Raw genomic sequence first — 72,089 nt, forward strand, 5'->3', positions numbered from 1 at the left:
TGTCAGCCTATCCTGGGGCCAAGAGAAAATTGTGTTTGTGTTTATTAGAGTGGTGAACAATTTCACTTATAGTCAACTTATTTAATATATTAAAAAAGGAGTGTCTTTTGAACTTAGCATGAAAATGCTTTACTATGTGCCCTATGTACAATGCACTCTAATATTTTCTATTGTGCTTTATTTATTATATTCTATTTTTAATTTTTTTAATTTAAATTCAGTTAACATCTAGTCTATTTTTAGTTTCAAAGGTAGAGTTCAGTGATTCATCATGTACACACAGCACCCAGTGATCATTACATCCTTGTCTTCCTTAATGCCCACCACCCAGTAACCCCAACACCCAACTGACCTCCCCCCAGCAACCCTCAGTTTAATTCCTAGATTTCAGCATCTTTTATGATTTGTCTCTCTACTTCCTAGATTTCAGCATCTTTTATGATTTGTCTCTCTTTATGATTTTCTCTTACTTCATTTTCCCCTCCTTCCCCCTGTGATCCTCTATTTTGTTTCTTAAATTCTACCTATGAGTGAAATCATATAATTGTCTTTCTCTGATTTATTTCTCCTAGCAAAATACCTTCTAGTTCTATCCACATCATTGTAAATGGTAAGAGTTTATTTTCCTTGATATATATATATATATATATATATATATATATATATATATATATTTCACACTTTTATCCATTCACCTATTCATACAAATCATATATATATACATATACACACACACTGGAATATATATTATATATATATTTTTTCACACTTTATCCATTCACCAATTCATACAAACCATATTTCTCTCCCACATCCTGCATTCCTGTGCGAGTAGCTCCCTGATTCCATTCTCTCTTTTATCACGGGCAGCTTCTGTGAGCATAGATTCTATCATTCTTTCTTGAAATATGTATTTATTCCTGCTGTTCCCAACCAAACCATGTCTGGGGGTAAAGGGCAGGAGTCTGTATAACATGCAGGTCCCAGGGCACTCACAGTCTAGCAGGGAAACATACATAGAATTAAATAAAAGTTACACAGTGATAATCCCCATGATAATCCCCATGTCTAAGTTACTGCAAGAGAAATTTGGAGCACTGGGTGTGGTGCATAAACAATGAATTCTGGAACACTGAAAATAAACTTTAAAAATAAATAAAAATTAAAAAAAAGAAAGTGTCCTACTTTGTGGAAATGTTAAAAAAATGAAAATAAACACCAATGAAGGAGATGACTCTTTGTATTCTAAAAGATGTGATGGGATTATGAAGATAGGAGGTGAATAATTCTTAAGAGACAGGTGGGTGACTCCAAGCAGATGGTAGCAGGTGCCTGGAGGCTCTGAGTCTGGAGACTGGGTCTTCAGGTGAATCTGAAACTCAAGTTCAGCATTTGTAACATCGACCTGGACAAGGCAGTGAAAGTGGGGAGCTGGAGGGTTGGTTAGGGAAGGCAAGCCAAGAGTTGGAGCTATGGAATTTGGGGTTCAGTCTCCAATGGGGAGTCACCAAAAACAGGTAAATGTGGGGAGTTGGACAGTAACTTAAGTACAGTATAGAAACATCTCTCTGGGTAAATATGAATATTGGCTAGAGGATGCCAAACTCTGTTAGGTGGAGAACCAACAAGGAACTGAAAGAAGGTTGTGGAACTGGAGACCCATAGGTGGGGAATTGATGGGGACATTGGAGAGAAGGAAAATCTCAGCCAAATCTAATCACCAGTGATAAGCACTCATAATCAACAGGAGGGAACTATGCTAAGCTTTTTACATATATTTCCTAAATCTGTCAGCCACCTTAAGATGAGGACACCTCTAGTCCTACTATTTGGTGGGTGTGATTTAACATTTAGAACAGTTTTATTGGCCCTCCAAGTTCAAATAGCAAATACACATAGATCTTAAATTCAAAATCTGAGTTTATGATAATAAAGATTTTGCATTTTATATCATTTAGGAAAGTTTGGTTTTTGTTTTTTTTTTTGTTTTTTTTTTTTGTTTTTTTTAGCAAATACTCTTTTAACATACTCCACTTTGTTGTACTGTGTATATTTCCTTGTGTGAATTGTGAGAGTGTTCCCTTTACTTGTTATTCTGGTGGGATGTTCAATGGGTCATATGTCTTGTTAATGTAAAATCCTCTCTACATTTTCTTTTGGATAAATTTCCTTTTGCTGCTTCATTATTCTGGGCATCTAGGAGCTGTAACTAGGGTTGGAATGTTGCCAGAACCAAGGATATTTTCTCCTCCTCACCATCTCTAGAGGCCACTGAGCTTATTAGAACTTTCTCCACACTTTGCTTTTTTTTTTAGATTTTATTTATTTATTTATTAGAGAGAGAGGGAGAGAGAGCGAGCACAGGCAGACAGAATGGCAGGCAGAGGCAGAGGGAGAAGCAGGCTCCCCACTGAGCAAGGAGCCCAATGTGGGACTCCATTCCAGGATGCTGGGATCATGACCTGAGCCGAAGGCAGCTGCTTAACCAACTGAGCCACCCAGGCATCCCCCCACTTTACTTTTTTTAAAAATTTAATTTAATTTAATTTTTTCAGTGTCCAAGACCCATTGTTCATGCACCACATACAGTGTTCCATGCAAGATGTGTCCTTCTTATTACCCACCACCAGGCTCACATATCCCTTCACCCCCCTCTCCTCTAAAACCCTGCTTGTTTCTCAGAGTCCAGTCTCTCATGTTTCGTCTCCACTTCCGATTTCCCACAATTCATTTCTTTCCTTCACCTAATGTCCTTCATATTATTTCTTATGCCCCACAAGTAAGTGAAACCATATGATGATTTACTTTTTCTGCTTGACTTATTTGACTCAGCATAACCTCCAGTCCTGTCCGTGTTTATACAAAAGTTGGGTATTTATCCTTTCTGATGGAGGCATAATATTCCACTTTATATATGGACCATATCTTCTTTATCCATTCATCTGTTGAAGAGCATCTTGGCTCTTTTTACAATTTGGTGGTTGTGACCATTGCTGCTATAAACATTGGGGTATAGATGGCCCTTCTTTTCACTACATCTGTATCTTTGGGGTAAATATCCACTTTCCTTCCTCCAAATTTTTAAGCTTTTTTAGTGTTTCTTTTTTTTTTTCTTTATTTTTTTATTTGAGAGAGAGAGCTAGAGGGAGATGGAGAAAGAGAAATATCACAAGGGGAGGAGCTGGGGGGAGGAGAAGCAGGTTTCCTTCTGAGCAGGGATATTGATGTGGGGCTTGATCCCAGGACCCTGGGATCATAACCTGATCCGAAGGCAGACATTTAAGCCACATAGGTGCCCCTTTTATGTTTCTTTAAATACTAGACACAATATGATCCTATTGAAATGGAGACCATTGATTACATGCTCATAGGAGACTTAACTCATGGAATTTGGATGCAGTTTGACGTTTTTAGGGGAGTGACAATCTAATGTGGACAGCTTGTTTTTATCAATTTCTGCCTAATTATTGTAGCTAGACATGAGAGTAGCCTGGTGGTGATTTTTTTTTTATTCTTTATACTTTATTTCATTTATTTATTTGACAGAGATCCCAAGCAGGCAGAGAGGCAGTCAGAGAGAGAGAGAGATGGATAAGCAGGCTCCCCATTGAGCAAAGAGCCCGATGTGGGACTCAATTCCAGGACCCTGGGATCACGACCTGAGCTGAAGGCAGAGGCATTAATCCACTGAGCCACCCAGGCTCCACAGCCTGGTGGTGATTTTTAAAACAATAATTGAACAAACAAAAAGCAGAAAGGTAAAGGGGAGTGGGAGATACAGGCTTCCAGTTAAAAAGCAAATAAGTCACAGGAATAAAAGGCACAGCCTAGGTAATATAGTCACTGATATTGTCACAGTGTTGTGTGGTGACAAATGGCAACTCCACATGTGGTGAGCATGGCATTATGTTTAAACTGTTGAGTCACTGTGTTGTACATCCAAAACTAATTTAATAATGTGTGTCAATCACACAGGATCTAAAAATTAACTTAAAAAAAAACAAGACCTCAAGTGTTTTCTCAGTCTTTGCAATGGTTGTTCTTTCTCATAGCCATATATTTTCCTAAATAACACTATGTCTCCTGCTGACTCCTCCTTGAGGTCTCTGTGTAAATGTGTGTTGGCCTATCCAAGCAACAGCTAAAAATTAACACCATCCACTCTTTCTTTTTATCCCACTTTGTTTCTCTTCATAGCACCTGTCGCTTTCTGACATTCTATCTGATCTTTTATTTGCATGTCTTCTCCATCACTGAAACATGCAGACACTTGTTTCTTGACACCTATATTCTTTGCCTGGAGGCTAGACATTACCCAAGTTTACCTCAAATGTGTGACAGAATTTCTCATTGAAAGTATATAATACATGAATATTTGTGGAAAATGTCAAGTGTGGGATGCACACTCATATTCAGAGCCAGAATTCTCTTGAGAGGGGACATGTTCTATATAAAACTTATAGATATTGACTTTGTAAATGTAAAAAAAAAAATTGTAGAATTTCAATGATATTTGTAATGTTAATTTTAGAGAAAATTAGCCATGTTATTTTTTTTATTTCCTAGTACCCACCTCCACTACATGGAACCAGGTAATGATACACAAATGTCAGAATTTCTTCTTCTGGGATTATCAGAGGAACCAGAATTACAGCTCCTCATATTTAGCCTTTTCCTGTCCATGTACCTGATCACTGTGTTTGGAAACCTTATCATCATCCTGGCTGTCAGCTCAGACTCCCACCTCCACACCCCCATGTACTTCTTCCTTGCCAACCTGTCCTTTGTAGACATCTGTTTCACCTCCACCACCATCCCCAAGATGCTTCAGAACATCCAGACTCATAGCAAAGTCATAACCTACGAAGGTTGCATCACTCAGATATACTTTTTCCTGTTCTTAGCTGGGTTGGACAATTTTCTCCTGGCTGTGATGGCCTATGACCGTTTTGTGGCCATCTGTCACCCCCTGCACTACATGGTCATCATGAAACCCACATACTGTGTACTTCTGGTTCTGATGTCCTGGATGATGAGTGCCCTGAATTCCTTATTACAAAGTTTAATGGTGTTGTGGCTGTCCTTCTGTAGATTGGTGGAAATCTCCCACTTTTTCTGTGAAATCAATCAAGTGGTCCAACTTGCTTGTTCTGACAAGTTTCTTAATGACATGGTGATGCATTTTGCAGCTGGCTTGTTAGGTGGTGCTTCCCTAGCTGGGATCCTTTACTCTTACTCCAAGATAGTATCTTCAATACATGGAATCTCATCAGTTCAGGGCAAGTACAAAGCTTTTTCGACATGTGCATCTCACCTCTCAGTTGTCTGCTTATTTTATTGTACAATCCTAGGAGTGTACCTTAGCTCTGCTTCTGTCCAAAGCTCCCACTCAAGTACAGTAGCCTCAGTGATGTACACTGTGGTCACACCTATGCTAAACCCCTTCATCTACAGCCTGAGGAACAAAGACATAAAGATGGCTCTTAAAAGAATCATTGGGGTTCCAGTGATGTAAAAAGTGTATATGATTGCAGGGCTCACAGCCTTGGAAGCAGGAACTGCTATTCTTCTACTGGACTATGGAAGTAGAATCTGTTCCTTCTATTTACTTTCGAGAATTTTCATTTGTTTGAATTTAATTCATTTTTTCCACATACTTAAGTGACTCACTTTATTAAACTTCTGCTTTGTCTGTTTCACAATTTTCCCTTTGTCCATTTTCTGCTCTTCCCAATACTTTCCCCCTCTTTGGGCCACAAATGACTGAAAATTTCTTTATTTTATATGGAATGTGTTGTATTTCTTAAAGTAATTTCACTTCAAATGACATATATCATGCCAAGTAAATTTTCCCTAGATTTCCCCAAAGAATCATCATGAGTTGCATTCTTCATATGAAAGAATCTACAGTTGGCCACCAAGCCCTTTACAGAACTTCATTGTAGAGAATAATAATAATAATAATAATAAATTTCCGTTCTCACCTAGGGTTTGTCAATCTTTTTACATCACTACTGTAACTCCTTTTCGTTATAACATGTACTCTAATACTGTTCCCTTTAATTCTTAGGCTACTGACAGGGATGCTCAGGCAGGAAAGCCTGGGAACTTGCCTGAACCTATGGGCTTGTGGAATTCCCATAGACTCATTCCTGACCAGAGCCTCTGCTGTGGCAGCCCCAGCACTTAGGTTCTTACTGTGATTGTAAGACATGCCTCAACAACACCCATCAGAGAATTCTAACAAAACACGGTTTATTACTCACAGATACTGGAGAATAGAGGCAGAAAAACCTGGAAGGTGGAGAAGGAGTGCAGTTTCAGAAAAAAAGGCCACAACTGGGCCCCAACATTTGGGGTCCCTGAGAGGGTGGGTGGTAGTTTGTAGGTTCACTATTTATGATTTTATTTTTATTAATTATTTCTTTTCTAAAAATTTCTTTCTTTTCTAAAAAAAAATTCTTTTCTAAAAATTTTCTTTTTTTTAGTTTATTTATTTTCAGCATAACAATATCATTATTTTTTCACCACATCCACTGCTCCATGCAATCTGTGCCCTCTATAAAACCCACCACCTGTTACCCTGACCTCCCACCACCCTGCCACATTAAACCCCTCAGGTGTTTTTCAGAGTCCATAGTCTCTCATGACTCACCTCCCTTTCCAATCTACCCCAACCCCCTTCTCTCTAACTCCCCATGTCCTCCATGCTTTTTGTTATGCTCCACAAAAAAGTGAAACCATATGATAATTGACTCTCTCTGCTTGACTTACGTCACTCAGCATAATCTATTCCAGTCCCATCCATGTTGCTACAAAAGTTGGGTATTCATCCTTTTTGATGGAGGCATAATACTCCAGAGTGTATATAGACCACATCTCCCTTATCCATTCATCCATTGAAGGGCATCTTGGTTCCTTCCACAGTTTGGCGACCATGGCAATTGTTGCTATAAACATTGGGGAACAAATGGTCCTTCTTTTCATGACATCTGAATCTTTGGAGTAAATACCAAGGAGTGCAATGGCAGGGTCATAGGGAAGTTCTATTTTTAATTTCTTGAGGAATCTCCACACTGTTCTCCGAAGAGGCTGCACGAACTTGCATTCCCATCAACAGTGTAAGAGTGTTCCCTTTATTCCACATCCCCTCCAACACATGTTGTTTCCTGTCTTGCTAATTTTGGCCATTCTAACTGGTATACGGTGATATCTCAAAGTAGTTTTAATTTGAATCTCCCTGAAGGCTACTGATGATGAGCAATTTTCATGTGTCTGACAGACATTTGTATGTCTTCATTGGAGAAGTGTCTGTTCATATCTTTTGCCCATTTTTTGAAATGATTGTCTGTTTTGTGTGTGTTGAGTTTGAGGAGTTCATTATAGATCCTGGATATCAACCTTTTGTCTGTATAGTCATTTGCAAATATCTTCACTCCTTCTGTGGGTTGCCTCTTTGTTTTCTTGATTGTTTCCTTTGCTGTGCAGAAGCTTTGATTTTGTTAAGTCCCAAAACTTTATATATGCTTTTGTTTCCTTTGCCTTTGGAGCCATAACTTGAAAGAACTTGCTGTGGCTGATATCGAAGGGACTACTACCTATGTTTTCCTCTAGGATTCTGATGGATTCCTGTCTCCCACTTAGGTCTTTTATCCATTTTTAGTTTATCTTTGTGTACAGTGTAAGAGAATGGTCGAGTTTCATTCTTCTACATGTAGCTGCCCAGTTTTCCAGAAACCATTTATTGAAGAGACTGTCTTTTTTCAACTGTATATTTTTTCCTGCTTTGTCAAAGATTATTTGCACATAGAGTTCAGTGTCCATATCGGGGCTATCTCCTCTGTTGCACTCGTCTATGTCTCTGTTTTTATGCCAGTACTATGCTGTCTTGGTGATCACAGCTTTGTAATAAAGTTTGAAATAAGGTAACGTGATGCCCCCAGTTTTATTTTTGTTTTTCAACATTTCATTAGCCATTCAGGGTCTCTTCTGATTCCATACAAATTTTTAGATTATTTGCTCCAGCTCTTTGAAAAATGCCGGAGGAATTCTGATCAGAATGGCATTCAAGGTATAGATTGCCCTAGGCAGTATAGACATTTTAACAATGTTTATTCTTCAGATCCAAGAGCATGGAATGGTCTTCCATCTTTTTGTGTCTTCTTCAATTTCTTTCATCAGTGTTCTGTAGTTCCTTGAGTACAGATCCTTTACCTTTTTGGTTAGGTTTATTCCCAGGTATCTTATGGTTCTTGGTGCTATGAAAAATGGAATTGATTCTCTAATTTCCCTTTCTGTATTTTCATTGTTAGTGTATAAGAAAGCCTCCGATTTCTGTACATTGACTTTGTATATCCACGTTGCTGAATTGCTGTATGAGTTCTAGTAATTTGGGGGTGGAGTTTTTTGGGTTTTTCATATAAAGAATCATGTCATCTGTGAAGAGAGAGAGTTTGACTTCTTCATTGCCAATTTGGATACCTTTTATTTCTCTTCGTTTTCTGATTGCTGTTGCTACGACTTCTAATACTATGTTGAACAAGAGTGGTGAGGTTGGACATCCTTGTGTGCCTGATCTCAATGGGAAGGCTGCACGCTTTATCCCACTGAGGATGATATTTGCTGTGGGTCTTTCATAGATAGATTTTATAAAGGTCATAAATGTTCCCTCTATCCCTATAATTTGAAGCCTTTTAATCAGGAACAGATGCTGGATTTTTTCAAATGCTTTTTTCTGCATTCATTGAGAGGACCATGTGGTTCTTCTCTCTTCTCATATTAATTTGTTCTATCACATTGATTGATTTGCAAATGTTGAACCATCCTTGTAGCCCAGGGATGAATCCCACCTGGTCATGATGGATAATCTTTTAATTGTGCTGTTGGATCCTGTTTGCGAGGCTCCTGTTGAGAATCTTAGCATCCATATTCATCAGTGATATTGGTTTGAAATTCTCCTTTTTGGTAGGGAATTTGCCTGTTTTTGGGGTAACGGTAATGCTGGCTTGATAGAATAAGTCTGGAAGTTTTCCTTCTGCTTCAATTTTTTGAAACAGCTTCAGGAGAATAGGTGTTATTTCTTCTTTGAAAGTTTGGTAGAATTTTCCAGGGAATCCGTCAGGTCTTGGGCTCTTGTTTTTTGTGAGTTGCTTTTTTTTTTTTTTTTTCAGCATAACAGTATCAATATTTTTTCACCACATCCACTGCTCCATGCAATCCGTGCATCTCCCTGATGGCTAGTGATGATGAACATTTTTTCATGTGTCTGATAACCATTTGTATGTCCATACCCACCACCTGGTACCCCGACCTCCCACCCCCCCAACCACTTAAAACCCCTCAGATTGTTTTTCAGAGTTCATAGTCTCTCATGATTCACCTTCCATCCAATTTACCCCAACACCCTTCTCTCTAACTCCCCATGTCCTCCATGCTTTTTGTTATGCTCCACAAATAAGTGAAACTATATGATAATTGACTCATTATATGATAATTCACTCAGCATAATCTCTTCCAGTCCCGTACATGTTGCTACAAAAGTTGGGTATTTGTCCTTTCTGATGGAGGCATAATACTCCATAGTGTATATGGACCACATCTTCCTTATCCATTCAGCCGTTGAAAGGCATCTTGGTTCTTTCCACAGTTTCGCGACCATGGCCATTGCTGCTATAAACATTGGGGTACAGGTGGCCCTTATTTTCACTACATCTGTATCTTTGGGGAAAATACCCAGGAGTGCAATGGCAGGGTCATAGGGAAGTTCTATTTTTAATTTCTTGAGGAATCTCCACACTGTTCTCCAAAGGGGCTGCACCAACTTTCATTCCCACCGACAGTGTAAGAGAGCTCCCCTTTCTCTAGATCCTCTCCAGCACATGTTGTTTACTGTCTTGCTAATTAGGCCATTCTAACTGGTGTAAGGTGATATCTCAATGTAGTTTTAATTTGCATCTCCCTGATGGCTAGTGATGATGAACATTTTTTCATGTGTCTGATAGCCATTTGTATGTCTTTATTGGAGAAGTGTCTTTCCATATCTTCTTCCCATTTTTTGATATGTTTGCCTGTTTCGTGTGTGTTGAGTTTGATGAGTTCATTATAGATCCTGGAAATCAACCTTTTGTCTGTACTGTCATTTGCAAACATCTTCTCCCATTCCGTGGGTTGCCTCTTTGTTTTCTTGACTGTTTCCTTGGTTGTGCAGAAGCTTTTTATTTTGATGAAGTCCCAAAAGTTCATCTTCACTTTTGTTTCCTTTGCCTTTAAAGACATATCTTGAAAGAAGTTGCTGTGGCTGATATCGAAGAGATTACTGCCTATGTTCTCCTCTAAGATTCTGATGGATTCCTGTTTCACATTGAGGTCTTTTATCCATTTTGAGTTTATCTTTGTGTACGGTGTAAGAGAATGGTCGAGTTTCATTCTTCTGCATATAGCTGCCCCGTTTTCCCAGCACCATTTATTGAAGAGACTCTCTTTTTTCTACTGTATATTTTTTCCTGTTTTGTAAAGAATTAATTGACCTTACAGTTGAGGGTCCATATCTGGGCTCTCTCCTCTGTTCTACTGGTCTATGTGTCTGTTTTTATGCCAGTACCATGCTGTCTTGGTGATCACAGCTTTGTAGTAAAGCTTGAAATCAGATAACGTGATGCCCCCAGTTTTATTTTTGTTTTTCAACATTTGCTTAGCGATTCAGGGTCTCTTCTGATTCCATAAAAATTTTTGGATTATTTGCTCCAGCTCTTTGAAGAATACCGGTGGAATTTTGATCAGAATAGCATTAAAAGTATAGGTTGCTCTAGGAAATATAGATATTTTAACAATGTTTATTCTTCTGATCCAAGAGCATGAAATGGTCTTCCATCTATTTGTGTCTTCTTCAATTTCTTTCATGAATGTTCTGTAGTTCCTTGAGTACAGATCCTTTACCTCTTTGGTTAGGTTTATTCCCAGGTATCTTATGGTTCTTGGTGCTATGGAAAATGGACTCGATTCTCTAATTTCCCTTTCTGTATTTTCATTGTTACTGTATAAGAAATCCACTGATTTCTGCACATTGACTTTGTATCCTGCCACGTTGCTGAATTGCTGTATGAGTTCTAGTAGTTTCAGGGTGGAGTCTTCCATATAAAGAATCATGTCATCTGCAAAGAGAGAGAATTTGACTTCCTCACTGCCAATTTGGATACCTTTTATTTCTCTTTGTTGTCTGATTGCTGTTGCTAGGACTTCTAATACTATGTTGAACAATAGTGGTGAGAGTGGGAACCCTATTGTGTGCCTGATCTCAATGGGAAGGACACAAGCTTTTTCCAATTGAGGATGATATTTGTTGTAGGTATTTCATAGAGAGATTTGATGAAGTTCAGAAATGTTCCATCTATCCCTATACTTTGAAGCATTTTAATTAGGAACGGATGCTGGATTTTGTCAAATGCTTTTTCTGAATCAATTGAGAGGACCATGTGGTTCTTCTCTCTTCTCTTATTAATTTGTTCTATCACATTGATTGATTTGAAAATGTTGAACCATCCTTGTAGCCCTGCGATGAATCCTACCTGGTCATGGTGGATAATCTTTTTAATGTGCTATTGGATCCTGTTTGCTAGGATCTTGTTCAGAATCTTAGCATCCATATTCATCAATGATATTGGTCTGAAATTCTCCAGAGTAGAGCACATTCTGGGTCACAAATCAGGACTCAACTGATACCAAAAGCCTGAGATTATTCCCTGCACATTCTCAGATCACAGCGGTTTGAAACTGGAGATATATCACCAGGAAAAGTCCCAAAGGAAATCAAACAACTGGAAGCTAAAGACCACTTTGCTTAAGAATGCTTGGATCAACCAGGAGGTCAAGGAAGAAGTGAAGCAATTCATGGAAACCAATGACAATGAACACACTTCGATCCAAATCCTATGGAATACAGCAAAGGCAGTCCTAAGGCAGAAATACATAACCATCCAAGCCTCCTTCAAAAAAATTGATAATCCATAACACAGCAGCTCTCTCTATACCTTAAAGAACTGGAGAATCAACAACAAATCAAACCAACTCCACACATAAGAAGGAAAATCATCAAGATTAGAGCTGAGATGGAAGAGGTAGAAACCAGAGATACAGTAGAATTTATCAATGAAACTAAAAGCTGTGTTTTTGAAAGAATCAATAAGATCGATAAACCATTGGTGACACTAATCCAAAAGAATAGAGAGAAAGCTCATATACATAAAATTATGAATGAAAAGGGAGTGATCACAACGAACACCAAGGAAGTACAAACAATCATCAGAAGTTATTATCAACAGTTATATGCCAATAAGCTAAGCAACCTAGATGAAATGGATGCATTCCTGGAAAACCATAAACTCACAAAATTGAATCAGGAAGAAATTGACAACCTGAATAGACCAATATCTAGTAACGAGATTGAAGCAGTGATCAAAAACCTCCCAAAATACAAGAGCCCAGGATCTGATGGATTCCCTGGAGAATTCTACCAAACATTCAAAGAAGAAATTACACCTATTCTCTTGAAGCTGTTTCAAAAAAAATGTAAGCAGAAGGAAAACTTCCTGACTCTTTCTATGAAGCCAGCATTACCCTGATCCCCAAACCAGGCAAAGACCCTACCATAAAGGAGAATTTTGCGAGTTTTTTGATCACTGCTTCAATCTCGTTACTAGATATCGGTCTATTCAAGTTGTCAATCTCTTCCTGGTTCAATTTTGGGAGTTTATAGTTTTACAGGAATGCATCCATTTCATCTAGGTTGCTTAGCTTATTGGCATATAACTGTTGATAATAACTTCTGAAGATTATTTGGACTTCTTTGATGTTAGTTGTGATCTCTCCCTTTTCATTAATAATTTTATGAATTTGGGCTTTCTCTCTTTTGGATTAGTGTGGCTAATTGTTTATCGATCTTATTGATTCTTTCAAAAAATCAGCTTCTAGTTTCATTGATACATTCTACTGTATCTCTGGTTTCTACCTCATCCATCTCAGTTCTAATCTTGATGATTTCCCTTCTTATGTGTGGAGTTGGTTTGATTTGTTGTTGATTCTCCAGTTCTTTAAGGTGTAGAGACAGCTGGTGTATTCTGGATTTTTCAATTTTTTTGAGAGAGGCTTGAATGGCTATGTATTTCCCCCTTAGGACTGCCTTTGCTGTATCCCATAGGTTTTGGACCAAAGTGTGTTAATTCTCATTGGTTTCCATGAATTGTTTCAGTTCTTCTTTGGTATCCTGATTGATCCAAGCATTCTTATGCAAGGTGGACTTTAGCTTCCAGGTGTTTGATTTCCTTTGGAACTATTCCTTGTGATTGATCTCCAGTTTCAAACCACTGTGATCTGAGAATGTGCAGGGAATAATCTCAGTCTTTTGGTATCTGATGGGTCCTGAGTTTTGACCCAGTATGTGGTCTATTCTGGAGAAGGTTCACATGCACTTAAAAAGAATGAGTATTCTGTTGTTTTAGGGTGGAATTTTCTGTATATGTCTATTAGGCCCATCAGTTCCAATGCATTATTCAATGCTCTTGTTTCTTTATTGAGTTTCTGCTTTGATGATCATTCTATTTCTGAGAGAGGCATGTTAAGATCTCCTACTATTAATGTATTTATATCAATATGATTCTTTATCTTTTTTTTTAAAGATTTTATTTATTTGACAGAGAGAGATCACAAGTAGGCAGAGAGGCAGGCAGAGAGAGAGGAGGAAGCAGGCTCCCCGCAGAGCAGAGAGCCCAATTCGGGACTCGATCCCAGGACCCTGAGATCATGACCTGAGCCGAAGGCAGCGACTTAACCCACTGAGCCACCCAGGCGCCCAATATGATTCTTTAACTTGATTAACAGTTTTCTTATGTAATTTGCTGCTCCCATATTGGGGGCATAGATATTTACAATTGTTTCATCATCTTGGTGGATATTTCCTTTAAGAATGATGTATTGTCCTTCTGTTTCTCTGACTACAGTTTTTAGTTTAAAATCTAATTTATCTGATATAACAATCGCCACCGCAGCCTCCTTTTGAAGCCAATTGGCATGAAAGTATTTCTCCATCCCTTCACATTGAGTCTGGGTGTATCTTTAGGTTCAAAATGGATCTCTTGTAGACAACATATGGATGGGTCCTGTCGTTTTATCCCATCTACAACCCTGTGCCATTTTATGGGTGCATTTAGTCCATTCACATTGAGAGTTATTATTGATAGATATGTTTTTATTGACATCTTGATACCTTTGAAGTCTTTCTTTCTGTAGATTGTCTCTATATTTCTGTTCAATTCCATTCTTAGGATTTTTTCTCTTTTATAGAACCCCCCTTAATATTTCCTGCAGTGTAGGCTTGGTGGTTGCATAGTCTTTGAAGCCTTGTTAGTCTTGGAAACTCTTTATCTTCCATCTATTTTGAACGTCACTTGCTGGATAAAGTATTCTTGCTGCATGTTCTTCTCACTCAGTTCCCTGAATATATCTTGCCAGCCCTTTCTGGATTTCCAGGTCTCTGTGGACAGGTCTGACATTATTCTGATGGGCTTTCCTCTCTAAGTAAGGAGCCTCTTTGTACTAGCAGCTTTCAAGAGATTATACCTACAATTATAATTCCTCAATTTGACTATCAGATTTTGTGATTTTTTGTGGAATGTATAATCTTGGGTGGAGATCATTCAGCCTCTAGTACATGAACGCTGGTTCCATTCGCGAGATTGGGAAAATTTTCATGAAGGACTTGTTCCACTCTATCTCCTAGACTTCTTTCTTTCTCCTCCCCTTCAGGGATTCCAGTAATTCTGATGTTGAAACGTTTCATGGCATCATTTATTTCCCTGATTCTGTTTTCATGGTTTCTAAGCTGTTTGTTCCAGGCTTCCTCTTGATCCTTTCTCTCTATCTGTTTGTCCTCCAGATTATTAATTCTATCTTCTGTCTCAGTTACCCTAGCTTTGAGAGAATTTAGATTAGATTGGAACTTATTGAGAGAATTGTGAAGCTCACCCTTGGTAGCTTTCAGCTCAACCCTAATATTGTGAACATCCTGTCTGGTCACTTTCAGTTCAGCCCTAATCTATTCCGTTTGGTCATCCATGGCTTTCTTCAACCTAGCTCTTCCCTGGATAATTGTTAGCCTGAATTCTCTTTCCTACATATTGTCTATGTTGATAGCCATTAGCTCTGTTGCAGAAGGTCCATCTCCTGTGTTTTTCTTCTGTTGGGCATTCTTCCTCCTAGTCATTTTCGTGAGAGATGACAGAACAGATGTAGCTGGATATATCAACCGTGGTGCAGTCAAGGTGCACCCTGGAACACTTCTGAGCAATCAGGAATCCCCACCCAAATGAGAGACAAAAGAAAATAAAAAAGAAGAAAAGAGAGAGAGAGACAGAAAAGAAAGGGAAGATGAAAGAGACGGTTCAGCTTAAATGGGTCCCAATGTACGAGTTATGAAGTATACAAACAAAAATAGACAAACAAAAAGACTGATAAAAGTATATGACATGATGGGGTGCCTGGGTGGCTCAGTGGGTTAAGCCGCTGCCTTCGGCTCGGGTCATGATCTCAGGGTCCTGGGATCGAGCCCCGCATCCGGCTCTCTGCTCCGCAGGGAGCCTGCTTCTCTCTCTCTCTCTCTGCCTGCCTCTCTGCCTACTTGTGATCTCTGTCTGTCAAATAAATAAATAAAATCTTTTTTTTTTTTTAGGTTTGAAAGTGAATATTTATTTAGTGTATGAAAAACAACCACACATATATATATATATATATATATTTTTTTTTTTGTCTTTTAAATTTATTTTTTTTTATTTTTTTTTATTTTTATTTTTTATAAACATATATTTTTATCCCCAGGGGTACAGGTCTGTGAATCACCAGGTTTACACACTTCACAGCACTCACCAAAGCACATGCCCTCCCCAATGTCCATAATCCCACCCCCTTCTCCCAAACCCCCTCCCCCCAGAAACCCTCAGTTTGTTTTGTGAGATTAAGAGTCACTTATGGTTTGTCTCCCTCCCAATCCCATCTTGTTTCATTTATTCTTCTCCTACCCACTTAAGCCTCCATGTTGCATCACCACTTCCTCATAAATAAAATCTTTTTAAAAAATTTAAAAAAAAGTATATGACATGAGGAAAAAAAAAAAAAAATATATATATATATATATATATATATATATATATATATATATATTTGCAAATAAAGGAAGAACCTCGTCAAAAAGAATCCCAAGTATAATATTTATATACTATCAGGACAAACACAAAAACACAGAAACACTGGTGGAAGAAAAAGGTGGGAGAGTGGTTATAAATTCTCAGTGTGGGCGAGGAAGTTTGTTTTGATTCTTTCTGGATGTATCTTGATATCTTTGTTAAAGGACTCAACTTTCAGTTGAGCGAGATAAAGCAGGATTAAAAATTGGTTTACCTATAGGGGTAGTATTGATTGGGGAAAGGGGATTACTTTTAAGATTAACTCTATATGAATATTAGAAAATGAAAATAAAAAGGAATACACTAGATTAAACTAAACTAAAATTAAAAATTCTTAAGTAATTGGCTGCTGCCATATTGGGAGTATAGATATTTTCAATTGTTAGATCATCTTGGTGGATAGTCCCTTTAAGGATTATGTAGTGTCCTTCTGTATCTCTGACTACAGTCTTTAGTTTAAAATCTAATTTATCTAATATGAGAATCGCTACCCCAGCCTTCTTTTGAGGCCCATTGGCATGAAAAATGCTTCTCCATCCCTTCACTTTCAGTCTGGGTGTATCTTTAGGTTCAAAATGGGTCTCTTGTAGACAACATATGGACGGGTCCTGTTGTTTTATCCAATCTGCAACACTGGGTCGTTTTATGGGCGCATTTAGGCCATTCACATTGAGAATGATTATTGATAGATACGTTTTTATTGACATCAAGTTACCTTTGAAGTCTTTCTTTCTGTAGATTGTCTCTATATTTCTGTTCAATGCTATTCGTATGATTTTTCCTCATTTATATAACCCCCCTTAATATTTTCTGCAGTGTCAGCTTGGTGGTTGCATAGTCTTTGAAGCCTTGCCGGTCTTGGAAACTCTATCTCTCCATCCATTTTGAATGTCAGTCTTGCTGGATAAAGTATTCTTGGCTGCATGCTCTTCTCATTTAGTGCCCTGAATATATCTTGCCAGCCTTTTCTGGCTGGCCAGGTCTTTGTGGACAGGTCTGACATTATTCTGATAGGGTTTCCTCTCTAAGTAAGGAGCCTCTTTGCCCTAGCGGCTTTCAAGAGATTACACCTACAATTATAATTCCTCAATTTGACTATCAGGTGTCGTGATGTTTTTTGGAATGTTTAATCTTGGATGGATACCATTCAGCCTCTAGTACATGAATGCTGGTTCCATTCGTGAGACTGGGAAAATTTTCATGAAGAACTTTTTTTCACTATATCTTCTAAACTTCTTTCTTTGTCCTCCCCTTCAGGGATTCCAATAATTCTGACGTTGGAACCCTTCATGGCATCATTTATTTCCCTGATTCTGTTTTCGTGGTTTCTAAGCTGTTTGTTCCAGGCTTCCTCCTGATCCTTTCTCTCTATCTGTTCGTCCTCCAGATCACTAATTCTATCTTCTGTCTCAGTAACCCTAGCTTTGAGAGAGTTTAGATTAGATTGGAGCTCATTGAGAGCATTGTGGACCTCTTACCTGGTAACTTTAAGCTCCGCCCCAACATTGTGAACATCATCTCTCGTCGCTTTCAGCTCGGCCCTAATCAATTCCGTTTGGTCATCCATGGCTTTCTCCAACCTAGCTATTGCCTGGATAATTGTTGGCCTGAATTCTCTTTCCGACATATTGTCTATGATGATAGCCGTTAGCTCTGTTGCAGAAGGTCCATCCTCTGTATTTTTCTTCTGTTAGGCATTCCTCCTCCTAGTCATTTTGGTGGGAGATGACTGAACAGATGTAGCTGGATGTATCAACCATGGTGCAGTCAAAGTGCACCCTGGAACACTTCTGCACAATCAGGATTCCCCACCCAAATGAGAGACAATAGGAAAAAAAAAAATGAAAAAGAAAAAAAAAGAAAAAAATAGAGAGAGAGAGACAGGAAAGAAAGGGAAGATGAAAGAGAAGGTTCAGCCCAAATGGGCTCCAAGGTAATATTTATGAAGCAGACAAACAAAAACAGACAAATAAAAAGACTGATACAAGTATATGACAAGAGAAAAAAATATATATATGCAAATAAAGGAAGAACCTCGTCAAAAATAACCCCAAGTGTAAGATTTATATGCTATCAGGACAAACACAAAAACACAGAAACACTGGTGGAAGAAAAAGATGGGAGAGTGGTTATAAATTCTCAGTGTGGTTGAGGAAGTTTGTTTTGATTCTTCCTGGATGTATCTTGATATCTTTGTTAAAGGACTCAACTTTCCTAAGATAAAGGGGGATTAAAAATTGGTTTACCTATAGGGGTAGTATTGATTGGGGAAAGGAGATTACTTTGAAGTTTAACTCTATATGAGTATTAGAAAATAAAAATAAAAAGGAATAAACCAGACTAAACTAAACTAAAATTTAAAAGAAGAAATTCAAAAAATAGAAATGCAGAAGAAAAACATAGGTGTATGTATCATAAAGTTCAGGTTAGAAGATTATTATGGAATTTGATGTACTGTACAGCTCGCTGTGATGGTAAATAGGTTAAAAAATTACGTATGTATTAAAAAAAAAGAACCAGAATATTGGGAACGAGTGAAAAATAAAAGTTTTTCTATGAAGTAATGTTTGTTCTCTTGTAGTCCTTTTTTTTTTTTTTTTTAATTTTTCTTCTTTTTTTTTTTTTTTCTTTCTTGGTTAGTTTTCTGGGGGAGGGGCCTGCCACGTGGGTTTTCAGTCAATGATGTTCCCTGACTTAAGTCCTTTCGCCCCCCCTCAAGGGGGTGGGCTCTGAGGAAACTGGTTTTTTTCAGGCTTTTGTTCTCTGGCGGTTTTTATGTTTGTTCACTTTTTTTATTTTCTCTCACTTTGACCATTTTTTATGGTTCTTGTAGTTTTAGAGGAAAACAAGCCACACCCTCATCTCCCTCTCAGAGAGAAGCCTCAGTCTGGGTGCAGAGCCTAAATAAGTTCCCCCTTGGCCGCTGGCAGAGCAGGTTCAAGTCATGGTCCCTGGGGACGCAGGATCTTTTGCTTGTACCCAAAGCCAAGACAGTGGCGGCTGTTTGGGCAGCTCCAGACTGCCAGAGAGGTTCCAAGCAGTAATCAAACACTGAGATTTTTCCTCTGGCCCAGGCTGGGAGTGCCTGGTCTTTCTGGATCTAAGAGCACCTGGCTTCCATGCACCAATTTCAGGGGAGGTTGTGGGTCACGCGTGGGTCTCAGGCTCTGAGAATGGGGTGCAGGTCCGAAAGCACCAGTCTGGGCCTTCTGCACACGTCTCTGGGGGGAGAGTTTGGTGCAGGTGTCTTAGGCTCTGAAAAATAGCGCATATCAAAGGGCGCTGGCTGGGCCTTTGTATCTCTCTCAGGGGAGTATCTCAGGCTCTATAGCAGGGCTCCCATCTTCTTGTCTGGAGTGGCTCCCATCCCCTCACAGGATACGGACCCATGTCCTTGGGAGGCTTATTAACTAGAATTTATGTACTATGTACACATTCTTCAGGGTAAAGGTAATCTGATGTTGACAGCTTGCCTTGTACCATTTCTTTCAATATTATTGTGCCTGGGGTGAGAAAGTAACAAAGTGTCAAGAGGCTAGAATGCAATTTGTGCATCTCTATGTGAGGTGTGTATGTGTGTGTGTGCACGCGCATGCACAGGTGTGTATTGGGGGGCTTACACAGTCATCAGGGCAATGGTACCTGAGTTTGTATACTGCGGTATGTGACCCTTATATGCCATAATGTTAACCAACATATGGAAATAAGGAAGGGATCTATCTCCATACTCAGAACTCCTTGAAACACAAGTAATAAAATACAAAGAACATCATGTGAAGGAAGTATTCTGTCTGGCAAGAAAGCCAACTTCTTCCTCAACATTTTCTGCCACCACCTCTCATCACTCTCCCTCTTGCACATTCTCTCACACACTGACCTCATTTTGATATTTGCTATGTCAAGTAAGTGCCTTCTGCAGGGCCTTTGCTCTATTTTCTCTACTGACACACACTTCTAGATATCCTCCTGCCTCGTGCTTTGTCTTTCTGGAAACCCCTGTTAAAATGCCACCTTCTTTGCAGATCTTCCTGAACTCCTATTAAAACTTAGCATCCTTCCCATATACTCCTTTTTATACTGAATTTTCCCCTTTATAGCATCACCTGTCACCATCTGACATGGTATATGATTTTTTTTTATCTCTATCTTCTTTCTTCATTATTGAGTTCTATAGATCTTTATTTGCTCTCCATGTTTTTATTTAAATTCCAGTTAGGAAGAATATAGTGCAATATTAGTATCATATGTAGAACTGAGTGATTCAGTACTTCTGTACAACATCTGGGTACTTGTAACCACAAGTGCTCTTCTTCATCACCATCAACTATTTCACCATCCCCCCCACATCTCTCCAACAACCCTGTTTGTTCTCTATAGTTAAGGGTCTTCTTCCTGATTTTCCTCTCCATTTTCCCCTCTTTATGTTCATTTACTTTGTTTCTTAAATTCCACACACAAGTGAAATCAAATGGTATTTGTCTTTCACTGACTGAGTTATTTAACTTACCATAATACTCTCTAACTCCATCCAGGTCATTGTAAATGGCAAGATTTCATTCCTCTTGGTGGCTGAGTATTATTTCTCTCTCTCTCTTTCTCCCCCTCTCTCTTATATATATATATATATATATATATATATATATATATATATATATATATACATATATGTATATGTATATATATGTATGTATACGTATGTATATATGTGTGTGTGTGTGTGTGTGTGTGTGTGTGTATACATATCCATCCCATCTTCTTTATCCATTCACTCGTTGGTGGACAACATTTGTCTCTCCACAGTTTAGTTATTGTTGATAATACTGCTAGAAATACCAGAGTGCATGTACTCCTTTGAATTAGTATTTTTGTATCCTTTGGGTAAATACCTAGTAGTGCAACCTACAGAATAGAAGATATTTGCAAATAATATACCTGATTAATTGTTAATATCCAAAATCTATAGAGAAGTTTTGAAACTCAACACCCAAAGCACAAATAACCAGTTAAGAAATGTGCAGAAGAAATGAATAGACAGTTTTCCAAAGAAGACATTCAGATGGACAACAGATCTCATGAAAAGATGCTCAAAATACCTCATCATCAGGGAAAAAAAATCAAAATTGCAATGACATATCACCTCATACCTGTCACAATGGCTGAAATTAACAACACAGGAAACAGCAGGTGTTGGAGAGGAAGTGGAGAAGAGGAAACCTCTTGCACTATTGGTAGAAATGTAAAAGGTTGTTGGAGATCTGGAAAATAGTACAGGGTTTGCTCAGGAAGTTAAAAATAGAACAACCTTATGATCCAGCAAATGAACTGCTAGGTATTTACCCAAAGAAACAAAAATACTAACTCAAAATGGATTCATCACACCAGTATTTAAAGCAGCATTATCTATAATAGCCAAACGGTGGAAGCAACCCAAGTGTCCATGGAGAGAGGAATGTATAAAGAAGTGGTATACAGTGTATTAGTCAGCCTAAAAGAGAATGAAATTTTGTCATTTGCAATGACACCAATGGATGTAGAGGGTATTATGCTAAGTGAAATAAATCGGTCAGGGAAAAACAAAGACCACATGATTTCAGTCATACATGGAATTTAAGAAACAAAATAAATAAACAAAGGGGAAAAGAACGACAGAGGAAAACCAAGAAATATACTCCTAATCAAAGAGACATACTCTGAGAGACAAGATGGTGGGGAAGTAGGAGGAGGCGCCTTTTCAACCTGTACCCTAAAGTGAGCTGATATCCTACCAAAGAATTCTGATCACCCATGGAAACAGCCTGAGATCAGAATTATACACGTCTGGATCTCTACAGGGGCAGAAGACGCCAGTGGGCAGGTAAAGTGGAGTGGGAACTTCAGACTGATATCAGAAGGTAAACAAAAGGGGGAGGGAGCCACCAGAGGCAAATGATTGAAAAGTAATACACCAATCCAAGAGTGCCTTGTGTCTGGGGAACAGCATTAATTTGGAGACTGGTTGAAAGCACTCCAAAAGGGCAAAGGATTGCGGGGGGGCGGGGATAGTGGAAATCAGGGTGTCTAGGGACAGGGGCTTAAGTCCCCAGTCCCAGGACAGCCTCCCCTGGCGGTGAGGCAGAGAGAGTGCAGCGGAGGAATCAGCTCTTGGTCCCTAAGCTGCCAGCACGCCAAGAATGTGTGGGGTCCATTTCCTGTGAGGGGATGGGAGCCACGCCGGGTGGCAGAACGCGCAAGCCCTGCTATAGAGCCTGAGATACTCCCCTGAGACAGGTATAAAGGCCCAGCCGGTGCCCTTTGATACCCGCCATTGTTTCAGAGCCTGCACCAAACTCTCCCCCCAGAGAGGTGCACGAAGGCCCAGTCTGGTGCTCTCAGACCTGCGCCCCGTTCTCAGAGCCTGAGACCCATATGTGAACCTCAGCCTCCCCTGAAATTGGTGGACAAGCCAAGCGCTCTTAGACCCAGAAAGACCAGGCACTCCCAGCTCGGGCCAGCGGGAAAATCTCAGTGTGCGATTGCTGCTTGGAACCTCTCTGGTGGTCTGGAGCCGCCCAGACAGCCGCCACTGCCTCAGCTTTGGGTACAAGCAAAATATCCTGCATCCCCAGGGACTGTAAATTGGAACCTGCTCTGCCAGTGGCCAAGGGGAAACTTATTTAGGCTCTGCAGCTTCTCTCTGAGAGGGAGATCAGGGTGCGGTTTGTTTTCCTCTAAAACTACAAAAACCATCAAAAGTGGTCAAAGTGAGGGGAAAAAAAGTGAACAAACATAAAAACCGCCAGAGAACAAAGGCCTGAAAAAAAAATCAATTTCCTCAGAGCCCACCCCCTTGAGGGGGGGCAGGAGGACTTAAGTCAGGGAACATCATTGACTGACAACCCACGTGGTAGGCCCCTCCCCCAGAAAACAAACCAAGAAAGAAAAAAAAAAAAGACTACAAGAGAACAACCACTACTTCATAGGAAAACTTTTTTTTTTCATTCATTCCCACTATTCTGGTTCATTTTTTTATATATATAGGTAATTTTTTTAACCTAATAACCATCACAGCGAGCTTTCCAGTACATCAAATTCCATAGTAACCTTCTAACCTGAACTTTTTGATACATACACCTATGTTTTTCTTCTGCATTTCTATTTTTCAATTACTTCTTTTTTTAATTTTAGTTTAGTTTAGTCTAGTTTATTCCTTCTTATTTTTATCTTCTAATATTCATATAAGAGTTAAACTTCAAAGTAATCCCCATTCCCCAATCAATACTACCCCTATAGTTAAACTAATTTTTAATCCCCCTTTATCTTAGATAGTTGAGTCCTTTAACAAAGATATCAAGATACAACCAGGAAGAATCAAAACAAACTTCCTCAACCACACTGAGAATTTATAACCACTCTCCCATCTTTTTCTTCAACCAGTGTTTCTGTATTTTTGTGTTTGTCCTGATAGTATATAAATCTTACACTTGAGGTTCTTTTTGATGAGGTTCTTCCTTTATTTACATATATATATTTTTTTCTCTTGTCATATACTTGTATCAGACTTTTTGTGTGTCTGTTTTTGTTTGTCTGCTTCATAAATCTTACCTTGGGGCCCATTTGGGCTGAGCCTCCTCTTTCATCTTCCCTTTCTTTCCTGTCTCTCTCTCTCTATCTCTCTCTCTCTTTTTTTTTCTTTTTCATTTTCTTTTCTATTATCTCTCATTTGGGTGGGGAATCCTGATTGCTCAGAAGGGTTCCTGGGTGCACATTGACTGCACCATGGTTAATACATCCAGCTATATCTGATCAGTCATCTCCCACCAAAATGACTAGGAGGAGGAATGCCCAACTGAAGAAAAATACAGAAGATGGACCTTCTGCAACAGAGCTAACAGCTATCAACATAGACAATATGTCGGAAAGAGAATTCAAACTAACAATTATCCAGGTAATATCTAGTTTGGAGAAAGCCATGGATGACCAAACGGAATTGATTAGGGCTGAGCTGAAATCGACCAGACAGGATGTTCACAATGTTAGGGTGGAGCTTCAAGCTACCAGGGAGGAGGTTTACAATGCTCTCAATGAGTTTCAATCTAATCTAAACTCTCTCAAAGCTAGGGATACTGAGACAGAAGATAGAATTAGTGATCTGGAGGACAAACAGATAGAGAGAAAGGATCAGGAGGAAGCCTGGAACAAACAGCTTAGAAACCACGAAAACAGAATCAGGGAAATAAATGATGCCATGAAGGGTTCCAACATCAGAATTATTGAAATCCCTGAAGGGGAGGACAAAGAAAGAAGTCTAGAAAATAGAGTGGAACAAGTTCTTCATGAAAATTTTCCAATTCTCACGAATGGAACCAGCGTTCATGTACTAGAGACTGAACGGTCTCCAAACAAGATTATACATTCTAAAAAAAATCTCGACACCTGATAGTCAAATTGAGGAATAATAATTGTAGGTGTAATCTCTTGAAAGCCGCTAGGGCAAAGAGGTTCCTTACTTACAGAGGAAAGCCCATCAGAATAACTTCAGACCTGTCCAGAGAGACCTGGAAAGCCAGAAAAGGCTGGCAAGATATATTCAAGGCACTAAATGAGAAGAACATGAAGCCAAGAATACTTTATCCAGCAAGACTGACATTAAAAATGGTTGGAGAGATAAAGAGTTTCCAAGACCGGTAAGGCTTCAAAGACTATGCAACCACCAAGCTGACACTGCAGGAAATATTAAGGGGGTTCTATAAAAGAGGAAAAATCCTAAGAATAGCATTAAAAAAAATTTAGAGACAATACAGAAAGAAATACGTCAAAGGTAACTCGATGTCAATAAAAACGTATCTACCAATAATCACTCTCAATGTGAATGGTCTAAATGTGCCCAAAAAATGGCACAGGGTTGCAGATTGGTTTAAACGACAGGAACCATCCATATGTTGTTTACAAGAGATCCATTTTGAACTTAAAGATACACTCAGACTGATAGTGAAGGATTTTTCATGCCATGGGACCCAAAAGAAGACTGGGGTAGCGATTCACATATTAGATAAATTAGATTTTAAACTAAAGACTGTAGTCAGAGACAGAAGGACATTACATAATCCTTAAAGGGACTATCCACCAAGATGATCTTACAATTGTAAATATCTATGCCACCAATATGGGAGCAGCCAATTATATAAGAAAACTGTTAATCAAGATAAAGAGTCATATTGATATGAATACACTAATCATAGGAGATCTTAGCATGCCTCTCTCAGAAATAGACAGATCATTGGGCAGAAAATCAATAAAGAAACAAGAGCATTGAATGACACATTGGATCGGATGGACCTCATAGATATATACAGAACATTCCACCCTAAAACAACAGAATACTCATTCTTCTCAAGTACACATGGAACCTTCTCCAGAATAGATCACATACTGGGTCACAAAGCAGGACTCAACCGATACCAAAACATTGAGATTATTCCCTGCACATTCTCAGATCACAATGCTTTGAAACTGGAACTTAATCACAAGGAAAAGTTCAGAAGGAACTCAAACACCTGGAAGCTAAAGGCCACCATGATTAAGAATGCTTGGATCATGTGTTGGAGCGGATGTGGAGATAGGGGAACCCTCTTACACTGTTGGTGGGATTGCAAGTTGATGCAAAGAGGTTTGGAGAATAGTGTGGAGACTCTTCAAGAAATTAAAAATAGAACTTCCCTATGACCCTGTAATTGCACTCCTGTGTATTTACCCCAAAGATACAGATGTCATGAAAAGAAGGTCCATCTGTACCCCAATGTTTATAGCAGCAATGGCCATGGTCTCCAAACTGTGGAAAGAACCAAGATGCCCTTCAACGGACGAATGGATAAGGAAGATGTGGTCCATATAGACTATGGAGTATTATGCCGCCATCAGAAAGGACGAATACCCAACTTTTGTAGCAACATGGACGGGAATGGAAGAGATTATGCTGAGTGAAATAAGTCAAGCAGAGAGAGTCAATTATCATATGGTATCACTTATTTGTGGAGTATAACAAATGGCATGGAGGACATGGGGAGTTAGAGAGGAGAAGGGAGTTGGGGAGAGTTGGAGAGGGAGCTGAACCATGAGAGACTATGGACTCTGAAAAACAGTCTGAGGGGTTTGAAGTGGCGGGGGGGGGGTGGGAGGTTGGGGTAGCAGGTGGTGGGTAATTATAGAGGGAACGGATTGCATGGAGCACTGGGTGTGGTAAAAAAAAATAGTGAATATGCCGAAATTAAAAAAAAAAAAACAGGAGGCATACTGAAAGGCCAATATTCAAAACAACAGACAAGAAGAAGAGCTGTAGAACATAGAGGAAAAGCCCTGACAGCCCCACCTGAGCCCCTTGCCCAGCCATGCGTGGCTCTATCTTTTGGACTTCCTGCTTTCGTGAGGTAATAAATACTCTTCTGTGCATTAAAAAAAAAAAATGCTTGGATCAACCAGGAGATCAAAGAATAAGTGAAACAATTCATGGAAACCAATGAGAATGAAGACACTTCGATCCAAAACCTATGGGATACAGGAAAGGCGGTCCTAAGGGGGAAATACATAGCCATCCAAGCCTCCCTCAAAAAAAGTGAAAAATCCAAAACACAACAGCTTTCTCTATACCTTAAAGAACTGGAGAGTCAACAACAAATCAAACCAACTCCACACATAAGAAGGGAAATCATTAAGATTAGAACTGAGATCAATGAGGTAGAAACCAAAGATACAGTACAACGTATCAATGAAACTAGAAGGTGGTTTTTTGAAAGAATTAATAATCGATAAGCTACTGACCACATTAATCAAAAAGAAAAGAGAGAAAGCCCAAATTCATAAAATCATGAATGAAAAGGGAGAGATCACAACGAACACCAAGGAAGTAGGAACAATCATCAAAAGTTATTATCAACAGTTATATGCCAATAAGCTTAGCAACCTTGATGAAATGGATGCATTCCTGGAAAACTATAAACTCCCAAAATTGAACCAGGAAGAAATCGACAACCTGAATAGACCAATATCTAGGAATGAGATTGAAGCAGTGATCAAAAACCTCCCAAAAAACAAGAGCCCAGGACCTGACAGATTCCCTGGAGAATTCTACCAAATTTTCAAAGAAGAAATAACACCTATTCTCCTGAAGCTGTTTCAAACATTGAAGCAGAAGGAAAACTTTCAGACACATTTTATAAAGCCAGCATTACCATGATCCACAAACCAGGCAAAGACCCTACCAAAAAGGAGAATTTTAGACCAATATCACTGATGAATATGGATGCTAAGATTCTCAACAATATCCTAGCAAAAAAGATCCAACAGCAGATTAAAGATTATCCACATGACCAGGTGGGATTAATCCTTGGGCTACAAGGATGGTTCAACATTCACAAATCAATCAATGTGATACAACAAATTAATATGAGAAAAGAACCACATGGTCCTCTCAATTGATGCAGAAAAAGCATTTGACAAAATCCAGCATCTGTTTCTGAGTAAAACGCTTCAAAGTATAGGGATAGAGGAAACATTCATGTACCTCATCCAATCTATCTATGAAAGACCCACAGCAAATATTATCCTCAATGGGAAAAAGCTTGCAGCCTTCCCATTGAGGACAGGAACAAGAAAAAGATGCCCACTTTCACCACTCTTGTTCAACATAGTATTAGAAGCCCTAGCAACAGCAATCAGACAACAAAGAGAAATAAAAAGTATCCAAATTGGCAATGAAGAAGTCAAACTCGCTCTCTTTGCAGATGACATGATTCTTTATATGGAAAACCCAAAAGACTCCACCCCCAAACTACTAGAACTCACACAGCAATTCAGCCATGTGGCAGGATATACAAAGTCAATGTGCAGAAATCAGTGGCTTTCTTATACACTAACAATGAAAATACAGAAAGGGAAATTAGAGAATCGAGTCCATTTACTATAGCACCAAGAACCGTAAGATACCTGGGAATAAATCTAACCAAAGAGGTAAAGGATCTGTACTTGAGGAACTACAGAACACTCATGAAGGAAATTGAAGAAGACACAAAAAGATGGAAGACCATCCATGCTCTTGGATCGGAAGAATAAACATTATTAATATGTCTATACTGCCTAGAGAAATATATACTTTTAATGCCATTCTGATAAAAATTCCACCAGTATTCTTCAAAGAGCTGGAGAAAATAATCCAGAAATTTGTATGGAATCAGAAGAGACCCTGAATTGCTAAGGAAATGTTGAAAAACAATAATAAAACTGGGGGCATCATGTTACCTGATTTCAAGCTTTACTACAAAGCTGTGATCACCAGGACAGCATGGTCCTGGCATAAAAACAGACACATAGACCAGTGGAACAGAGTAGAGAGCCCAGATATGGACCCTCAATTCTAAGGTCAATTAATCTTCAACAAAACAGGAAAAAATATACAGTGGAAAAAAGACAGTCTCTTCAATAAATAGTTCTGGGAAAACTGGACAGGTATATGTAGAGGAATGAAACTCGACCATTTCTTACACCGTACACAAAGATAAACTCAAAATGGATAAAAGACCTCAAAGTGAGACAGGAATCCATCAGAATCCTAGAGGACAGCATAGGCAGTAATCTGTTCGATATCAGCCACAGCAACTTCTTTCACGATATGTCCCCAAAGGCAAAGGAAACTACATCCAAAATAAACTTCTGGGAATTCATCAAAATCAAAATCTTCTGCACAGCAGAATGGAGCCAGCATTCATGTACTAGAGGTCGAACTGTCTCCATCCAAGATTATAGATTCCAGAAAAACATTAAGGCACCTAATAGTCAAATTGAGGAATCATAATTGTAGATATAATCTCTTAAAAGCTGCTAGGACAAGGAGACTCCTTACTAACAGAGGAAAGCCCATCAGAATAACGTCAGACCTGCCCACAGAGACCTAGCAAGCTAGAACGGGCTGGCAAGATATATGCAGGGCACGAAATAAGAAGAACATGCAGCCAAGAATACTTTATCCACCAGACTGAGATTCAAAAAGGATGGAGAGATAAAGAGTTTCCAAGACCGGCAAGGCTTCAAAGACTATGCAACCACCAAGCCGACACTGCAGGAAATATTAAGGGGGGTTCTATAAATGAGGAAAAATCCTAAGACTAGCATTGGACAGAAATATAGAGAAAATTTACAGAAAGAAAGATTTCAAAGGTAACACGATGTCAATAAAAACGTATCTATCAATAATCACTCTCAATGCGAATGGCCTAAATGTGCCCATAAAATGACACAGTGTTGCAAATTGGATAAAACTACAGGACCCATCCATATGTTGTCTACAAGAGACCCATTTTGAACCTAAAGATACACCCAGACTGAAAGTGAAGGGATGGAGAAGCATCTTTCATGCCAATGAGCCTCAAAAGAAGGCCGGGGTAGTGATTCTCATATCAGACAAAGTAGATTTTAAACTAAAGTCTGCAGTCAGGTTACAGGTGGACACTACATAATTATTATTTTTTAATTTATTACTTTTTATTTATTTTCAGTATAACAGTATTCATTATTTTTGCACCACACCCAGTGCTCCATGCAATTGTGCCCTCTCTAATACCCACCACCTAGTTCCCCCAACTTCCCACCCCCTGTCCCTATACAACACTCAGGTTGTTTTCAGAGTCTATAGTGTCTCATGGTTCACCCCTTCCAATTTCCCTCAAGCCCCTTCTCCTCTTCATCTCCCCATGTCCTCCATGTTATTTGTTATGATCCACAGATAAGTGAAACCATATGATAATTGACTCTCTCTGCTTGACACTACAAAATTTTTAAAGGGACTGTCCACCAAGATGACCTAACAATTGTAAATATCTGTGCCCCCAATGCTGGAGCAGCCAATTACATAAGAAAACTGTTAATCAACATAAAGAGTCATATTGATATAAATACATTAATAGTAGGAGATCTTAACTTGCCTCTCTCAGAAACAAGACAAATCATCAAAGGAGAAAATCAATAAAGAAATAAGAGCATTGAAAGACACATTGGACCAGATGGCCTCAAAGATATATACAGAACATTACACGCTAAAACAACAAAATACTCATTCTTCATAAGTGCACATGTAACCTTTTCAAGAATAGACCACATACTGGGTCACAAATTAGGACTCAACTGATATCAAAAGACTGAAATTATTCCCTGCATATTCTCACATCACAACGCTTTGAAACTGGAGCTCAATCACAAGGAAAAGCTCAGAAGGAACTCAAACACCTGGAAGCTAAAGACCACCTTACTTAAGAACACATGGTTATCTCAATATAGTTTTAATTACACCAGTTAGAATGGCCAAAATTAGCAAGACAGGAAACAACATGTGTTGGAGAGGATGTGGAGAAAGGGGAACTCTCTCGCACTATTGGTGGGAATGCAAGTTGGTGCAGCCTCTTTGGAGAACAGTGTGGAGATTCCTCAAGAAATTAAAAATAGAACTACATTATGACCCTGCCATTGCACTCCTGGGTTTTTCCCAGAAAGATACAGATGTAGTGAAAAGAAGGGCCATCTGTACCCCAATGTTTATAGCAGGAATGGCCCCGGTCTCCAAACTGTTGAAAGAACCAAGATGCCCTTCAGTGGACGAATGGATAAGGAAGATGTGGTTCATATACACTATGGAGTATTATGCCACCATCAGAAAGGACAAATACCCAACTTTTTTAGCAACATGGACGGGACTGAAAGAGATTATGCAGAGTGAAATAAGTCAAGCAGAGTGAGTCAAGTATCATATGCTTTCACTTATTTGAGAAGCATAAAAAATAGCATGGAGGACACGAGGAGCTAGAGAGGAGAAGGGAGTTCCTGGAAATAGGAAGGGGAGGTGAACCATGAGAGACTATGGACTCTGAAAAACAATCTGAGGCTTTTGAAGGGGTGGGGGGTGGGAGGTTGGGGTACCAGGGGGTGGGTATTATAGAGGGCATGGATTGTATGGAGCACTGGGTGTGGTGAAAAAATAACGAATACTGTTATGCTGAAAATAAATAAATTAATAAAAAATAATAATGAATATTGTTATGCTGAGTAAATAAAAATTTTTAAAAATTATATCATTAAAAAGAAAAAAGAACACATGGATCAACCAGAAGATCAAAGAAGAACTGAAACAATTCATGTAAACCAATGAGAGTGAAGACAATTCGGGCCAAAACCTATTGGATACAGCAAAGGTGGTCCTAAGGGTGAAATTCATAGCCATCCAAGCCTCCCTCCAAAAAACTGAAAAATCCGGAACACACCAATATCTCTACACCTTAAAGAACTGTAGAATCAATAACAAATCAAACCAACTCCACACATAAGAAAGGAAATCATTAAGATTAGAGCTGAGATCAATGAGGTAGAAAGCAGGGATACGGTAGAATATATCAATGAAACTAGAATTTGGTTTTTTGAAAGAATCAATAAGACTGATAAACCATTGGCCACACTAATCCAAAAGAAAAGGGAGAAATCCCAAATTCATAAAATTATGAATGAAAAGGGGAGATCACAACTAACTCCAAGGAAGTAGAAACAATCATCAGAAGTTATTATCAACAGTTAGATGCCAAGAAGCTAAGCAACCTAGATGAAATGGATGAAATTCTGGAAAACTATAAACTCCCAAAATTGAACCAGGAAGAAATCGACAACCTGATTAGACCGATATCTAGGAATGAGATTGAAGCAGTGATCAAAAACCTCCGCAAAAACAAGAGCCCAGGACCTGATGGATTCCCTGGGGAATTCTACCAAACTTTCAAAGAAGAAATAACACCTATTCTCCTGAAGCTGTTTTAAAAAATTGAAGCAGGAGGAAAACTTCCAGACTCTTTCTATGAAGCCAGCATTACCCTGATCCCCAAACCAGGCAAAGGCCCTACCAGAAAGGAGAATTTCAGACAAGCATCACTGATGAATATGGATGCTAAGATTCTGAACAAGATTCTAGAAAACAGTATCCAACAGCACATTAAAAAGATTATCCACATGACTAGGTGGGATTCATTCCTGGGCCACAAGGATGGTTCAACATTCTCAAATAAATCAATGGGATTGAATAAATCAATAAGAGAAGAGAGAAGAACCACATGGTCCTCTGAATGATGCAGAAAAAGCATTTGACAAAATCCAGCCTCTGTTCCTGATTAAAATGCTTCAAAGTGTAGGGATAGAAGGAATATATCCTGAAGTTCATAAAATCCATCTATGAAAGACCCACAGCAAATATCATCCTCAATGGGAAAAAGCTTGCAGCCTTCCCGTTGAGATCAGGAACATGACAAGGATGCTCACTCTCACCACTCTTCTTCAACATAATATTAGAAGTCCTAACAACAGCAATCAGACAACAAAGAGAAATAAAAGATATACAAAATGGCAATGAAGAAGTCAAACTCTCTCTCTTCGCATATGACATGATTATATGGAAAACCCAAAAACCTCCACCCCAAAACTACTTGAACTCATATAGCAATTCAATAACGTGGCAGGATACAAAGTCAATGTACAGAAATCAGTGGCTTTCTTATCCACTAACAATGAAAATACAGAAAGGGAAATTAGTGAATTAAACATTTAATATAACATCAAGAACCATAAGATACCTGGGAATAACCTAACCAAAGAGGTAAAGAGTCTGTACTCGAGGAACTACAGAACACTCATGAAAAAAATTGAAGAAGACACAAAAAGATGGAAGAGCATTCCATGCTCTTGGATCGGAAGAATAAACATTGTTAAAATGTCGATACTGCCTAGGGCAATCTATATTTTAATGCCATTCTGGTCAAAATTCCAACCAGTATTTTTCAAAGAGCTGGAGCAAATAATTCAAAAATTTGTATGGAATCAGAAGAAACCCTGAATCAGTAAGGAAATGTTGAAAAACAAAAATAAAATGGGGGCATCACGTTATCTGATTTCAAGCTTTACTACAAACCCGTGATCACCAAGACAGCATGGTACTGGCATAAAAACAGACACATAGACCAGTGGAACAGATTAGAGAGCCCAGATATGGACCCTGAACTCTAGAAAATAATCTTCGACAAAACAGGAAAAAATATACAGTGGAAAAAAGACAGTCTCTTCAATAAATGGTGCTGGGAAAACTGGGCAGCTATATGTAGAAGAATGAAACTCGACCATTCTCTTACACCGTACACAAAGATAAACTCAAAATAGGCAAAAGACCTCCACATGAGACAGAAATCCATCAGAATCCTGGAGGAAAACATAGGTAGTAATCTCTTCGATATCAGCAACAGCAACTTCTTTAAAGATGTCTCCAAAGGCAAAGGAAACAAAAGTGAAGGTGAACTTTTGAGACTTCATCAAAACCAAAAGCTTTATAGAGGGCACGGATTGCATGGAGCACTGGGTGTGGTGCAAAAATACTGAATACTGTTATGCTGAAAATAAAATATAAAATATATAAATTAATTAATTAATTATTAAAAAAAAAGAAAGCTTCTGCACAGCAAAGGAAACAGTGAAGAAAACAAAAGGCAACCGACAGAATGGGAGAAGATATTTGCAAATGACAGCACAGAAAAAAGGTCAATATCCAGGATCTATAAAGAACTCCTCAAACTCAACACACACAAAACAGACAATCATATTAAAAAATGGGCAGAAGATATGAACAGACACTTCTCCAATGAAGACATAAAAATGGCTATCAGACACATGAAAAAATGCTCATCATCACTAGCCATCAGGGAGATTCAAATTAAAACCACATTGAGATATCACCTTACAGCAGTTATAATGGCCAAAATTAGCAAGACAGGAAACAACATGTGTTGGAGGGGATGTGGAGAAAGTGGAACCCTCTTACCCTGTTGGTGGGAATGCAAGTTGGTGCATCCATTTTGGAAAACAGTATGGAAATTCCTCAAGGAATTAAAAAAATAGAGCTTCCATATGACCCTGCAATTTCACTACTGGGTATTTACTCCAAAGATACAGATGGAGTTAAAGAAGGGCCATCTGTACCCCAATGTTCATAGCAGCAATGGTCACGGTCACCAGACTGGAGAGAACCAAAATGCCTTTCAACAGACGAATGGATAGGGAAGATGTGGTCCATATACACTATGGAGTATTGTGCCTTCATCAGAAAGGATGAATACCCAACTTTTGTAGCAACATGGACGGGACTGGAAGAGATTATGCTGAGTGAAATACGTCAAGCAGAGAGAGTCAAGTATCCTATGGTTTCACTTATTTGTGGAGCATAAAAAATAGCATGGAGGACATGGGAGATGGAAAGGAGAATGGAGTTGGGAGAAATTGGAAGGGGAGGTGAACCATGAGAGACTATGGACTCTGAAAAACAATCTGAGGGGTTTGAAGGAGTGGGGGGTGGGAGGTGGGGGGAAACAGGTGTTGGGTATTGGATAGGGCACGAATTGCATGGAGCACTGGGTGTGGTGCAAAAATAATGAATACTGTTACAATGAAAAACAATTTTTTTTAAATGTAAAAAAAAAAATTAGAGACATACTCCTGGTTACCAGAAGAGAGATGGTGGAGGATGCGGGGAAATAGGTGATGCAGATTGAGGAGGGCACTTCTAAGGAACACCAGGTGTTATATAGATATATTGAATCGCTGTGTGGTGACCCTGAACCTAATATTACACTCTCTGTTAACTAACTGGATTTAAATAAAAACCTAAAAAGGGATAAAGTAGATATGGTCCATACATACAATGAAATGTATTATGCCTCCATCAGAAAGGATGCCTACGCTGAGTAAAATAATTAAAGCAGAGAGAGTCAATTATCATATTGTTTCACTTACTTGTGGGGCATAAGGAATAATATGAAGGGCAATAGATGAAGGAGAGAAGAAGTAGTTTTGGGGAAATTGGAGAGGGAGACAAACCATGAGAGACTGTGGACTCTGAGAAACAAACTGATGGGGATGGGGATGTCAGAGCCTGGTGGTGGGTATTAAGGAGGGCATGTGTTGCATGGAGAACTGGGTGTGGTGAATAAACAATGAATCTTGAAACACTGAAAAAATAAAATAAATTTTTTTAAAAATTAAAATAAAAAATGTAATAAATAAATGAAGCCCATTTGTTGGAAATTATTATATTTTTCTTTCCTGATTGTCAACTACACCACATGGAATCAGGAAATGATAACATGGATTTCAGAATTTATTCTTCTGAGCTTAACAGAGGAACCAGAAATGCAGCTGCTAATATTTGGGCTTTTCTTCTCCATGTACATGAACACTGTGTTTGGAAACCTGCTCATCATCCTGGTTGTCCATTCTGACTCCCACCTCCACATCCCCATGTACTTCTTCCTTGCCAACTTGTCTTTTGCAGACATCTGTTTCACCTCCACCACTGTCCCAAAGATACTGTGGAACATCCATACTCAGAGCAAAGTCATAATCTAGGAAGGCTGCTTCAGTCAGATTTTTTTTTTCATTGTGTTTGGATGTCAGGAAAATTTATTCCTGATGGTTATGGCCTATGACTGGTTTGTGGCCATCTGTCAAGCCCTTCACTATATGGTCATCATGAACGCCCAGATCTGTAGACTGCTGGTTCTGGTGTCCTGGTCATCCATGTTCTGAATTCCTCATTAAAGAGCTCAATGATTTTTCAACTTTCCTTTGTACAGAGGTGGAAATACCCCACTTTTTCTGTGAACTCAATCAGATGATCCAACTTGCCTGTTCTGACACCTTACCTTTTTTTTTTTTTTTTTTTTTTTGGTATCTCTCTTTTTTTTAAATTTATTTCTTATTTATTTTCAGCATAACGGTATTCATTATTTTTTCACCACATCCAGTGCTTCATGCAATCCATGCCCTCTATAATACCCACCACCTGGTACCGCGACCTGCCACACCCCCCACCCCTTCAAAACCCTCGGATTGTTTTTCAGAGTCCATAGTCTCTTGCGATTCACCTCCCCTTCCAATTTCCCCCAACTCCTTCTCCTCTCTAACTCCTCATGTCCTCCATGATATTTGTTATGCTTCACAAATAAGTGAAACCATATGATAATTGACTATCTCTGCTTGACTTATTTCTCTCAGCATAATCTCTTCCAGTCCCGTCCATGTTGCTACAAAAGTTGGGTATTCGTCCTTTCTGATGGAGGCATAATACTTCACAGTGTATATGGACCACATCTTCCTTATTCATTCATCCGTTAAAGGGCATCTTGGTTCTTTCCACAGTTTGGTGACCGTGACCCTTGCTGCTATGAACATTGGGGTACACATGGCCCTTCTTTTCACGACATCTGTATCTTTGGGGTAAATACCCAGGAGTGCATTTGAAGGGTCATAGGGAAGTTCTATTTTTAATTTCTTTCTTTTTTTTTAATTTTTAATTTTTTATAAACATATATTTTTATCCCCAGGGGTACAGGTCTGTGAATCACCAGGTTTACACACTTCACAGCACTCACCAAAGCACATACCCTCCCCAATGTCCATAATCCCACCCCCTTCTCCCAAACCCCCTCCCCCCAGCAACCCTCAGTTTGTTTTGTGGGATTAAGAGTCACTTATGGTTTGTCTCCCTCCCAATCCCATCTTGTTTTATTTATTCTTCTCCTACCCACTTAAGCCCCCATGTTGCATCACCACTTCCTCATATCAGGGAGATCATATGATAGTTGTCTTTCTCTGCTTGACTTATTTCGCTAAGCATGATACGCTCTAGTTCCATCCATGTTGTCGCAAATGGCAAGATTTCATTTCTTTTGATGGCTGCATAGTATTCCATTGTGTATATATACCACATCTTCTTGATCAGCAAAGGAAACAGTTAACAAAATCAAAAGACAACTGACAGAATGGGAGAAGATATTTGCAAACGACATATCAGATAAAGGACTAGTGTCCAAAATCTATAAAGAACTTAGCAAACTCAACACCCAAAGAACAAATAATCCAATCAAGAAATGGGCAGAGGACATGAACAGACATTTCTGCAAAGAAGACATCCAGATGGCCAACAGACACATGAAAACGTGCTCCATATCACTCGGCATCAGGGAAATACAAATCAAAACCACAATGAGATATCACCTCACACCAGTCAGAATGGCTAAAATCAACAAGTCAGGAAATGACAGATGCTGGCGAGGATGCAGAGAAAGGGGAACCGTCCTACACTGTTGGTGGGAATGCAAGCTGGTGCAGCCACTCTGGAAAACAGCATGGAGGTTCCTCAAAATGTTTAAAATAGAACTGCCCTATGACCCAGCAATTGCACTATTGGTATTTACCCTAAAGTTACAAACGTAGTGATCCAAAGGGGCCCGTGCACCCGAATGTTTATAGCAACAATGTCCACAATAGCCAAACTATGGAAAGAAACTAGATGTCAAACAACAGATGAATGGATCAAGAAGATGTGGTATATATTTTTAATTTCTTGAGAAATCTCCACACTGTTCTCCAAAGAGGCTGCACAAACTTGCATTCCCACAAACAGTGTAAGAGGGTTCCCCTTTCTCCACATCCTCTCCAACATATGTTGTTTCCTATCTTGCTAATTTTGGCCATTCTAACTGGTGTAAGGTGGTATCTCAATGTGGTTTTCCTTTGAATCTCCCTGAGGGCTAGTTATGATAAGCATTTTTTCATATGTCTGATAGCCATTTTTATGTCTTCATTGGAGAAGTCTCTGTTCATATCTTCTACCCATTTTTTTATATGATTGCCTGTTTTGTGTGTGTTGAGTTTGAGGAGTTCTTGATAGATCCTGGATATCAACCTTTTGTCTGTATTGCCATTTGCAAATATCTTCTCCCATTCCGTGGGTTGCCTCTTTGTGTTCTTGACTGTTTCCTTTGCTGTGCAGAAGCTTTTGATTTTGATGAAGTCCCAAAAATTTATTTTTGCTTTTGTTTCCTTTGCCTTTGGAGACATATCTTGAAAGAAGTTGCTGTGGCTGATATTGAAGGGGCTACTGCCTATGTTCTCCTCTAGGATTCTAATGGATTCCTGTCTCATGTTGAGGTCTTTTATCCATTTTGAGTTTATCTTTGTGTACGGTGTAAGAGAATGGTCGAGTTTCATTCTTCTACATATAGCTGCCCAGTTTCCCCAGAACCATTTATTGAAGAGACCGTCTTTTTTCCACTGTATATTTTTTCCTATTTTGTCGAAGATTATTTGACCATAGAGTTGAGGATTCATATCTGGGCTCTCTACTCTCTTCCACTGGTCTATGTGTCTGTTTTTATGCCAGTACCATGCTGTGTTGGTGACCATAGCTTTGTAGTAAAGCTTGGAATCAGGTAGCGTGATGCCACCAGTTTTATTTTTGTTTTTTTAACATTTCCTTAGCCTTTCTTTTTTTAATATTTTTATTTATTTTTTGACACAGAGAGACACAGTGGAGAGAGGAAACACAAGCAGCGGGTGTAGGAGAGGGAGAAGCAGGTTTCCTGCTGAACAGGGAGCCTAATATGGGGCTCGATCCCATGATCCTGGGATCCTGACCAGATCTGAAGGGACATGCTTAATGACTGAGCCACCCAGGTGCCCTTGACACCTTTCTTAATCACATGGTGATGTATTTTGTAATTGTGCTACTAGTGGGTGTTCCCCTGGGAGGGATCCTTTTCTCTTATTCTAAGATTGTTTCCTTCATATGTAAAATATCATCAGATCAGAGAAAATATAAAGCATTTTCCTTCTGTGTATCTCACCTCTCAGTTGTCTCCTTATTTTATTGTATAAGCCTGGGAGTGTATCTTAGCTCTGCTGCTACCCAGAACTCCCATTCAAGTGCAGTAGATCATTGTGGCACACAGTGTTCACTCTCGTGCTGAACCCCTTTATCTACAGCATGAAGAATAGAGACATAAAGAGGGCTCTGAAAAGAATCACTGGGATTCCAGCGACATAAGAGCCAATGGTCCTGTGGCTGAAGAAGCACCCCTGATTGCAGGGTCACAGTTTCAGAGCTGAAACTGCTATTCATCGACCAGTCTGTGGAAATAGAATCTGCTCCTCTATTTATTTCCTGGAAATTCCATTTGTTTCAATTCAACTTTTCTATACATTTAAGTAACTCACTTGATTAAGTTTCTACTCTATATGATACTCAGTTATGATACTCCCGTTTGTCCTTTTTATATATTCCTAATGTTTTACCCAGTCCTGGATAATAAATGCTTGGAAATTTCTATATCTTACATGGAGAAGATTGGATTTCTAAAAATACTTTCATTCCAAATGACTTATATCATGCCGAGTAAATATTCTCTAGATTTCCCCAAAGAATAATCATGAGTTGTATGCTTCATATGGAAGAAGCTACACTTGGCCACTAATCCCTTCATATGACTTTATTATAGATGAAAATACAAAAGCCCAAGTTTCACCTACAGTCTGCTGACCTTTTTACATCAACTTCACTCCTTTTCCTGATAATGTGGATTCTAAACTGTTCTCTTTACGTCTTGGGCTACTGGCAGTGTGCCTCAGGCTAGGAAAACTCTGGCACTCCTCTGCACCTGTACTTGTGGACACTTCCACAGATGCTACCACAGACCATCCCCTCTGCTGTAGCTTCACTGACCATGGGTTCTTATTGAGATTTTAAGACACACCTCAGCAACACCCATCAGAGAACACTTATAAAACCATCAGAAAGGATGAATACCCAACTTTTGTATGAACATGGATGCGACTGGAGGAGTTTATGCTGAGTGAAATAAGTCAAGCAGAGAAAGTCAATTATCATATGGTTTCACTTACTTGTGGAGCATAAGAAATAACATGGAGGATTTTAGGAGAAGGAAAGAAAAAGTGAATTGGGGTAAATCGGAGGGGGAGATGAAGCATGAGAGACTGTGGACCTGAGAATCAAGCTGAGGGTTTTGGAGATGATGGGAGTGGGGGATGGGAGAGCCTGGTGGTGGGTATTAAGGAGGGCACGTATTGCATGGAGCACTGGATGTGATGCACAATGAATCTTGGAACACGGGGGCGGGGGGAGGAACTAAAGAACAAAAACCACGTGTATTACTCAGGTTCTGGGGGCACAGGGATTGCCCAAAGGCCTTTCAGAGAGGCTTCAGAGGAGGGGAAATGCATTGAGAGGAAAAGAGAAAGTGAGTTCTTCTGAGTGATCGGCCTTTATTACTGTCCATAGTCAGAATGTTTAGGGGATTGTGAGCTCAAGATTTATCAGAAAATTTAAATGAGTAGAAACCGGGTGCTGAAGGGGATAGCAGGGTTACTCATGTGACAGTATGGAGGTTAACCAGAGCTTACTAAAGAGGTATTTCATGGCTGGGGCAGCCTGAATGCTTATCTGGTAATTGTGTTCCACCAAACAATTTGTTTATTCACCATGGTTGTCTTTGAAATGGATGTTTCAGAAATCAAAAGCTTAATGTCAGACCTTTACTCCATAAACATGATACTGTATTTCCTTTCTGGTCTTCTGCTTTTATACTGTGAGTCAGCTCAAGTCCACAAAATCTACCATAGCCCCTAGGAAGCACTGGTTAGCAAACATATCTCTCCCAGTGGAGTCTACATGGAAGAACAAATTTGAATAAACAGATCAACCTGCTATGTTCCCAGTGTCGGGATGACTATAAATACGACAAAACAAAATCTCAAAACATGAAGAAAGTAATTTTCTTACTATACAAAATATTTCTTTTTTTTTACCCTTTTTTTATATCACAGTTCATGCTGTGCATCTCTTTATTGAAACATAGAAGATTGGTGTCCACAAATGAGAATGTTTATTTACTGAGATGAAGGACTGCTTAGTGTCTTGTATGTTTTATCACCAAATTATCATCCTATTCTCAATTCTGATTTTCTTTATAATCATATCTGCTTGCTAGGACTGCATGCAAGCCATTCTGAAAACTCATGTCTTCATATAATGCCTTTAATTTTGAATAAGATTGTCTGGTGGGCTGTTCTGATGTGTTTTGTGCTACTTAACAGTTTCTGTATTGTACTTCTAAAGGTCATTCATGATGATATGTGGATCTATAGTTCATTTCTTTCTTCAACTAATCCATTTTACTCCATTTATATATGTAGGTTAATCTCATAGTTTATAAAAAATATAATTTACCAAATGTAAGTTGTCTTAATTGATTTTTGCTATTTTTATATCCATATGTGACACGGCCTTTTTCCCCATTATAAGACATTTCTCCCACTCCATCAGGTGTGACTCAGCTACATGTGCTTTTGATTCAACATGAGTCATACAGCATCAGAATTTAAATTCTCACTAATTTTGGGACTATAACTACATACAGTAAACTGCACATATGTTGAATGTACATTTTGCTGAATTAAAAGCATCATACTTGAATTAAACATACATACTGTATGGGTCCATTTGTAATAACTTGAAAAGAGGCACAGAAAGTTGTATCTGCATTTTTGTTATCGTTAAAAATGTAATTCACCTGAACATCCATTTCGTTATTTCTGAAGAAATGTGGAATTTGAAATGGCTGCTGTGAGGAATAAATAAAGTTTTGATACACTCTGTTGAGCCCATAGAAAACACTTGAGAGTGAGAAGTGTGTGTGTGTACGTGAGTTTGTGCACTCATGCACATCTTTATTTCAAGTAAACATGCTCACAAAACATGTGCATATATACACTTATTCATTTACAATCTCAACAATTTCATTGAAAGAAAACATGAGAGAAATTTGGAGAATATTGAAGTGAAAAGGAATATTTGCATGAACATGAAATAAAAAGAATGTAGAAATTTTGACACAAAGATTTAAAGTAGAATGAGTTACATTAATTTAACATTTCTTTATGAGACACCTGAGTGGCATAGTTGGTGAGTGTCTGCCCATTGATTTCAGCTCAGGTCAAGATCTCATGGTCCTGGGATTGGCCCCCTGTCAGGCTCCACACTCACTGCAGAGTCTGATTGAGTTTCTATTTCCCTCTCTGTCCCTCTCCCCTAACTCTCTCTAAAGCAAATAAATAAATCTTTAAAAAAAGCTTTAGGGTGACTTAATTTTAATAATGAATTACTTTTCCTATAATAATCCTGCCTCAAAGGCCTTAAAATCAGAACCATTATACATTATACATTAGAAAATACTCTGCAACCTAATGGGACCAAATATCTCTAAATTAACTCCAATTTCTCTATTTAGTGTGGGATTTCAACACAAAATTCCTTGGCCTAAGGGAAGATTTTAGAGGCTCAAACTCAGTTCCTGCAAACAATGTCTTATTGGATAAATATCTGTATTAGATTTCTTTCAGTGCTGTCACAAATACCCATACTAGTGTCTCAAAACAAGCAGTTCTATAAAAGTTCCAGAAATCAGAGCATGAAATGGGTCCCATGGACTAAAATAATGTGTGTCCCAAAATTCATTGTTTACATATAACACCCAGTGCTGCATACAATATGTGCCCTTCTTAATACCCATCACCAGGCTCACCTATCCCCCCAGCCTCCTCCCTCCAAAACCTTCAGTTTGTTTCTCAGACTCCACAGTCTCTGTTGTATGTAAACAATGATATTGGAATGCTACAACAAAAACAATGATGTATTGTATAGTGAATCGCATAACACAATTTAAAAAAATAAATATGATAACAATCTTTTCACAGAAGTTAATGTATATTAAATAAGTGAGAGTATTTCAGTCTAATAACTTCTAGTCCAGGTTCTGGAATATAATAAATTTTTGATAATAATTATATTTTATTTCTATGACTATCCTTTCTCAAATTTAATGTCCCCATACTGTCAGTCATTATTATCTACACCAAATTTCCTTGTGAAGAAGCTTTGGTGACCATTTTGAAATAGTAAACTTGAAAATCAGTCACATATTATTAGTATCTTATTTTTCTGCATTTCTTTTTCCATACTCCTCTTTTCCTCCATCTTTTCTTCAGAAAAAAATTTTCGCTAACCTTTTATATGATTTTCTCTAAATGTATTTTTTTTAATTTTTTTATTTTCAGCATAACAGTATCATTATTTTTTCACCACACCCAGTGCTCCATGCAATCTGTGCCCTCTATAATACCCACCACCTGGTACCCCAACCTCCCACAGGCACCCCACTTCAAACCCCTCAGATTGTTTTTCAGAGTCCATAGTCTCTCATGACTCAGGGGAGGTGAGTCATGAGAGACTATGGACTCTGAAAAACAATCTGAGGGGTTTAATGTGGCAGGGTGGTAGGAGGTCAGGAAAAAATATGCAGTGGAAAAAGACAGTCTCTTGAATAAATGGTGCTGGGAAAACTGGGAAGCTATATGTAGAAGAATGAAATTCGACCATTCTCTTACACCATACACAAATATAAACTCAAAATGGATAAAAGACCTCAATGTGAGACAGGTATCCATCAGAGTACATACTGCCTGAGTCCATTTATATATAATTCAAAAAATTTCACTTATTTGTGGAGCATTCACTTATTTGTGGAGGATTAGTTGACCATAGAGTTTTGGGTCCATGTCTGGGCTCTCTACTCTGTTCCACTGGTCTATGTGTCTGTTTTTATGCCAGTAACATGCTGTCTTGGTGATCACAGCTTTGTAATAAAGCTTGAAATCAGGTAACGTGATGCCCCCAGTTTTATTTTTGTTTTTCTACATTTCCTTAGCGATTTGGGGTCTCTTCTGATTCCACACAAATTTTTGGATTATTTGCTCCAACTCTTTGAAGAATACTGGTGGAATTATGATCGGAATGGCATTAAAAGTATAGATTGCTCTAGGCAGTAGAGACATTTTAACTATGTTTATTCTTCCGATACAAGAGCATGGAATGGTCTTCCATCTTTTTGTGTCTTCTTCAATTTCTTTCACGAGTGTTCTGTAGTTCCTCAAGTACAGATCCTTTACCTCTTTGGTTAGGTTTATTCCCAGGTATCTTATGGTTCTCGGTGCTATAGTAAATGGAATCGATTCTCTAATTTCCCTTTTTGTATTTTCATTGTAGTGTATAAGAAAGGAACTGATTTCTGCACATTGACTTTGTATATCCTGCCACGTGGCTGAATTGCTGTATGAGTTCTAGTAATTTGGGGGTGGAGTCTTTTAGATTTTCCATATAAAGAATCATGTCATCTGCAAAGAGAGAGAGTTTGGCTTCTTCATTGCCAATTTGGATACCTTTTATTTCTCTTCGTTTTCTGATTGCTGTTGTTAGGACTTCTAATACTATGTTGAACAAGAGGGCTGAAAGTGGGCAGCCTTGTCTTGTTCCTGATCTCAATGGGAAGGCTGCAAGCTTTTTCCCATTGAGGATGATATTTGCTGTGGGTCTTTCATAGATAGATTTGATGAGGTTCAGGAATGTTCCCTCTATCCCTATACTTTGAAGCGTTTTAATCAGGAACGGATGCTGGATTTTGTCAAATGCTTTTTCTGCATCAATTGAGAGGACCATGTGGTTCTTCTCTCTTCTCATATTAATTTGTTGTATCACATTGATTGATTTGCAAATGTTGAACCATCCTTGTAGCCCAGGGATGAATCCCACCTGGTCATGGTGGATAATTTTTTTAATGTGCTGTTGAATCCTGTTTGCTAGGATCTTTTTTTTTTTTTTTTTTTAAGATTTATTTATTTATTTATTTGACAGAGAGAAATCACAAGTAGGCAGAGAGGCAGGCAGAGAGAGAGAGAGAGGAGGAAGCAGGCTCCCTGCTGAGCAGAGAGCCCAATGCGGGACTCGATCCCAGGACCCTGAGATCATGACCCGAGCCGAAGGCAGCGGCTTAACCACTGAGCCACCCAGGCGCCCTGTTTGCTAGGATCTTGTTGAGAATCCTTGCATCCATATTCATCAGTGATATTGGTCAGAAATTCTCCTTTTTGGTATGATCTTTGCCTGGTTTGGGGATCAGGGTAATGCTGGCTTCATAGAAAGAGTCAGGAAGTTTTCCTCTTGCTTCAATTTTTGAAACAGCTTCAGGAGAATAGGTGTTATTTCTTCTTTGAAAGTTTGGTAGAATTCTCCAGGAAATCCGTCAGGTCCTGGACTCTTGCTTTTTGGGAGGTTTTTGATCACTGCTTCAATCTCGTTATGAGATATCGGTCTATTCAGGTTTATTTTTTTATTTATTTTTTATTTTCAGCATAACAGTATTCATTATTTTTTGCATCATACCCAGTGTTCTTTATATATTATTTGCTATCTCTCAATAACCCTTCTATTTAAAAAAATAAATAAATAAGTAAAGAATTTTTTGCCACCTAAAGAGTGAGGGAAAAAATGTTCTTTTCAAAAATATGTGCAACAAAGATCCCAGTGGAAAAGACCAAAAACTACCTGAAGGTGACTCTACCACAGGACAACAGCCTTGCTCCACAATGATGCTCAACTGACCAAGACCTACACCATCAACAACACCTGGGAGCTTATTAGAAATGCATATCCTCTAGGGGGTCCTTCAGGCTCAGTTCTTTAAGTGTCTGCTCTTGGTTTTGACTCAGATCATGATCTCAGAGTCGGGAGATGAAACCCCACATTGGGTTCTACACTCAGCTCAGAGTCAGGTTGGCATTCCCCTTCTCCCTCTCCTTTTGCCTATCTCCACACTTATGGTCTCTCTAAGGAAATAAATTAATTAAAACTTTTTAGAAAGTGAAGAAATTCTGGGCCCACTGGAGACCTGATGAGTCAGCTTTTACATTTTAACTATAAATTTTGGTGATTTGTATGAACAATGCAGGTAGGGAAGAGCTGGTCTAGAATCCTATTTCTCACTTCTCACTGTAGACACTCGGGCTGGATAGTTATTCTTGTTGGGTATTGGCCTGAGGGTTACAGAGGGTTGGCAACAGCCCTTCAGACATGGCCATTATCCCCAGTTGAGAACCATTGTGCCAGAATTTCAGAACTAAAAGCATCCTGACATAATTCTAATCAAAACACCATTCCTGGGGCACCTGGGTGGCTCAGTGGGTTGAGGCCTCTGCCTTTGGCTTGGGTCATGATCCCAAGGTCCTGGGATTGAGCCCCACATTGGGCTCTCTGCTCCGCGGAGTTCCTGCTTCCCCCTCTCTCTCTCTGCCTACCTGTGATCTCTCTCTCTCTGTTTCAAATAAATAAATAAAATCTTTAAAAAAGTATAACACTGAGGAATTCATCTGACTCATTCCCTTGGGCTTTCAAAACACTTACTTATGGTGGGGACACAACCCCTGATATCTCTAGAAAATTACTATTTCTTACCTTGAGAAAGGTAAGACATTTGTTCCTTTATTATAAAATCTTGATTACTGCACTCCTTGGCTTCATGATAGTTCAGCCAAAACAATTAGGAATATCATAGATCACAAGTTAAGATCTGGCATTCAGTTCCTCATTATGAAGTGTTCATTAACTGTAAGAGATAACATCTACATTTCATGCACCACGACCTAGCTTAGCACACTTTAAGGAGTGTTAAATTTATTTTTGACAAATATACATTTGGTTTAGTAGTACTTTTATGAACTCCATTCTCTACTGTAGAAATGGGCCTCATAGGGATTTATAGTCTGTTCTAATGTATAAAGCAATAAGGAATGGTGTTTTGTTTTAAGATTTTATTTATTTATTTGACAGAGATCACAAGTACACAGAGAGGCAGGCAGAGAGAGAGAGGGGGAAGCAGGATCCCTGTGGAGCAGAGAGCCCGATGCGGGGCTCAATCCCAGGACCCTGAGATCATGCCCCTAGCTGAAGGCAGAGACTTAACCCACTGAACCACCCAGGCACCCCCTCAGTGTTAGACTTTTGAGAAAACTTTAAGTCAGGGTTGTGATCAAGTGATGGGAAGTTTAGACCTCTGGAAACAGGAAAATTAATGGGGAAACAGTAATAGAAACTGAATTTATCTGGCATACCACGTGGTCTCCTAAGAACAGACAATCAACTAAAAATATCTCCATTCTGTCCAGACCGGTATCCCCAGGAGAAATCATGCATTTAAAGATTGGAGCGCCAAGACATAAATGTGCCTAATGAGCAAACATGGGGAGCTATAAATACCTCTTCTGCTGTATAACAACAAGGTGTGCATTTTGGTTGGATGAAACATCATTGCTCCTTTTAGAGTCCAAAGTATGGCTGGGAGACCAATGCTTGATGCCTTCCTGCCATCTTGTCTGCACACAGTTTGATCTCCATCATCAACTACTGGGAGGAATTGTGATTTACAAAGGGAATTGTGACTTGTAAAGGGAAAACTTGCTCTCCGAGTTCTCATGCAGGTGAGTTCAAGAGCCCAATAGGCACTGTAGGAGACAATCAGAGGAAACAGAAGCAAAGAACTTGTACCTAAGGTCACTGAGAATCCATCCATCATGGCCCAGATGCCAGAGATCACTGTAGCTGCTTTCTGGCTTTACCAACAAATGAATTTATTTACTTAGGAAGCTGGAAAGAAAAGTAAACCTTGCAATCAGAAGTGGAAGTAGTAATGTTGATGATTAAATGGTATAAAACCCAGTTAGAAAGAATGGGGAAGCATAAAGTCCTTCCAGTAAAAGTACAACAGAAGTGCAAGGATATTATTTATTAACAGGAGTCAACAAATGAGGGTATTAGTTTTGCAGAGATATACTGTGAAGTGAGGGCATGTCCTTTTATTTTAAGTTGCAGCATCTTATACTATGCTTCCACGTGGATGAAAAGACCCAGATCAAGGGATGATTACAAATACATCCTTGCAATAGCGGTGCATGAAGCATACATACATTATCTTCTCTCATTCTGGGAATTCACATGGAAAAAAATGTAGTGGATGAAAATGGGTATGCTAATAAGCTCTATTTTGCATTATTTTAGAACCTGTGCAGAACCTGTGATGTTGATTTTATTTATGGGTTATTTGGCCATTTGGTAGCTTCTCTGTTAAAAATTGTCTATTTAAGTCTTTTGCTTTTAGATAGTGTTACAAGAATGTTTTGTTTTGTTTTTTAAATGTGATTCTTGGGGTGTCTGGCTGGCTCAGTAGGTGGAGCATGTAACTCTTGTTGTTAGTTCAAGCCCCATATTGGGTATAGAGATTGCTTGAAAATAAGATATTTTTAAAAAATGAAATTTTAAAAAATGGTCCTTTCTGGGACACCTGGGTGTCTCAGTAGGTCCTGGGGTCCAATCCCACATTAGGATTCTTGTTCAGTAGGGAGTTTACTTCTGCCTTTCCCTCTGCCTGCTGCTCCCCAAGTTTGTGCGTGCTCTCTCTCCCTCTCTCTCTCTCTCTCTCTCTCCTTTCTCTGACAAATAAATAAAATCTTTCAAAAATTTTTGGTCTTTTCTAACAAGCAATTGGAGTTTCATACAAATGGTTAGCCACTTAGTTCTTTTATGTCTATACAAATGTTTTTGTTGGGAATGTATAAAAGCATGCAAATAATGAATCATGGAATACTCCATCAAAAACCAATGATGTACTGTATAGTGACTAACATAACATAACATAATAAAAAGGAAGTTCAAGTATTTTATGCAGTCATATCTATCAGTCAAGTCATATTGTGCTCTCTCAGTTGCTTAATTTTTTAAATTGAGGTATTGACATATGACATTCTATTAGTTTTCATGTAGAACATAATGATCCCATACTTGTAATATATTACAAAATGATTGCCACTGTGGTCACCATGCATCATTGCAAAACAATTTTCTGTGATGAGGGCTTTTAAGTTTTACTTTATTGGTGACTTTCCAATCAGCAACACAGTGTTATTAATGTAATCACCACTCTGTACATTCCTTCTTATGCACTCTTTTTCCTTTTTCTTTTTCTTACTAAAGGAGTCCTGCAGGCACTTCAATGTCCTTCATGTGTTGGTCCTTGCTATACACACACAAAAAGAATGCTCCATCCTTAGCAGTGATAAATTACCTTTTTTTTTTCATTTTTTATTATGTTCAATTGGACAACATATAACCATACATCTTTAGTTTTTGATGTAGTGTTACTCTTTATACCCGTTTCCAACTTATTTTCATGTCTCCATAATTTCTTATTGTTCATTTGTGATTTTTGTGATTAGGTCTGTTTCTTTTGTGATTAGGTCTGTTTCTGAAGCTTGCATGCTCCTTGGCCATCATCTGGAAGACTTTTTTTTTTTTCTTTACCATTTGACTAAATATCACCTTTCCGTTCTATAATCCTGTTTGAATCTGTAGATCCTTACATAAGATAAATTTAAAATTAGTCACTGCTTCCTCCCCACATTGTAAGTGCCATTCCAATATATCCTTTGGTGATATAATTTTGAATCAGAATTAGTGACCCATGTTGGTGTCATTAAGTTATTGTTTTTGTAGGTTTTTATATAAGTTAGTGTCAGGTTTTCATTCCATTTTACTGTTTTCACTCAATACAGTTGTTTAGAAACAATAGACTTAACCTAATGTCATCCTCACTGACTTTCTTTATTCCATAAATTCTAATTTCTTTTACAACTTCATTTTCCATATTATGCATGTAATAATATTCGTGCACTTTCATACAAATGGTTCATTGGGACCCTATGCACAGCATAAATGCTCTTTATGTTTTAGCGCAGTCTTTGTTCTCTCCTTGAGACCACCTTTCCTTTATTCTCAACTATTTTTCTTGAACTTGCCTCTAATCAACTGATAAAATTCTTGCTCCTATTTCAATGTCTGTGTAACATTTCATGGTGTGGCCATGCTATTCACACAATCAGTGATTGCCCCTATTTCTTCTAAAAGAAAGAATATTGTGTCACTGCTACAAAAATATTTGGAGATCTGTAAGTTAAAACCAGTCTTCTCAACCAGAGGCAATCTTTTTACCCAGGGAACATTGAAGCAATATCTAGGGAGTTTTCACTGTCACACTGGGGAGGGGCAGGTGGTGGTCAAGAGTGCTGCTAAACTTACTGCAGTGCAGAGGGAGACCCACCACAGAGAATGATCTGGCCCAGAATGTCAGTCATGCAGAGACTAAGAAACCCTAAGTTAAAGAATATCTGCCTTCAGGTTGTTTCCTCATCATGCCACACCACCCCTTTTTTTGCCTCCAAAATTAGAGAGTGCCCCTTTCACTGTCAGTTAAGAAGTTCCAGCCCCAATCAACAAGCCAGATCTTAGCAGGTTTTCCCAGCTAATTGTTGTGAGAAAAAAATCTTTCTTTGCTTTTTCAAACTATCACTCACCTTGAGCAGATTCATATATAGGATTCCCATTCACTTGTCTGTTATTATTATTATTTGTCCATACATTTCATGCCTATTTTCCACACTAAACAACATCTCAAATGATTTTTACAAAGTTGTTAACATTCAACTGATTTTGGTTGGGTATTTTTGAACATAAAAAAATTTAAGTTTTATGGAGTTAAATACACCTTCCTTTTTTGCTTCCAATTTTCTCACTTTAATCATGATGGTTTTACCCACCAGTCGATTTCATATGCACTTTTTCCTATGTTCATCTTCAAAAGATTGTTTACTGTTACTCTGTTGTCTTTAATACCTCTGATTTTTTTTTTAAAAAATCACTTCCTTCCAGACAGCCATTTGTGCCAGATTTTATTCCACAATCCAGTCTGTTCCAATTTAAGTACAATGTCCCCATCTGTTAAATGTGCATGTTTACTGTGACTTAATTTCTAAATCATTCAGCAAATAATTACAGAACAACCACCATGTGCCAGAAAGTTCTAGGCACATTTTGTGTTGTATTCTCTTTGCAAAATTAACTACTAGCTGATGTTGATACTATTCAATGGGTGTGTGGTGTCAGTTTGTTTTTGATATTCCTTTTAGCTTGATATTCCTTTAGTTTGTTTAATATAAACAAATGACCCAAGTTAATGGGTTTCATCTCCTTTGCCATTCTTCTTGTTCTGTAACTTCTCATTTTCTTCAATGTGTTTTTACATAAGGGCACATATACTACCAGAGCTTGGGAAAAACAAAGGGAACAATGCACAGAAGGTGCCTGCTCACTTGGTCTTGCACAGATGGCCAAAGTTTGGGGGATTAAAATAAATGTGTGTGTGATATAATGTCATTGCAGAAAAACCATAAGGAGAAGCTATCTTGGATAAGAGGATGGATTGTCATGGCAAATGCCGGATGTATAGAGCAGGATCTGGGATGAAGACCAGAACCAGGACTAGAGAGTGTCCATCGGATTTGTCAAAACTATCAGAAACCTCCCCCCAAAAAAGAAGTAACAAATAAAAAATGTCACATAAGACAAGTGAGGAAGGAGCCTGCTTCAGCCCCCCATCAGGCCAAATAAAGAGCAATTGGTCAAATAAATATGGACTAGCCACCAGGAAAGAAAGCCTTCTGCTCCTTGATATTAAAACATCCCACCTGCTGTTCTACCTTTAATATTTCCTGTTATGAAGTGTTGGTTTATACATTTTGCTCTTTTTCTCTTGGAGCATTCCATCTATAATATGTTTCACACCATGAAAATATTACTACTTTATATATATATATATATATATATATATATATATATATATATATATATATATGGAGATTTTATTTATTTATTTGACAGAGATCACAAGTAGGCAGACAGGCAGGCAAAGAGAGAGAGTGGAGGAAGCAGGCTTCCTGCTGAGCAGAGAGCCTGATGCTGGGCTTGATCCTAGGGTCCTGGGATCATGACCTGGGCTGAAGGCAGAGGCTTTAACCCACTGAGCCACCCAGGCTCCCCTACTTTAATCTTTTTGATCCTTTATTATTTTTGCTGGGTATCAAGGGATCTAATGAAAGCAGGAATGTCACCAGAACAAAAGATGCTTTTTCTTCCTCCTGGTTGGTGATTTTGGGGGCCACCTGCACTATTAGATCTGTTTTTTTTTTTCTCTCTTGTCCATGTCACTCCTTCCTTTTATCTCTTTCTTTACTGATCAGAACGCCTATGTTCATTTTTTAATTTTTTTTCAGTGTTCTAAGATTCATTGTTTATGTGCCACACCCAGGGCTCCACATTTCTTTAAACTGATATCAGAAAATGAGCATACTAATAGCTGTCCCCTAGTTTATTTGTCCATAGTAATTCCTGGGTACCCTTTCTGCATTTTTTAGGGGAAAGATAACAAGATGTGGTGACCTTGACATGTATCTGTTGCTGGTCTAACTAGTGTGCCTGGCGGTGAAAAAGGCAAGGCAGCCAGTAGTCCAGGAAGTCGTGTGTGTGTGTGTGTGTGTGTGTGTGTGTGTGTGTGTGTGTGTGTGTTATGAACTGAGGGCAGTATTCAGAGCATGGGCACCAGGGCTCATATATTCCAAGGTGACTCTTATTGACAGAGCCCAGAACTCAAGCAACAGAAGTTACTAATGGGGGTGTACATTTCGACTCATGACATATCTTTATAACAAAATTAAGAAAGTCCTACAAAATTAATACAATGAAGGATAGCCTGTATCTTGAAGTTTCAGCTGATCTGGGGTGACTGCTTCATTCCTCAAAACACAGTGTCACTCATTTCTCATCATCTTCCTTCTTGCTTCTTCCACTCCACACCCTGTCTTTTTCTTTCTTTGTTTTTATTGTTTGTTTGTTTGTTTGTTTTATCTTATTTTTTTAATTTATTTTTTATTTATTTTCAGCATAACAGTATTCATTATTTTTGCACCACACCCAGTGCTCCATGCAATTCGTGCCCTCTATAATACCCACCACCTGGTACCCCAACCTCCTACACCCCACCCCTTCAAAACCCTCAGATTGTTTTTCAGAGTCCATAGTCTCTTGCGATTCACCTCCCTTTCCAATTTCCCACAACTCCCTTCTCCTTACTCCCCATGTTCTACATGCTATTTGTTATGCTCCACAAATAAGTGAAACCATATGATAATTGACTCTCTCTGCTTGACTTATTTCTCTCAGCATAATCTCTTCCAGTCCTGTCCATGTTGCTACAAAAGTTGGGTATTCGTCCTTTCAGATGGAGGCATAATACTCCATAGTGTATATGGACCACATCTTCCTTATCCATTTGTCTGCTGAAGGGCATCTTGGTTCTTTCCACAGTTTGGTGATTGTGGCCATGGCTGCTATGAACACTGGGGTTCAGATGGCCCTTCTTTTCACGTTATCTTTATCTTTGGGGTAAATACCAAGTAGTGCAATTGCAGGGTCATAGGGAAGTTCTATTTGTTTGTTTGTTTGTTTGTTTGAGTCTTGATTTTCTGAATCAAGCAGCTTCCTTGGGGCCTTGACACTGACCTTTGCTCCCGTTGGGCACACACTTCCTGATATAACCTCTGTCTCCTTCAAGGTCCTGTTTATATGTCACCTTCTTTGCAGGTCTTGTGTGGAGGTCCAGTATAAAAAAAAAAAATAACGCCCCATAAATTCTCTCCTTTATACCTGCTTTCCTTGTCTTCACAACTCCTGTCACTATCTGACATCTTGTTTGATTTTAAGTATTCACTTACATTCTCTATCATAGGATTATAAGGATATTGTTCATTAGAACCCTATATTCATCACCTAAACAGTGCCTGGGACATGATAAATACTCATCATGTATTTCTCAAGGAATGAAAAGTATTATCAGTAAAAAGAGAGTTTATATTATGCTAGGGAAACAGACTAAGATGGAAATGGAATTTTTTAATGTAATGTCCTCATGGGATGAGACCTCACATATACATTGAAGTTTATTTCCTGGTTATAAAATATAAGTGGTAACAATTACACTACGTTAAAAAGTACTTGTTTGTGTGAAATTGGTCATTTGTTTTCTATATCTTGATAGTTACTCCCAACCCATGGAGCCCCGAAACCTTACAGGAGTTTCAGAATTTCTTCTTCTGGGATTTTCAGAGAGACCAGAACAGCAGCCCCTCATATTTGGGCTTTTCCTCTCCATGTACATGATCACTGTGTTTGGAAACCTGATCATCATTCTGGCTGTCAGCTCTGATTCCCACCTCCACACTCCCATGTACTTCTTCCTTGCCAAACTCTCCTTTGTAGACATCTGTTTCACCACCACCACTGTCCCCAAGATGCTGATGAACATCCAGACTCAGAGAAAATTGATCACTTACAAAAGCTGCCTCAGCCAGATATATTTTTTTATACTCTTTGCAGGATTGGATGTCTTACTCCTGACTGTGATGGCTTATGACCGTTTTGTAGCCATCTGTCATCCCTTGCACTACACAGTCATTATGAACCCCCGGCGCTGTGGTCTTCTGATTCTGGGGTCCTGGATCATAAGCGTCCTACATTCTTTGTTAGAAAGCTTAATGGTGTTGAGGATGTCCTTCTGTACAGTCTTGGAAATTCCTCATTTCTTTTGTGAACTCAATCAGATGATCCAACTTGCCTGTTCTGACACCTTTCTTAATAACATGGTGATGTATTTTGCAGCTATGTTCCTGGCTGGTGGCCCCTTCATTGGGATCCTTTACTCTTACTCTAAGATAGTTTCCTCCATATGTGGGATTTCATCAGTTCAGGGCAAGTACAAAGCATTTTCCACCTGTGTGTCTCACCTCTCAGTTGTCTCCTTATTTTATTGTACCAGCTTAGGAGTGTACCTCAGCTCTGCTGCTACTCAGAGCTCCCACTCAAGTGCAGTAGCCTCAGTGATGTACACAGTGGTTACACCCATGCTGAATCCCTTTATCTACAGCCTGAGGAACAAAGACATAAAGGAGGCTCTGATGAGAGTCTCTGGGATAGCAGGTGTTAAAGGGACAATTGTCCTGGGTTGAGGATGTGCCCATGATTGCCTGACCCAAATGTTGAGATTCTTTGGTCAGACTGTGGAAATGGAGAACACCTCTTCTAATTCTTTTCTTGAAATTTCTACTTTTTAAATTTGACCTTTACTACAATATATGTAACTCAATTTATTAAGCTTTGTGTGACCTCTGATACCTAAGAGATTTTCTTTGTTATTAGCCTAGTCTCTCAATGTTGTTCCTAACCTTGGGTGTGAAATATTTGAACATTCTTGCTTATTTCAAAGGACAACATGGATGTGCTAAGAATAATTTCTTCTCAAATAAAATATATCATAGTGAGTCACAGCTATCTATATAAATTTATAACAGAGACAAATCTGAAACTACTGTGTTTCAATTTTGTGATCATTTTTCCTTTCCTTTTTTTTTTCATTTTTTAATTTATTTTCAGTGTAACAGTATCCATTATTTTTGCACCACACCCAATGCTCCATGCAATCTGTGCCCTCTTTAATCTGTACCCACCATCTGGTTCCCCCAACCTCCCACCCCCTGCCCCTTCAAAACCCTCAGATTGTTTTTCAGAGTCCATAGTCTCTCATGGTTCACCTCCCCTTCCAATTTCACTCAACTACCTTCTCCTCTCTAACTCCTCTTGTCACTACCCTAACTGCTCTTCCTGAGAATGCAAACTTTGACATACTGGTGGTTATAGCTGATGAAGGGGATTTTTCTACACATTAGGATCCTGTTGTTACACATCTTGTGTCCACCATGCATACCACAGTCACTGGCAAAAGAAACAATAGAATCCATGTCTCCAAGTGGAACTACACAGAAAAACAAATAGGGAAAAAAATAATGAACACAATATGGCCTTAAAATCTCACTTGACTTTAAGGACGATGAAGCAAAAATATTAAATCATACATTTATTGCTATGCAAAATATTTCTTTCTCATGCATTTCATCCACTCATTGAATTATAGAATATCAGGGTCCATTTATAAAGTATATTCATTAGTATGTAAGATTGGTATCATTTGGGGGGTTTTATTATTATTTTCTGGATTCTGATTGAAATTTTCCAGTGCCACATACAAACATGATTTTTTCCATTTCTCTAAATGAAATATCTTCAGTCTTTAAAATTTTGTCATAACTTTTCTGAGTATAGATTCTGTGTCTCTTTGGTTAGGTTTATTCCTAGGTATCTTATGGTTTTGGATGCAATTGTAAATGGGATTGACTCCTTAATATCTCTTTCTTCTGTCTTGCTGTTGGTGTAGAGAAATGCAACTGATTTCAGCAATTGCACTATTGAGTATTTACCCTAAAGATACAAATGTAGTGATCCAAAGGGGCACATGCACCCGAATGTTTATAGCAGCAATGTCCACAATAGCCAAACTATGGAAAGAACCTAGATGTCCATCAACAGATGAATGGATCAAGAAGATGTGGTATATATACACAATGGAATACTATGCAGCCATCAAAAGAAATGAAATCTTGCCCTTTGCGACAACATGGATGGAACTAGAGCGTATCATGCTTAGCGAAATAAGTCAAGCAGAGAAAGACAACTATCATATGATCTCCCTGATATGAGGAAGTGGTGATGCAACATGGAGGCTTAAGTGGGTAGGAGAAGAATCAATGAAACAAGATGGGATTGGGAGGGAGACAAACCATAAGTGACTCTTAATCTCACAAAACAAACTGAGGGTTGCTGGGGGGAGGGGGTTTGGGAGAAGGGGGTGGGATTATAGACATTGGGGAGGGTATGTGCTTTGGTGAGTGCTGTGAAGTGTGTAAACCTGGTGATTCACAGACCTGTACCCCTGGGGATAAAAATATATGTTTATAAAAAATAAAAAAAATTAAAAAAAAATTTTGTCATAACCTCTAAAGGGGCAGGAAATGGACAATAGTAGTATTATCCACTGTATATAATCCTTATAATCACAGGATGACTCACCAGCAAGCTTAGATTCCCGTACAGGTATGTGATTCAAAGTAACAAGTTGTGTACATACAAACATGTCCTTTCAGCCTTTCCATGTTACCTCAATGAGGCCTCAAAGGAGTAATTTTTTAATACAGTTACATGAGATAATGTTGTAGAAAAGAGTAGTTATGAAGGCTACCTTCAAGTATTCAGCAAAATGCCTAGATACATAGTTTTTCATTAAGCCAAGCACAAACAAGTCTTCCAGCAGTGTTGGAGCAGATGATTATTTTTCTCCATTTGAGCACCATATACAGTGGTTAGCTAGTGTTCTGGGCCCTGCTCTGCTCTATTGTACCAAGATCTCTGCACAGCAGAAACCAGAGAGGTTCATGTTTCAGTGCAGGGTATGAGCTCACTGAATTATTGAATGGAGTGAAGGGCACGGTAACCTCTGCTATTTCAAATTTTTTTTCTTTCTCACTAAACATGTCTTATTAATAAAACAAATGGGAAGGTGTGTTTAACTATATATTGATAAACTTACAATTGTGTATCCACTTGGATATTTATAAAAACACTGAAGGGCAAAGAACATTTTAAAATGTAGGCTTAGTATTTGTATTTGTTGTTCAAGAAGACACATTTTTCAAAGGAAACAGTGAATAATATTCCATTGTATATGTACACCACATCTTCCTTATCTATTCTTTAGACAATGGACGTTAGGCTCTCTCCATAGTTTGGCTACTGTTGATAATACTCTTAGTAACATTGGGGTGCATGTATCCCTCCAAATCTGTATTTTTGTAACCTTTGGGTAAATAACTAGTGGTGCAATTGCTGTACCATAGGGTAGTTCTATTTTTAATATTTTGAGAAACCTCCATACTGTACTCCACAGTGGCTGTACCAGTTTGCATTCCCACCAACAGTGCAGGAGGGTTCCCCTTTCTCTGCATTCTTGCCAAAACCTGTTGTTTCTTGTGTTGTTAATTTTGGCCATTCTGACAGGTATAAGATGGTATCTCATCATGGTTTTGATTTGTATCTCCCTGATGATGAGGATGAGTATTGGGTATTGTATGTAAGTGATGAATCACTGAATTCCACTCCAGAAACCAATACTGCACTCTATGTTAATGACCTAAAATTCAAATAAAAATAAAACAAGGTAATACAAAAAATGATGAAGCAAAAAAAAAAAAAAAAGAAAGAAAGAAAGAAAGAAAGAAAGAAAGAAAAGAAAAGAAAAATGCCTAGAGTAAAAAGCATCAGATTGTTACAAATGCCCTCAGTTCCTCCTGACTTGATCCTCCTGACTTGATCATTTTCAGTTAGCTATTGCTGCATACAAAGCATGTTAAAATAAGATGGCTTAACATAAAGTCTTTATTATTGAAGAGGATTGTAGTCTAGAGAGCTATTCGGAAATCTTCAGGGCTCCTCATGAGTTTAAAGTGAGTTGGGAATCTCTACACTGTGTTTCTAAGGTTCATCCATGAGGGGTTTGGCTGTACTGTTCTTCTGTCTTGAACAATTTATGTCATTTTACTTCTCTTATATATGTGGACTAATCTTCTAGTTGCAAAAAATGAGTTTATCAAAACTGAATTGTCTTAATTTAATCCACTATTTTAATACCACATTGAAAATTTGCTTTTTCACAGTTGGAAGGCAGTTCCCCCACCCCAATAAGTGTGACAATTAACCATGCACCATTTTTGACCTTGAGTCATGCTTCACTAGGATTTTTTTTTTTTACCGTCGCCATTTTTCTGTTTTTATTCTATCTCTGCCATGTGATCTTCACTAGGATTTTTAAATTCCAATTTATTTACTGTAGCATTACTACATGCAATAAACTGTACATATTAAAATGTACAACTCTAAGAATTGAAAGAGTCATTGAAATATCAGGAGATGCACTTCATTGTTCCACTACCAGAGAACTCCAAAAGGTGCATAATAAATCTAACTGCTTTGTTAGGCAATTGTTAAGGTATAACCCTTCCAGCCTTCATTTTCTTCTAAAGGCAATGAGGAATCATAAACCTAAATTTAAGGGGTGCTGTTAGGAGAGATGAAATGAGTGGACATTGTTGGGTGCAAAGATTTTTCAAGAATAAGAACTGTGTATATGGAAGTGTATGTATATTCCTGTACATTTTTATCTCAAGGAAACAAAATCACATGTATGGATTTACATGCACAAGGCTCAGAACCCTAATTATAACTCATTACAACCTATCATTTGTGTTGAAAGAAAGCTTGAGGGAAACTTGAAGGGTAAAGAAGTGAAAAGAATAAAGATTTGCATGTACAAGAAATTCTAGGAATGTAGAAATTTAGACAAAAAAACTTAGAGTAGAACATGTAGTCTTAATTTTAACAATGAATTGGTTTTCCTGTCTTATTGCCCAGAGGCCTCAAGAAAAAAACACATTGACATTTATGCAAAGAGAAATTATTTGTACCAGTGAATAGGGCTGAATATCTCCAGACAGACTAAATTTTTCTTCTACTTATGGTGGGGTTTCAACACAAATGCCCTTCCCAAAGAAGCTAGGTGAATGAATTGAGAGGCTTAAATTTGGTTTCTTTTTTTTTTTTCTGTTTATTTTTTTTTTATTTTCAGCATAACAGTATTCATTATTTTTGCACCACACCTAGTGCTTAATGCAATCCGTGCCCTCTATAATACCCACCACCTGGTACCCCGACCTCCCACCCCCCCCCGCCCCTTCAAAACCCTCAGATTGTTTTTCAGAGTCCATAGTTTCTCATGGTTCACCTCACCTTCCAATTTCCCCCAACTCCCTTCTCCTCTCTAACCAAATTTGGTTTCTTAAGGACACCAGGGTGGTTCAGTCAGTTGAGCATCTGCCTTCAGCTTGAGTCATGATGCCGGGGTTCTGGGATCAAGTCCCACGTCAGGCTCCTTGTTCAAAAGGGACCCTGGGGGCACCTGGGTGGTGCAGTGGGTTAAGCCACTGCCTTTGGCTCTTGTCATAACCCCGAGGTCCAGGGATCAAGCCATGTGTCAGGCTCTCTGCTCAGTCGGGAGCCTCCTTACCCTCTCTCTGCCTGCCTCTCTGCCTACTTGTGATATCTCTCTCTCTGTGTCAAATAAATAAATAAAATCTTTAAAAAAAAAACGGGGGGGGGTAGCCTGCTTCTCCCATTGCCTGTCACTCTCCCTGCTTGTATTCTCGCCCTGCCCCACCCCTGCTTGCTCTCTCTCTCTCTCTCTCTCTCTAGAAAATAAGTAAATAAATAATCTTTTGGGGGGGATTGGGAGGGAGACAAACCATAAGTGACTCTTAATCTCACAAAACAAACTGAGGGTTGCTTGGGGGAGGGGGGTTGGGAGAAGGGGGTGTGGTTATGGACTTTGGGGAAGGTATGTGCTTTGGTGGGTGCTGTGAAGTGTGTAAATCTGGCGATTCACAGACCTGTACCCCTGGGGATAAAAATATATTATAAGTTTATAAAAAATAAAAAATTATTTTAAAAAAAGCTTTTATTTATTTATTTGACAGAGGTCACAAGTAGGCAGAGAGGCAGGCAGAAAGAGAGGGGGAGGCAGGTTCCCCACTGAACAGAGAGCCCAATGCGGGGCTTGATCCCAGACCCTGAAATCATGACCCGAGCTGAAGGCAGAGGCTTAACCCACTGAGCAACTCAGGTGCCCGAGTAAAGAATCTTTTAAAAATCAGTTTCTCCAAAGAGAATTTAATCAGAGAAATACCTTTGTTACTCTCCTATTGCTACTATCACCAGTTACCACATTGAGGGTTTAAAAGAAACAAATTTATACTCTTCCAGTTCTGGAAGTCAAAATTGAAAATGAGTGTCATTGGGCTAAAGTCAACATGTTTCTATAGTCAAAAGAAAGCATGAATTCCTGATGAGCTGTTTGATCCTGGCATATATATATATATGTATATATACATATATATAGGTATATATACAAAAAAAATTACATATAACAGAATGATAATGAATGTTGCTGCATAGCAAGCCATCCTGAAAGTAAATGGCTTGATATAATGTCTTCAGTATCAAGTGGAATTGTATGGTTGGCAATGAGTTGTTCTAATCTCTATTCATTTCCTCAAGCGTCTTGAGTCAGCTGAGTGTCAGCTTGGGGTACTCTGCTGATCTCTCCAGGGCATCCTAATATAACTGGGGCTTGGCTAGCCAGAGTGACCTTGGCTTGGACAACTGGGCTCTGCTGTACATGTCCTCACTTCCTCTGGCAGACCATCCAGCTTAATTCACTTTTTGGTTACAGAGTTCTAAGATAGAGCCGCAGAAATACATCAAGGTTCTAAGGTCCACTGTCACTCCTATCATATTCTGCTGGCCACAGCAAATGAAAAATCCTAATCCATCCCAGATAAAAAAGGTGAAGGAAGGGTCTCCACCACCTGATGGAAGGTACTGCATGCATTGTCATACACATGGCTACAGAGAAAGATGGGGATGTGGGGCCAACTCTGCAAACAGTCTATCACTGGTGTAAATTTTAATTTGAAATTTTTCATGTCCATGTTCACCTTCACCAGTGGAATGATCTTAGAGAACACAGTGAGATTGAATCATGTGTCTACTGGACAATTATGGAGATTCTACTCTAGAGGGTCAGACTTTCTTTTAAAGGTAACTATTTCTTACCACCCCTTGCCTGTAGATCACCATTCCTAGTCTAAGAAAAGATCAAAGCAATAAAAAAGTTTCTTTCCAGGGGCACCTGGGTGGCTCAGTGGGTTAAGCCACTGCCTTCAGCTCAGGTCATGATCTCAGGGTCCTGGGATCGAGTTCCACATCAGGCTCTCTGCTCAGCGGGGAGCCTGCTTCCCCCCACCCCGCCTGCCTCTCTGCCTACTTGTGATCTTTCTCTGTCAAATAAATAAATAAAATCTTAAAAAATAAAAGAGTTTCTTTCCAGATGCCTCAGACAGACAGGGACCTTGTATGTAACTCACTGAATGATGGAGCTAAAAGCTGTTATATCACTGATACTATCTTCATGGTGTCCTTATATAAATACTGTTTTCCCATTGATTGACCTTTCCATTGAAATATTCATAATGGATTTCATCTTGGTACTGTGTTTTACCTTTTTTTTTTTTTTTATGGGGAGGTTTCCACTAGAAAGAGGTTACATTTGAAATGCAAATAGAAGACAGACAAGAAAATAGTTTTTCTTCATTTTTCCAATTTTATTGAAATGTAATTGTCTTGAGCACACTATGAAGGTGCACACACAAGTGTGTTTTTCCACAATGTGAGTTTTATTCAATCATAAGGTAAAGTTAAATCATAATTAAGGTAGTTTCAGGATTCCAAACTTAATGACAATTCATCATTTGATTAAACTTGGCTTCTTAAATAGCACTCAAAGCAGGACAGATGACAAACCACACACTAAACAAGATAACAGAAGGGTGTAGGAAGTTAGAGAACAAAATGCAAAGTCATTCTGTGGCTACATGGTTGAGATAAGGACTCAAACTGGTCTGGGTCACCTCTTGGCACTTACAGATTCTTGTGTAAAAGCACAAAAAGTGAAGGATCTGAGTTCTGTTCAGAGATCAATCGGGCAGAGCCTCTGGGGGAAGCTCCCTTTATAAGGCTCAGACATAGAGAGGTCAGGTCTGAAGAGTCTAATAATTTACTGCCAAAATCCTTCCATTTTTTATGAGATTAATCCTTCTCAGGTTCTTGAAGACCTCCTCTGGTTCTTATTATCAGTTCTGCAGTGTGAGCTGACATTGGTCCCAGGGATAACTTAGCTGAAGTACCTTAACCACTTACATCATTGTTTGACATGGGCCCCTACCTGACACAGGCTCTGGCTTGAAATGAGAGATTCCATTTTGCTCTGTACAGTAACAGACATACAAAACTGTGAAAGCTTAAGCATACGACTTTATGATTTCATATACATGTATGTTGTTAAATGATCATCACGATGGGTTTGTGAATACATCCATCACTTCACATAGGTACCATTTTTTTTTTGTAAGAACATTTGATGTGTATACACTGTTAGCAACATTCAAATATACAACACAATATATTTGTCCATAATGACCAGGTTGTACATTAAGGTCCCACAACTTGCCTTATGCTTGAAGATTTGTAGGTTTTCACCAGAATTTTCTCATTTTCCCAAACCCCAGCCACTGGTAAACATCAACTTTCTGTATATACGAGTTCAGATTTTTGCATTTCACATATAAGTGAGATCATGCAGTATTTGTCTTTCTCTGTATATTTCACTTAGCATAGTGTCCTTGGGGTCTATCCATGTTTTAGCAAAAGAAAGGATACTCTCCTTTTTTATTAGTGAACTCCATTGTATAGATATGCCACCATTATTAATTTATCTGTCAATGGATACTGGGCTGTTTCCATGTCTTGACTATTGTGAAAAAATGCTGCAATGAATATAAGAGTACAAATATCTGAGATATTAACAAATATGTGGGAATTAAACCACACCAACCATGAATAGCTGATGAGTGAAAGAAGAAACCAAAAATCTTGAATCACATGAAAATGGAAACACAGATATCTAAATTTATGGGATACTGCAAAATAACTCTAAGAGGGAAGTTTATAGCAATAAATGCCTACATTAAGAAAAATTAAATACCTTAAGAATTTAAAAATAAATAAATAAATAAATACCTTAAGTAAAAAACCTCATTTTATGATTCACAGACCTAGAAAAAGAAGGACAAACTAAGTCCCAAGCAACAGAGGAAAAGAAATAAATACCAGAGCTAACATAAATGGTAAGACCAAAAAGCCAACAGAAAAGATTAACAATCTGAGGGTTTTGAAGGGGGGGTAGGAGTTTGGGGAACCAGGTGGTGGGTATTGGAGAGGGCACGGATTGCACAGAGCACTGGGTGTGGTGCAAAAACAATGAATACTGTTATGCTGAAAATAAATTTTAAAAAAAGCAAAAAAAGTATTATTAGAGTTAAAAAATAAAAAGAAAAGATTAACAAAGCTAAGATGTGATTTTTGGAAAGTGAAACATAATTGACAAAACTTTAGTTAGGCCAAAGAAAAGGAGTCAGGGAGAATCTGGAAATAAATAAAATTAGCAGCAAAAGATGAGACATTGCAACTCACACAACAGAAATACAAAGAATCAAAGCATAAATAATTTCACTCCAACAAGTTGGAAAACCTAGAAGAAATTGATAAATCTCTAGAAATGTCAAATTTACTATGAAAAAATTAGGAACAAATAGGGAATATTAACAAACCAATAATGAGGGGGCGGAACAAGATAGTAGAGGAGTAGGAGACCTGAATTCTGTCTGGTCCCAGAAATTCAGCTAGATAGTTATCAAACCATTATAAACACCAACAAACTCAACAGGAGATGGTAGAGAAGAATAACATCAATTCTATGAACATAAAAGTGAAAACTTCCTGACAGGTCAGGTGTGTAGAGAAGTGAATCTGAGCAGATATATAAGAAGATACACGGCAAGGGGAGGGGTCACTCCCAGCAAGCAATAGAGTAGTGAAGCACAAAATCAGAACTTTCAGAGTCTGCTCCACTGAGGGGCATCACTCCAGAGGATAAGGGCGGGGGAGGAGGTTGGAACCCTCACTGTGACAGTGCAGTCTCAGCACCTATGGGTCACAAAAAGACCAGGAGTGCCTGAGTGCAACAGAGCTCTATTGGAGTGGGGAGGACAGCTGCAGAGACAGCCAAGGAAGAGGCTCTCAGCTCAGGATTACCTAAAACCACTATCTGAGGCACAGTTGAGCCACTACTCTTCAAGGAGGGACCCCACAAGTGGTAGATTTGGGGAGACCCCCCCTTCCTCCACCAGGATGAGTGGTGTGGGAGCATTTTTTAGGAATCTGCTGGGTTTGGAGACTCCAAATGGAGCCATATGCCAGAGATAGAAATGCTCGGTCATGAGTTGGGTGAGCTCAGAGTGTGGCCAGAGACCAGGGAGATAGGCTTGATTGACTTCTTTTCTCTGAGGGAGGACTGAAGAGGGGGAGTCCTGAGTTCTCAGCTCAACAGGGGCCAGAGATTGGGCACATCCTCTAAAGCTGTATGGAAACCTTTCAGGAAACAAAAGCTACCAAGAGCACACCCAAGCAGATTGCTTAGCCTGGCTCCTGGCAAGGGTGGCACATTTCCACCTTGGACAAAGACATTTGAGAATCACTGCAACAGTCCATCTCCCAGATCAGCAAGAGCATCCAGCCAAGACCAAGTTTACGGGTCAATGAAAACTGCAAAACGCCAGTGCTAGGGGTATACAGCACAGAGAATTCATGGCTTTTCTCCCCATGATCCTTTAGCCTTTCAAAGTTATTTTTTTTTATTTTCAGTATTTTTTTCTTTTATTGTCTTTTTGAATGTTTCCCCTTTCCTATTTTAACATATTTTAACTAATTTCTTATCAATATCTTTTTAAAAATCTTTTTTAAATTTTCATTTTATAGTCAAATTATATCCCTTCATTGTATTTAACATTTTTTTGTATAAATGTAAGTTTTTCCTTCTTTAAAATTTTGGGATACAGTTTCTTCTAAAAGATGAGAATATACCCTAAATCTGGCATATGGCTTTGTTCTAGTCTCAGCGGGGTCACATTCTTTTTCTTTTTTCAACCACTTCTTATCAATTCCTTTTTTAAATCTTTTTTAAATCTCTTTTGAATTTACAGTCATATTCCATCTCTTCATTATATTTACCCATATATATATGAAATAAAAATTATATATGTACATATATATGTGTGTATATGTGTATATAAAATATATATGTTTTATATATTATCTTTTCTTTCTTTAAAATTTTGGGATGCAGTTTCTTGTAACAAATGAAAATACACTACTAGAACTCATACAGCAATTCAGTAATGTGGCAGGATACAAAGTCAATGTACAGAAATCAGTGGTTTTCTTATGCACTAACAATGAAAATACAGAAAGGGAAATTAGAGAATCGATTCCATTTACTATAGCACCAAGAACCATAAGATACCTGGGAATAAACATAACAAAAGAGGTAAAGGATCTGTACTTGAGGAACTACAGAACACTCATGAAAGAAATTGAAGAAGACACAAAAAGATGGAAGACCATTCCATGCTCTTGGATCGGAAGAATAAACATTATTAAAACTTCTATACTGCCTAGAACAATCAATACTTTTAATGCCGTTCCAATAAAAATTCCACCATTCCAGCTATATTCTTATACCTGGAGCAAATAATTCTAAAATTTGTATGGAATCAGAAGAGACCCAAATTGCTAAGGAAATGTTGAAAAACAAAAATAAAACTGGGGGCATCACATTACCTGATTTCAAGCTTTGTTACAAAGCTGTGATCACCAAAACAGCATGGGACTGGCATAAAAATAGACATGTAGACCAGTGGAAAAGAGTAGAGAGCCCAGATATGGACCCTCAACTCTATGGTCAAATAATCTTCAACAAAACAGGAAAAAAATATACAGTGGAAAAAAGACAGTCTCTTCAATAAATGTGCTGGGAAAACTGGACAGGTATATGTAGAAGAATGAAACTCGACCTTTCTCTTACACCATACACAAAGATAAACTCAGAATGGACAAAAGACCTCAACGTGAGACAGGAATCCATCAGAATCTTAGAGGAAAACATAGGCAGTAATTTCTTCGATATCAGCCACAGCAACTTCTTTCAAGATATGTTTCCAAAGGCAAAGGAAACAAAATCCAAAATAAACTTCTGGGAATTCATCAAAATCAAAAGCTTCTGCACAGCAAAGGAAACAGTAAAAGAAAAACAAATAGGCAACCCACGTAATGGGAGAAGATATTTGCAAATGGCAGTACAGACAAAAGGTTGATATCCAGGATCTATCAAGAACTCCTCCCACTCAACACACACAAAATAGATAATCATATAAAAAATGGGCAGAAAATATGAACAATCACTTCTCCAATGAAGACGTACAGATGGCTATCAGACACATAAAAAAATGCTCATCATCATTAGCCATCAGGGAAATGCAAATTAAAACCACATTGAGATATCACCTTACACCAGTTAGAATGGCTAAAATTAGCAAGACAGGAAACAACATGTGTTGGAGGGGAAGTGGAGAAAAGGGAACACTTTTAGACTGTTGGTGGGAATGCAAGTTGGTGCAGCCTCTTTGGAGAATAGTGTGGAGATTCCTCAAGAAATTAAAAATAGAACTTCTCTTTGACCCTGCTATTGCACTCCTGGGTATTTACCCCAAAGATACAAATGTAGTGAAAAGAAGGGCCATCTGTACCCCAATGTTTATAGCAGCAATGGCCCCAGTTGCCAAACTGTGGGAAGAACCAAGATGCCCTTCAGCGGACAAATGGATAAGGAAAATGTGGTCCATATACACTATGGAGTATTATGCCTCCATCAGAAAGGACAAATACCCAACTTTTGTAGCAACACGGACGAGACTGGAGAAGATTATGCTGAGTGAAATAAGTCAAGCAGAGAGAGTCAATTATATAGTTTCACTTATTTGTGGAGCATAACAAATAGCATGGTGGACATGGGGAGTTAGGAGAAGGGAGTTGGGGGAAATTGGAAGGGAAGGTGAACCATGAGAGACTATGGACTCTGAAAAACAGTCTGAGGGGTTTTAAGTGTTGTGGGGATGGGAGGTTGGGGGAACCAGGTGGTGGGTATTAGAGAGGGCACAGATTTCATGGAGCACTGGGTGTGGTACAAAAACAATGAATACTGTTATGCTGAAAATAAATAAAAAATAAATTTAAAAAAAAGAAAATACATCTAAAATCAAGGGTGTGGCACTGTTCTATTCACCAGCCTAATCATATTTTTCTTTTCCTTTCTTCTCCCCCCGGTTTCAGGTCTCTTCTGATTTGTTTAGTGAATATTTTATGGGGACGTTGTTACCCTTTTAGTGTTTTGTTCTTTCATTTATCTATTCTTCTCTGGACAAAATGACAAGGTGGAAAAACTCACCTCAAGAAATAATAATAATAATAATAACAAGAGGCAGTGCCAACTGCCAGGAACCAAATCAATAAAGACATAAGTAAGATGTCAAAACTAGAGCTCAGAATGACAGTTATAAAGATACTAGCTGGGCTCGAAAAAAGCATAGAACATACTGGAGAAACCTTTTCTAAAGAAATAAAGTCCCTTTCTGGAGAAATAAGACAACTAAAATCTAACCAAGTTGAAATAAAAAAAGGCTATTGATGAGGTGCAATAAGAAATGGAGGCTCTTACTGATAGGACATGTGATGAAGAAGAGAGAACTAGTGATATAGAAAACCGAATGATGGAGAATAAAGAAGCTGAGAAAAAGAGAGATAAACGACTACTGAATTATGAGGGGAGAATTCAAGAGATAAGTGATATCATAAGACAAAACAATATTAGAATAATTGGGATCCCAGAAGAAGAAGAAAGACAGATGCGGCAGAAGGTATATTTGAGCAAATTATAGCAGAGAATTTCCCTTATTTGTGGAATGAAACAAGCATCAAAATCCAGGAGACACAGAGAACCTCCTCAAAATCAATAAAAATAGGTCACCCCTTCATCTAACAGTAAAACTTCCAAGTCTCAGAGACAAAGATAAAATCCTGAAAGTAGCTCAGGACAAGAGGTCTGTAATGTAAAATGGTAGAAATATTAGACTGGTAGCAGACTTATACACAGGGACCTGGCAGGCCAGAAAAGACTGGCATATATTCAAAGCCCTAAATGAGAAAAATATGCATCAAAAAATACTGTATCCAGCTAGACTGTCATTGAAAATAGGAGGAGAAATAAAAAGCTTCCAGGACAAACAAAAGCTAAAAGAATTTGCAAACACCAAACCACCCCTATTGAAAGGGGTCCTTTAAGCAAAGAGAGAGCCTAAAAATAACAGACAAGAAAGGAATAGAGAAAATATATAGTAACATACAGGCAATACAATGGCACTAAATTCATATCTTTCAATAGTTATCCTGAATGTAAGTGGACTAAATGCCCCAATCAAAAGACACAAGGTATCAGAGTGGATAAAAAAACAAGACCCATCAATATGCTGTCTACAGGAAACTCATTTTAGACCCGAAGATACCTCCAGATTTAAAGTGAGGGAGATGGGGAGGAGAAGTGAGTTGGGGCAAATAGGAGGGGGAGATGAACCCTGAGAAACTGTGGACTCTGAGAAACAAACTGAGGGCTTTAGAGGGGAGAGGTGTAGGAGGTTGGGTGAGACTGGTGGTGGGTATTATGGAGGGCATGTATTGCATGGAACAGTGGTACATAAACAATGAATGCTGCTACACTGAAAAGAAATTTTAAAAATAAATAAAAATTTAAAAAATAGTAAGTTATGTGCCAAAAAGATAAATAAAAATAAAGTGAGGGGGTAGAAAATAATTTCCCATGCTGATGAACATCTAAAGAAAGGTGGGGTAGCAATCCTTATATAAGAAAAAATGGATTTTAAGGCAAAGACTATAATAGTAGATGAGGAAGAGCACTATATCATACTTAAAGGGTCTATCTAACAAGATCTACCAACTTTAAATATCTACGCACCATCATGGGAGCAGCCAACTATATAAAACAATTAATAACAAAAGGAAGGGGAGGTGAATCATGAGAGACTATGGACTCTGAAAAACAATCTGAGGGGTTTGAAGGGGCGGGTGGGTGGGAGGTTGGGGTACCAGATGGTGGGCATTAGAGAGGGCATGGATTGCATGGAGCACTGGGTGTGGTGCAAAAATAATGAATACTGTTATGCTGAAAATAAATAAAAAATAAATTTTATGAGATTAAGACCCCTGGGGATAAAAATATATGTTTATAAAAAATAAAAAATAAAAAAATAAATAAATTTTTAAAAAATCATATAAACACATTGACAGTAATACAATAATAATAGGAGAATTTTATACCCCCCTTTGCTGAAATGGACAGATCATCTAATCAAAGATCAACAAGGGAATAAAGGTTTTAAAGGACATGCTGGACCAGATGGGCCTCACAGGCATGTTCAGGACATTCCATCCCAAAGCAACAGAATACACACTTTTCTCTAGTGCACATGGAACATTCTCCAGAATAGATCACATCCTGGGTTGCAAATGAGACCAGTTTAATACTGGTCTCAGTCAGTACCAAAAGATTGGTATCACTCACTGCATATTTTCAGACCACAATGCTCTGAAACTAGGACTCAATGACAGGAGGAAAGTTGGAAAGAACTTAAATACATGGAGGCTAGACAGCATCTTACTAAGGAAGGAATGGGTCAACCAGGAAATTAAAGAATTTAAAAAATTCATGGAAACAAGTGAAATGAAAACACAGCTGTTCAAAATCTTTGGGATGCAGCAAAGGCAGTCCAGAGACAAAAGTATGTAGCAATTCAAGCCTTTGTGTTTTTTTTTTATTATCTTTTATTTGGATTCTTGATTACTATAGATATATCAATAGTTTTTCTCTTAATCTAAGCCTTTATCAAGAAACAAGAAAGGTCTCAAAAATACAATCTAACTCTACACCTAAAGGAGCTGAGAAAGAACAGCAAATAAAGCCTAAGTCTAGCAGGAGAAGAGAAATAATAAAGATCAGAGCAGAAATAAATGAAATGGAAACTAAAAGAACAGTAGAAGTGATCAACAAAACTAGGATCAGTTTCTTTGAAAGAATTATTTAATTTATTTTCTATAATTAAGACATGCTTGCTTTCATTTTATTAATTTTTCTTTCAAGAGTTTACTTAAATTCAAGTTAGTTCAAAAATAGTGTAATATTAGTGTCAGGGGTACAATTTAGTGATTTATCACTTACATACACCACCCACTGCTCATCACAACAAGTGCCTTCCTTAATAACTATCACCCAGTTACCCCATTCCCCACCTACATCCCTACATCACCCCTCCATTTGTTTCCCATAATCAAGAGTCTCTTATGTTTTGCCTCCCTGATTTTACCTCATTTTATTTTTCCTTCCCTTCCTCTATGTTCATCTGTTATTTTTCTTAAATTCCACATATTAATGAAATCATATGGTATTTGCAACCATGTAGATGAAACTAGACTGTATTATACTTAATGTGGGCTCTCTAAATAGAAATTGCCCTTAACTGGGGTGCCTGGGTGTCTCAGTGGGTTAAATCCTCTGCCTTCAGCTCAGGTCATGATCCCAGGGACCTGGGATCGAGCCCCACATCAGCTCTCTGCTCTGTGGGCAGTCTGATTTCTCCTCTCTCTATCTGTCTGCCTCTCTGCCTACTTTTGATCTCTGTCTGTCAAATAAATAAATAAAATTTTTTAAATAAAGAAGAAGAAATTGCCCTTACCCAAGAGAGACTGATGAATGAATTCAAAGGCTTAAATTCAGTTTCCTCAAATAATTTTATGACTATGTCCATATGAGGTTCCTCCTGCTGTTGTAAAACATCCCCCACACCAGTTGCTGAAAACACACACTTGCTCTTGCAATTCTGGAGGCAGAAGCTTGGAAGGAGTCTCATCAGGCTAATAGCAAGATGTCGGCAGGTTTGAGCTTCTTCTCAAGGCTCAAGGGAGAATCTGTTTCCTTTCCAATTCCAGTCTCTCTTGCTGACCACCTGCTTTCCTGGGCTCCTGGCTCTTCCTCAACCTTCATAGCCAGCAGGGCACCATTTTCAAAGTCTCTCTGACACCGCCTCTCTCATCTCCCTCAACATTTGGAAGACCATTTTGATTACCTTAGCCCCACCTGTACAAGTATTTCTGATCTTTTTACTTTAATGGCAGCTGATTAGCAACCCTGTACAATCTGTTTTCATAACAATTCTTTGCTATAAAAAAATAACACATAACAAAACTAGGTATTAAAATGTGAGAGGACCCATATTTGAAAGTCTTCTTCAGCTTACTACTACAAAATATTTTTCATAAGTTTCTTATTTTGGTCACTTATAAAAGCAATAAACACAGAATTTATATAGCCTCAAGAATGGGTGAATACACTATTCCTTCAAATTCCATTCAATGTCAATATTTGGTTAAAAGACTTAAAACTCCCTACACCATCTCTAATGCAGGATCACAGCCTTGCTAATCAAAGAGTGGTCCACACAACAAGGCCTGAACATCAACATCTCCCAGTGTCTTGCTTGACATGCATAATCACTGGGCCTCCCTGG

At 38.5% G+C, this 72,089-nt stretch overlaps 2 protein-coding genes across 2 annotated transcripts; both read left to right on the forward strand.

Moving 5' to 3' along the window:
• Positions 1-4,582: 4,582 nt before the first annotated feature.
• Positions 4,583-5,515, forward strand: LOC309853061 (olfactory receptor 7A5-like; the record flags this gene model as incomplete). Its single annotated transcript, XM_082710706.1, has 1 exon — positions 4,583-5,515. The coding sequence occupies one exon, from the start codon at positions 4,583-4,585 to the stop codon at positions 5,513-5,515; it is 933 nt and encodes a 310-aa protein (XP_082566832.1).
• Positions 5,516-54,002: 48,487 nt separating this feature from the next.
• On the forward strand, positions 54,003-55,268 carry LOC309852977 (olfactory receptor-like protein OLF4; the record flags this gene model as incomplete). The annotated part of the gene is made up of 1 exon (XM_082710572.1): positions 54,003-55,268. The coding sequence occupies one exon, from the start codon at positions 54,003-54,005 to the stop codon at positions 54,954-54,956; it is 954 nt and encodes a 317-aa protein (XP_082566698.1). The 3' UTR covers positions 54,957-55,268.
• Between the last annotated feature and the right edge of the window lie 16,821 nt (positions 55,269-72,089).

This window comes from Mustela nivalis, assembly GCF_964662115.1.
Source record: "Mustela nivalis genome assembly, chromosome: 1".
Classification (NCBI taxonomy): Eukaryota; Metazoa; Chordata; class Mammalia; order Carnivora; family Mustelidae; genus Mustela; species Mustela nivalis.